At 40.6% G+C, this 72,089-nt stretch overlaps 2 protein-coding genes across 2 annotated transcripts; one reads left to right on the forward strand and one right to left on the reverse strand.

Annotated features, from left to right (window-relative positions):
• Positions 1 to 20,559: 20,559 nt before the first annotated feature.
• On the reverse strand, positions 20,560 to 22,999 carry SERP1 (stress associated endoplasmic reticulum protein 1). The gene is made up of 3 exons (XM_064275594.1): positions 22,838 to 22,999; positions 22,544 to 22,619; positions 20,560 to 21,319 (listed from the first exon to the last, which is right to left on the reverse strand). The coding sequence occupies exons 1-3, from the start codon at positions 22,919 to 22,921 to the stop codon at positions 21,279 to 21,281; spliced, it is 201 nt and encodes a 66-aa protein (XP_064131664.1). The 5' UTR covers positions 22,922 to 22,999; the 3' UTR covers positions 20,560 to 21,278.
• Positions 23,000 to 23,490: 491 nt separating this feature from the next.
• EIF2A (eukaryotic translation initiation factor 2A) lies at positions 23,491 to 58,632 on the forward strand. The gene is made up of 14 exons (XM_010595957.3): positions 23,491 to 23,606; positions 35,054 to 35,123; positions 38,113 to 38,187; positions 41,202 to 41,320; positions 42,391 to 42,490; positions 42,867 to 42,949; positions 44,364 to 44,437; positions 44,578 to 44,722; positions 44,924 to 45,040; positions 48,033 to 48,604; positions 53,140 to 53,253; positions 54,961 to 55,089; positions 55,372 to 55,437; positions 58,437 to 58,632. Exons 1-14 carry the CDS (start codon positions 23,579 to 23,581, stop codon positions 58,500 to 58,502), a joined length of 1,758 nt encoding a protein of 585 aa, XP_010594259.1. The 5' UTR covers positions 23,491 to 23,578; the 3' UTR covers positions 58,503 to 58,632.
• Positions 58,633 to 72,089: the final 13,457 nt, after the last annotated feature.

Raw genomic sequence — 72,089 nt, forward strand, 5'->3', positions numbered from 1 at the left:
GTTTAAAAACACACACAAAATACTAGGAAAATTGAGGATATTCCTCATTCAAATGATGTCAAGAGAAGAAGTTTGATCCATTAGTCAGCAAGTGTTAAAAAGATTTTATTGGGGGAAAAAAAAACTGTTTGAGAACGGGGAGCACCCCTCAGAAGAGATGAGGTTGTCACATTACAATCTGGTTAGTTTATACACAGTACAAACATAGTGGGTTTCCCAAAAGGGAAATTTAAAATGATTGGTTGTCTTTCACTTAATCAGCAGGAGGTGGCCTGGAGTGGTTTATTAAGTATGTGCGAACGCATTCTGTAGAGAAGCTATAGCTCAGCTAATTATTTAAACCTTTCCCAGTCTTTTGAGTTTTTAGTTTCTGTGAAGGGTTTAAGAGTGAAGTTTAAATCGAAGTGGGCGGGCAGCATTTTCTTTAGCTGTGAGAAAGACTTTAACCTGACACCAATGGGCCAAACCAGAGAGGAAACAACTCCATAAAAATTAAAAACTACCATGAGCAAAGCTCAACAGCGATAAAGGGAAAATATTATTTAAAATATTTACATGTTCCAGATAATGACACGTGTTTATTAATAAAGAGCGATTAAATCAATAAGAGAAAAACATCAGATATCTTCTATGTTTTAAAGGTAAAGGACGTGAACAAAAAAGTCACAGAAGGCAAATGACCAATAAACCTATGAAAATGGTTTTGATATCATTAATAGTAAAATAAATGGCAAATCAAAATACTCTGGAGAAATAAGGGCCATCACACAAATGGACATATGCACACCCATGTTCACTGCAGCACTGTTCACAATAGTAAAAAAAATGGAAACAATTTAAGTGCCCATCAACAGATGAATGGATAAACAAATTATGGTACATACACACAATGGAACACTACATAATGATAAAGAACAATGATAAATCCAGAAAACATCTCACAACATGGATGAATCTGGAAGGCATTATGCTGAGTGAAATAAGTCAGTCACTAAATGACAAATATTGCAGGAGACCACTATTATAAGAACTCAAGAAAAGGTTTAAAAAAAAAAAACCAAACCCAGTGCCATCAAGTCGATGCCGACTCATAGCGGCCCTATAGGACAGAGTAGAACTGCCCCATAGAGTTTCCAAGGAGCACCTGGCGGACTTGAACTGCCGACCCTTTGGTTAGCAGCCATAGCACTTAACCACTATGCCACCAGGGTTTCCAAGAAAAGGTTTACACACAGAAAAAAAATATTCTTTGATGGTTAGGAGGGGGGAGGAGAAATCACTAACTAGACAGTAGACAAGAGTCAACTTTTGTGAAGGGAAAGAATACACAGTATAGTGGAGGTTAGAATAACTGGACCAAAGCAAATGCATGGAAGATTACTAGACACATCCAGACACTTGGAAGGGACCGAGTTGCTACGGCTAGGGAGTGGGGACCACAGTTTCGGGGTACATCTAGTTCAATTGGTATAACATAGTTCATAAAGAAAATGTTCTACATCCTACTTTGGTGAGTAGCATCTGGGATCCATCTAAGATACATCTATTGGTCCCATCCAATAGGAGAGTGAAGAACACCAAAGACACAAGAAAGCCCAAAGGACTAAAGGACCACATGAACCACAGCCTCCCCCAGCCTCAGCCAAGAAGAACTAGATGGTACACGGCTACCACCAACAACAGGTCTGACAGGGATCACAACAGAGAATCCTGGACAGAATGGAAGAAAAACACAGAACAGATTCAATTTTATAAAAAAGGTCAGACTTACTGGTCTGACAGAGACTGGAGGAGCCACCAAAACTATGGCTTCTGTATACTCTACTAGCTCAGGACTGAAACCACTCCCAAAGCCCTCTTTTCAAACAAAGATTAGACAAATACATAAAACAAAAAATAACATGTGTGAGGAACATGCTTCTTAGTTCAAATATATGAGACCAAATGAACCACTTCTGCCCAAGAGCAAGACAAGAAGGCAGGAAGGAACAGGAACTGGATAAATGGACACAGGAAAACCAGAGTAGAAAGGGGCAGTGTCCTGTCACATTGTGGGGATTGCAACCATTGTCACAAAACAAAAAAGAAAAGAAATGGCAAATCAAAATAAGTTTTATTTTTTGTATCTTATGTTGGCAAAGATTAAAACCTTCCACTTTTTCAACTGAATTCCCACCAAAACTGACCCTGGGAGTGGTTAATCAGGGTAGCTTCTGCTACCCTGGTGCTGGGCATGAAGCAAGATTAAGAGGCAGCTGTTACTGACGGCAAAGATGAGGAGATGGCCCCCTTCAGCTGGTGGTTTAATAAACAACACCCCAAAGAGCAACTGAAATCCTCTTATACTATTGGTGGGAGTGTTAACTGGTACAAGCACTTCAGGAAACTGTTGACGGTATCACTAAAGCTAAACTTCTGCATTCCCTATGACTCAGGATTCCCACTCCTTGGTTATAGCCAACAGAAATGAATGCCACCGAAAGTAATGTGCAAGAATATTTATAGCTTCAACACCCATAATAAAAACACTCAACAAATTGGGAATAAACAACCCACAATAAACATCACACTTAATGGTGAAAGACTGAATGCTTTCTTTCTAAGATCAGCAACAAAAAAAAAGGATGTCCGTTCTTATCACTTCTATTTAACATTGTGCTGAAGGTTCTAGCCAGGGCAATTAAGCAAAATATATATATAATATATATATTATATATATATATTATATATATATATAATCCCATGCAGATTATAAAGGAAAATTATCTCTGTTTATAGATGATGTGATCTTATATAGAAAATTCAAAGAAATACACTAAAAAACTATTAGAACTAATAAATGAGTTCAGTAAGGTTACAGGATAGAAGATCAATATACAAAAATCAATTGTGTTTCTATATAGTCAAAAAAAAACAAACCAAGCCTGTTGCTGTCGAGTCGATGCCAACTCAAAGCAACCCTATAGGACAGGGTAGAACTACCCCATAGAGTTTCCAAGGTATGTCTGGCAGATTTGAACTTCTGACCTTTAGGGTAGCAGCTGTAGCACTTAACCACTACTCCACCAGGGTTTCCTTCTGTATAGTAGTAGTGAGCAAATCAAAAATGCAATTTCATTCATAACACCATCAAAAAAATACTTAGGAATAAATTTAGCAAAGGAAGGGCAAAACTTACATCTGAAAACTAGAAAACATTGTTTAAAAAAAATTAAAGAAGACCTAAATAAATCAAAAGACACTCCATGTTCATGGGTCAGAAGACTGAATATTGTTAAAGTGACAAATCTCCCCAAATTGATCTACAGATTCATTGTAATCCCTATCAAAATCCCAGCTGACATCTTTACAGAAATTGAAAAATTCATATGGAATTTCAAGGGACCTAGAGTAGCAAAAAATATATAGAAAAATAACAAAGTTGGAAGATACACACTCATGGATTTTAAATCTTACTACAAAGTTACTGTAATCAGTTACCGGCATAAGGATAGATATATAGATCAATGGGATAAACTGAGAGTCCAGAAATACACCCTTACAATTACAGTCAATTCATTTTTGACAAGTGTGCAAAGTCAATTAAATGGGAAAGTATCTTTTGAACAACGGTGCTGGGACAGCAGGCTGGCCACATGGAAAAGAATGAAGTTGGATCCCCACCTCACAGCATATACAAAATGGATCAAAAACCTAAATGTAAGAGCCAAAACTCTTAGAAGAAAGCATAGGCATAAATCTTAGTGATGTTGGGTTTCTTAGACATGACACTAAAAGCACAGGCAACAAAAGAAAAAAACAGATAAACTGGACGTCATCAAAATGAAAAACCTTTTTTTGCATCAAAAGACATGATCAAGAAAGTGAAAAGACAACTCAGAGAACAGGAAAATTTTTTTACAAATCATATCTGATAAGGGACTTGTATTGAGGATACAAAAAGAATTATTACAACTCAATAATAAAAAGACAAATAACCCATTTTTTAAAAATGGGCAAAGAATCTGAATAGACATTTCTCCAAAGAAGATATAAAAATGACAATAAACCCCTGAGAAGATGCTTAACATTGTTAGCCATCAGGAGAATGCAAATCAAGACAACGTGATACCACTTCACACCTACTGCTGCAGTTATTTGTCCTTGAGTTGACGCTGACTCATGGTGGCCCATATGTGACCTTTTGGAAGCATAAAAACCTCTAATTCGATAGAGACAGTAGATCGCTTTGTATTTTTACTTAGTGCTGTCCAGCTCGAGCTGTATTATTATTCTTCAATAAAATTCCTTTTCTTTCCCTCCTAACAGAATATTAGATTTTCTTGGTTTTTTTTTTTATTATTATTGTGCTTTAAGTGAAAGTTTACAAACCAAGTCAGTCTCTCATACAAAAACTTACATACACCTTGCTATGCACTCCTAGTTGCTGTCCCTGTCATGAGACAGCACACTCCTTCCCTCCACTCTCTCCTTTTCATGTCCATTTGGCCAGCTTCTGACCCCCTCTGCCCTCTCATTTCTTCTCCAGACAGGAGCTGCCCACACAGTCTCATCTGTCTACTTGTTCTAAGAAGCTCACTCTTCACCAGTATCATTTTCTATCCCATAGTCCAGTCCAATCCCAGTCTGAAGAGCTGGCTCTGGGAATGGTTCCTGTCTTGGGCTAACAGAAGGTCTGGGGACCATGACCTCCAGGGTCCTTCTAGTCTCAGTCAGACCATTAAGATTTTCTTCTTTGACATCAGTGAAAAACAGACTTTGCTACTTGCCCATTACCGGAAGAAGAGGTCATCTTTCCTGCCTTTCATCCCACCCAACTTTATTTCATCCCTCTAACTCCTTTAATCCCATTCTCTGGGCTGGCCATGTGAGGCTGTCCCCAGAGTGCCTTCAGCCTTGTAGTAAAATGAGAGCAACATCTGCTTAATCTTCCTTCCTAGGAACAAGAGTGATAAGGCCCCACCCTGATTTTTTTTTTTGGGGGGGGCATGGTGAAGCACCATGGCCCCCCACCCCCTTGGCAGTTGTCTGGTGGTGGTGGGCACCTGCAGACCACACCAAGCTGCTCTTGGCTCCACTGCTGTTTTTTCTTTTTGTTTTGCTTGTTTAATAATATTTTATTGAGTTTTTGGTGAAAGTTTACACAGCAAGTTAGGTTCCCATTTGATGATTTCCACACAAATTGTTCAGTGACATTAGTTATATTTATCACAATGTGTCAACATTCTCTTTAATTGTGTTCAGTTTGTTCCCTTTCCAGTACTCTAGCTCCTCTGCCCCCTTATCCTCTCACCTTTGCTTTGAATGAAAGGTCTCATATTGATGGTTTTTAAGTAGGGCACTGATGTCAGGCCCGCTGTGAATTTAAAGGAAAATCCTGAATGCAATTTCCATCTTTCAAACTCCTGTAGTGGTTTCCAAAATATGCTTTACAAGGAGCTCTTTGAAGTAGCTCTGTAGAGAATGGGTTTTCTGTCCCGCAAACCTTGATCTTCACAGTCTGTAAGCAAAAGCCCTGTTTTTCAACCTGCCAGTCTTGAGTTTGCCAGCTCCTGCGGCTACGTGAATCAGGAAAAGCCTCTATCCTGATCCACGGGCTTGGGATGTTCCAGCCTCTACAGTCTTGTAAGCCTTTTCCTTGATATAAATCTCTCTATATATTCACACGCCTTACTGGTTTGGCTCCTCTAGAGAACCCAGCCTGAGACACCTGCTTCCAAATTAGGTTCCTCAACTGAGCAAAAGATAAAGGGGAAAATTGTCCTTTCTTCCATTTTGAAAATAAAAAAATTTCCAAGGCTTCTCTGAAAAATTACTTAAAAATTGAAAGTTATCAGGGCATTTAGAAATAGCGAAAAAGATTACTGGTGTCTCCAGTGGAAAATTATGCAGTGTTTAGAGCTGGCCCATTTGGGTTATCTAATTGTAGCCTTTCATTGTCTTTCAGCTACTTCACATCTCTGTAAATTACAGATAAGTAATTATGTTGCAAAATAATTCTTGTTTATACACATGCAAATAAATTGTCTGATGGAGAGTCAATTGCCTCTTTTCCTCCCGATGGAAAAAGCCAGTTTCTCTATCCATTCCTAACTTCACTTCAACATTCCTTTACTCCACATAAATTTGTGTTTCTTTGACTTCTCCACGGAACTGGTTGTAACATCTTACCAGTTCCTTCATTAATAATGAGTTAAATAAAATCTTTAACACATATTAATTTTAGTTATGACTTTACCCTTTAAAAAAAAATTATCTTTTAACAGGCTCAAGCCTCCAAATTCCAATAAGACAGAGGACTAGGAAAGTCTACACTTTAATTCGAAGAAGAATTTTCAAGTAAACTGTAACAATCATCTTCTTATTTAGTCTTAGTTATCTAGTGCTGCTATAACAGAAATACCACAAGTGGATGGCTTTAACAAACAAATTTATTCTCTCACTGTCTAGGAGGCTAGATGTCCAAATTCAGGGCTCCAGCTCCAGGGGGAGTTTTTCTCTCTCAGTCAGCTCTGTGGGAAGGTCCTTGCCATCAATCTTTCCCTGGTTTAGGAGCTTCTCAGCACAGGGACTCCAGGTCCAAAGGACGCATTCCACTCCCAGTGCTTCTTTCTTGGTGGTATGAGGTCTCTCTCCTCTCTGCTTGATTCTTTTCTTTTTCAAAAGAGATTGACTCAAGATACAACCTAATCCTATAGATTGAGTCCTGGCTCATTAACATAACTGCCTCAAATCCTGCCTCATTAACATCATAGAGGTTAGGATTTATAACGCATAGGAAAACCACACCAGATGACAAAATGGTGGACAACCACACAATACTGGGAATTGTGGCCTAGCCAAGTTGATACACATTTTGGGGGAACACAATTCAATCCATAACAAATGGGGTAGCTAACCTCACAAGTTAGAAAGAAGGATCCCCCAAGTGCCAAAATGAAGAAGGACTGGACGACTGAAGCAGTAAGCACAGGAGCTAATCCTGTAGCTGTCCTAGAAGCAGCAAAGGTACTGAAAATAAAACCTTGATTCCACAAGATGTAAGGAGGTGGACGTAAATAAATGGAGGCCTTTGAAGGTCTAACCCTCAGCGAAAGAATGTACCAGAATGAGATGTGTCCACCAAGTCAGGGGGACGTCAAGGAATCCTTCTGTCCCTGTTCCAGACTCTGGATTTAAAACAGATCTCTTTTGAGAACTTTAGAGCCCTGGGCCTAACACCTCACCCAGGTTTGTTGTAAGAATTTCTTGGCTCGGGAACTCCAACCTATCCCCAAACTGAGAAATTAACATAAAATGGTGTGAGTTTAGTGAAACGCTGGGGCTCCTTGTAGACGCCAGTGCTCTTCTATGCAAGAGTGTTTCCACAGCTCAGGCCACAATTTTCACAGAAAATGCAAGCCCCCACTAAAGGTGAGTTTACTGTAAAAATTGTTAAAGCATGGTGTCTTAGTCATCTAGTCCTGCCATAACGGAAATACCACAAGTGGATGGCTTTAACAAAGAGAAATTTATTTCCCCAGAGTAAAGTAGGCTAAAAGTCCTAATTCAAGGTGTTAGCTTCAGGGGAAGGCTTTCTCCCTCTGTCAGCTCTGGGGGAAGGTCCTCGTCATCAATCTTCCCATGGTCAAGGAGCTTGTCAGGTGCAGGGCCCCTGGGTCCAAAGGACACGCTCTGCTCCTGGTGCTGCTTTCTTGGTGGTACGAGGTCCCCAACTCTCTGCTTGCTTCCCTTTTATCTCTTGAGAGATAAAAGGTGGTGCAGGCCGCACCCCAGGGAAACTCCCTTTACCTTGGATCAGGGAGGTGACCCGAGTAAAGTGGCATTACAATCCCACCCTAATCCTGTCAACATAAAATTACAATCACAAAATGGAGGCCAGCCACACAATACTGGGAATCATGGCTCAGCCCAATTGACACACACATTTTTGGGGGGACATAATTCAAACCATGACATGTGGGAAATATCCCACCATATAAGTAAGTGTCAGTGAACACAACTACCTGATCTTGAGTTAAGAAGACAATCAGAGAGAATAAAATAAGTATTTTTAAAAGTTTAAAAACATTAGAAAAAATCAAAACCAAAGAAAACAACAAGGTCCTATGGGGGGGCGGAACTCAAAACAAGCATATTTGGCAAGAAAAAAAAAATTTTTTTTAATCAAAATTTTAAAAGTGAAAAATAGTTATTGAAATAAAAAAAATACAATAAAGAAACAAACAACCCATTAAACAAAATTAAAGAGAGAAGTATCAAGCTAGAAGAGAGATTTCTTTTTTTTAATGCCCCAAAATACCACAGGGAATTAAAGAAAAGAGGTCATGACAGAGACTAGGAGAGAGGAAACAGGGTGAGAAGGTTAAACATATTTGGATTAGGAATTCAGAAAGGAAAGAATGAAGATAATTAGGAGAATGAAATTCGAAGAGGTAAGTGGCTAAATTTTTTCCAGACCTGGTGAAAAACGTAAATCCTCAGATTCAAGGATCTCTGGGGTTCAAATCAGACACAGACAAACAAATCCACTACTCCGTACACCTCAGTGAAACTGAAAAACACCAAAAACAGGGTAAGTCTTAAAAGAATCCTGAGAGAAAAGATATTACTCAGAAACAAAGGATAATTAAGCTAACAGCTGATTTTATATCAGCAGTAACAGAGAAAAGTCCAAGGTACCTGGGTGGTGCAACTGGTTTGCGCTTGACCTAAAGGTTCACGTCCGTTCACCAGAACCACTGAAGGAGGGCCTGGTGATCTGCTTTTGTAAAGTTACAGCCAGGAAAACTCGATGGAACAGCTCTACTCTGTAATACACGGGGCCACCACGAATCAGAACCCACTCAGTGACAGCAGGTTTAATTCTGTAAAACCTGTGAAAGCCAGAAGCTGTGTAGGGCAGAAATCTGTCAGAGAAGGAAAACTGAAATATTTTCCACTAAAAGGAGCGATAGACAAGTGATATAATTGCCCCCTGTCAAAGGCGGAAAACTTGCGAGACCCAGAAAAACAAGGCAGTCCTGTCGAGTTCCAGCTCTCACAGGTTTCACTATAATAGAGAGGCCAGGAGACAATGAAATAACACCTCCCAACTGCTGAGGGGAAATAATTGCCAATTCACAAATCAATACCCAGCTCCTTCAAGAAGAAAATAAAAACATTTTCATATAAACGAACAAAAAGACAGAAAGAATTTATCACTCACTGATGTTGAGGAAACCCTGGTGGTATAGTGGTTAAGAGCTATGGCTGCTAACCAAAAGGTCGGCAGTTTGAATCCACCATGCACTCCTTGGAAACCCTTTGGGGCAGTTCTACTCTGTCCTATAGAGTCGCTATGAGACAGAATTGACTCGACGGCACTGGGTTTGGTTTTTGGTGTTGGATGTTGCTGAGAGAAGTACTGATGGATGTTCTTTAAAAGAAACCAAGCTGATTCCAACTCATAGTGATCCTGTAGGGTAGAGTAGAACTGCCCTATAGGGTTTCCAAAGAGCAGCTGGTGGATTCGAACTGCCGGCCTTTGGGTTAGCAGCCAAGCTCTTAACCACTGCGCCACCAGGGCTCCAATGGATGTTCTTTAGGAACAAGGAAATTGAACCCAGAAGGAATGAGATGTAAGAAGGAATGGCAAGCAAAGAAATGAGTAAATATGAAGAAATGTGAAAAAGCACATGCTCATAAAACAGCAACAATAATCATAGGTAATTGGGAGGCAAAAAAACTAGACAAATTAACAATACGTGGAAAAGAGATGATTGAAATGAGCATTGGAAGGTTTTTGTTCAGGAAGAAGGTAGACATAAAGATTAATTTTAAACTTCCTCAAACATACCTGGTTAAGTTTAAAGGGTGTTCACTGAGAGAATAGAAAAAAGTAGAGGGGAGAAAGGGTAACAAGGAAACTTTAACCAAACGCTCTCTCAAACAGGCCTCCATCTCCTTCCTGGAAGGGTGTGTGGAGCATAGCAGGGAGTGGGGGACCCAGGGCTCCACCTAAGCCATGGCCAAGGATGATGGTAAAAATAGAGGCACTGGTAAGGATGAGAACAAATCTGAGATAAGAGAATGTTCACAGAGAATAGGCCATGTTCATGGAGAATGAGCCAGCAGGCCCAGGTAATCTGAACATTGAAAAATGGACAAGTAGAAGCAACGTGTTTTGATGGTCAGAAGAAAACTGAGAAAATGAGTTTGGATAAAGATCTCTGATATTATATCGATGGGTCCACAAAGCTACTGGACTTTGAAACCGATGCAATTTTACACTACATTGCTGATGAAGCTGGACATCTGAAGCCATCTAGTGAACTTCCAGGACAATCTATGCAGGTTACATTTGTCCCAGGAGATCATGCCAAAATCTGGTTTGATGACATTAGAGATGATGCTGAATGCATTGAGGATATCTTTTTTTTTTTTTTAATTGAACTTTAGATGAAAGTTTACAGAACAAACTAGTTTCTCATCGAACAATTAGTATACACATTGTTTTATGACATTGGTTAACAACCCCACGACATGTCAACACTCTCCCTTCTCAATCCTGGGTTCCCTATTACCAGATTTCCTGTTCTCTCCTGCCTTCCAGTGCCTGCCCAGGGCTGATGCATCCCTTTATTCTTGTTTTGTTCCATGGGCCTGCTCAATCTTTGGCTGAAGGGTGAACCTTGGGAGCGGCCTCATTACTGAGCTGAAAGGCTGTCTGGTGGCCGTACTCTCAGGGTCTTTCCAGTGTCCATCGGGCCAGCAAGTCTGGTCTTTCTTTTTGAGTTAGAATTTTGTTCTACATTTTTCTCCAGCTGTGTCTGGGACCCTCTATTGTCAGTGGTGGTAGCCGGGCACTATCTCATTGTACTGGACTCAGTCTGGTGGAGGCCATGGTAGGTGTGCTCCATTAGTCCTTTGGACTAATCTTTCCCTTGTATCTTTAGTTTTCTTCATTCTTCCTTGCTCCTGAAGGGGTGAGACCAGTGGGGTATCCTAAGTGGCTGCTCACAGGCTTTTAAGAACCCAGACGCTACTCACCAGAGTAGGATGTAGAACATTTTCTTTATAAACTAAGTTATGCCAATTGAGCTAGATGTTCCCCAAGACCGTCGTCCCAACAGCCCTCAGCCCAGCAATTCGGTCCCTCAGGGAGTTTGGATGTGTCTATGGAGCTGCCATGGCCTTGCCTTGTGTAGGTTGTGCTGCCTTCCCTAGTATGGTGCACTGTCTTACCCTTCACCAAAGTTACTACTTACCTTTCGTCTATTAAGTGTTTTTCCATCCCCACCCCTCTCCTCCTCATAACCATGAAATATTACTTCTTTTTGTATGTAAACCTTTTCATGAATTTTTACAGTAGTCGTCTCATACAATATTTGTGCTTTTGTGATTGACTTATTTCCCTCAGCATGATGTCCTGTGCTGAGTTCCTTTTGTTTGTGGGTTTCTTTTTCATTTCTTTTGTTTTTGTAGATTTTGTTTTTATTGAGCCTTTATGTTTTTCTTCTTTATTTTGATGCATAGGTTTGTTAACTTTCTTTGTGGTTACCTTGAAATTTACCCTTATCTTCCTAGGTTTGAACCAGTCCGTTATTACTTGGTATCACCTTGCCTTCCTCTCCCTTAGAGAGTTCTGTGCCTATACCATTTATTCCGTTTTACTGTTCTGATGTTGATGTCATTTACAGATTAACCTCTCTGGTTCCCTGTTGCAAGCATTGAGGATATCTTAATTGAACTCAACATCTTACATTCCAATTTTTCTGATGATTGTTGCACAATTTGGGTTATGGTCAAGATCCCCGAAGCTGATTAAGACCTCATTAACATGGGTGAAGTTTGTTAAGGCAGATTTTCTTTGATGTGTATTTTAAAGTTTTTTTTTAAACTGATGATGAATTATCTTGAGTCAAATGTTAAACCCACTTTGTTCTATTGTTGTAACAGAATTTGCTTGGGTAAAGGACCACAGCATCTGCTGTTTAGAGAAAAAGGGGAAAATGTGTTAGTAATTTTCCTTCTGTCGCCACATCACCCCCATTAAATGAGTGTTTACAACAAATTCTTTGCTCTGTAATCATCATGGATTATGTACAAATCCCTAGTTTTCACTAGCCTGTACAATAATCAGAATCTTAGTATATGCTCCAGCTACTTAGATGTCATGTTTAGATTTCGATAAAATTTAAGGGAGGCAGAATTCTGCATTTGAAATTACAATGTATGGGTCTGTTTTTCATATTTTAGTAGCATGTGACTAGTTTATGTTAATTTTGAAATCACACACATTCTTGTCATAATCTTATGTTGCCATCACAAAGAAATCAACAAGAAGACATTTCCAAGCACATTTTTAAGAATTTGTAAGATCAGTAGTTGCAGAAATTGAACACTGGGTGGCACCCAATTATCATCTGAAATACTAATACATTGGTTCACTTTTTTTTTTTTTTGCTTTAAGTACATTTCACAAACAAAAGGGACTATCTTTTTAATCTTTTCTCAATACGGAATTTTAAAGCTTTTTATTTGGAATTCATTTCAATGTATAAAAAAGTTGCCAAAAAAAAAAAATTTCAAGACCGTCTGGCCACTGCGTGCCTCTTGGGTTTCCACATGAATTTTAAGATCTGCTTGTCAATTTCTACAAAGAAGACAGCTGGGATTCTGACAGGAAATGTGTTGAATCTGCAGATAAATTTAGGGAGCATTGCCATTTTAACAATATTAAGCCTTCCGATCCATGAACATGGGATGTCTTTCCATTTAGTTACAGCTTTAATTTCTTTTTACAATGTTTTGCAATTTTCAGAAATTTTGGCATTTAATACTTTTGAAGAGACACATGCCTCGTGTCCAGCAGTTCTACTTCTAAGCTGGTGAAATTCTATATACAATGCATCTATATAAGGAGACAATGTATAAACAACTGCATCCCAGACGGCAACAGTGAACAACCTCATCATCCCTCAGAAGGGAAACAGATACACAAATGTAGTTTATTCTTTCACACAAGGGGTCTACTCTGTATGGCTGTTAAAATTAACGAATTAGATCCCCTGGAGAAACCTCAGAATCATGTTGAGAGAAAAAATCATGTTGCAGAAGAAAACATATATAGTTTAATATTACCTGTGCAAACTTTTATGGAAACCCTGGTGGTGTAGTGGTTAAGAGCTATGGCTGCTAACCAAAAGGTTGGCAGTTTGAATTCACCACGCACTCCTTGGAAACTCTATGGGGCAGTTCTACTCTGTCCTCTAACCCAAAACCCAGGGTTGCTATAAGTCAGAATCGACTCAACGGCCACGGGTTTGGTTTTGGTATGCAAAACTTTTAAAGTATACGAGTATATGCATTATTTATGAATTTATACATTTGTAGTAAACCCCAAATCAAAGCCATTGCTCTCAAGTCAATTCCAACTCACAGTGATCCTACAGAACAGAGTAGAACTGTCCCATAGGGTTCCCAAGGCTTTAATCTTTACAGGAGCAGATTGCCACATCTTTCTCCCAGTGGCTGAATGGACCTTTCAATTAGCAGCCAAGTGCTTTAACCACTGTATGATCAGGGCTCCTCACATGTGTAGTAAAAGTACAGAAATGTAAATAACTTATACACCTATAAAGAGTTGAATTGGCAAAAGTTGTGTAAGATATATTTAGAATGACCAAAAACAAAAAAAGAGTAGCTGCTGAGGCTGTTCATGTACAACCAAACACCTCATGAGATTTGGTTCCTTTGTTTGGAGGTTTAGGGTCATGATTTCATGGGACATCCCAGCTAATTGGCCTAATAATGTGTTTAGTGCTTCTGTTCTACCTCCTAGTTCATTAATCCTGATCAAAAGAGGAGAAATGCAGAACGGAATTTCATATTCTCATGGAATCCAGCAATTCTGGAGCCATGGAGGCTGAATGAACCCCCGAAACTATTGCCCTGAGATAATCTTTAAACTTTAAACCAAAAATATCCCTGGAAGTGGTCTTAAAACCAAACTATTTTAGCTTAACTAGTAAAGACTGTCTTGAGTATTCTGCTCTTTTAAGATCCATCTCTATGGGATCAAACTGAAGAACTAGAAAATTTAGGGGGCAGCGAGTTTATGTTAAAGGAGAAGGAACAACTCAAAACAGGAGGGTCAGGATGGCTGTACACCTGGAAGAATGAAGAAACTGTTGAACTGGTATATGTTCTGCTGTGTATATTTTCAACAACAACAAAATAAATTATATTTTAAAAAGTACAAAAATGTATATGAATGCCTATACTGACTTCAGAGGGCAAAGAAACGGTGCTTTGGTCATATCAGTTACATTTTATTTATATCTTTAAGAAAGAGTTTTGAAGTAACTATGGCAAAATTTTAACAACTAACATTGATGGTGCCACATAGACATCTCATGTTATTTTATGTATAGTTGAGGTCTTACATAATTTAAAATTTTAAAACCTAAATTCTATATTAGGCATAATTTGCTCATTATAAGTTGAACTGGTTCCTGAAACAGAAAAAAGATATTAGTTGAAAAACTTGGTGAAATTCAAATAGGATCCTAGTTAGTAGTATTGCTCCAATGTTAATTTCTTGGTTTTGACAAATATACCGTGGTTATATGTTTTATATAAGATGTTGGAGCCCTGTTTGTGCAGTGGTTAAGAGCTCCGCTGCTAACCAAAAAAGGGTTGGCAGTTTAAATCCAGCAGCTACTCCTTGGAAACCCTAAGGGGGCAGTTCAACTCAGTCCTATAGGGTCGCTGTGGGTCAGAATATAGTGGATAGCAATGGGTTTGGGTTTTTTGTTTTGGTGACATAAGATGTTAACATTAGGGGAAGCTGAGTGAAGGTACACAGGAACGCTGCTATTTTTGCAATGTTTCTGTAAAACTAAGTTTTTTTTTTAAACGAACAAAGGTATGAAATCAAACTCCATATATTTTCTGTAAATATTTTTGTTTTAACAGGAATTCAAGCCTCTTCAAGGACAAGTTTTATGAACACAAAACTTTTATGTATTTGCTAGGTGTCTTTTTCATGCCCTAGGTGGCATTACCTGTAGGTGATTTCCCCAGTCAGAAGGGCCCCTGAAGCAGGGGCAACCAGTGAGGACGAGCAATTTTTGACCCCATTTTGCCCTCTGGTTTCCCTTCAGTTTCCCAGAGGCAACGGACTTTAATTAAGGACCTGGTATATGCAAAACATTTGGGGGGGGGAGTGGCTAAAAAGCTAAATATGATTCATAGTCCTCTAAGTTCTGAGAAGCTATTTGAAAGGCAAAACTTCAGACAGTAAAATTATAAATCAAGATTATAAAAAAGACAGTGGGTGACTTCCTGCCAAGTCAAATATATAGGCTTACAGTTCCTTTTGGTTTGCAATGCGGAAGGTTCCTCACCCTATCAGAAGTCTCTATTTTTGCCGCTTACAAGTTGTGGGTTTTTTTTTTTTTTTTTTTGCATAGGGTATTTTTAATTTTTTAAAGTCTTTACCATCATCGTGTTTCCTAATAGCCCCATAAAACAGCAGGGTAATTTTTCGTTTCTCTATAGGTGAGAAGAATGAAGCCCGATGAGTTTGCGGGATTTGTTTAAAGCCAAGGACTAGTATTTAGTGGAACTACAACTCAGAGTCCTCTTCAGCTCTTCTCAAAGTTTAATTTGCATACAAATCACCTGGGAATCTGTGAAAATGCAGATTTTGATTCAGTGGGTGTAGGGTGGAGCCTGAGCCCTGGTGGCGCAGGGGTTAGAGCGATGACTGCTAACCAAAACGTGGGCGTGGGGAAACCACCAGCGGCTCCCCTCCGCGGGAGAAAGATGTGGCAGTCTGGTTCTGTAGAGATTTACAGCCTTGGAAACCCTATGGAGTCTCTATTAGTCCAAATTGACTCCTCGGCAGTGGGTTTGGCGTTTGGTTTTGGGGTGGAGCCGTCCCGGGGCCACGTTTTGAGTAGCAGATTAAGCTGGGTATTACACTCAGCTGGCCAGCTTTCCCTGCATGTGCTTGGGAACTCGGATGGATTTCAACGTAAGGCTTAGCAAAACGGAAGGGTCTTGCCTTGAAAGACATCCTGATGCTGTACTCTATCAAGCAGAAACCACTTTCAGATTTCCGGATGGTTTTCATTCTCTGTGGCACCTTCCTTCTCCATGTAATCCACCCATAATTAATGGTAGGTTGTGCTCATGAAGCCAAGCCTGGCGCTAGGCTGAAACATGCTAGGATTCTGTTTACTTTTGACTTGGACTTTAAGGGAAATTATAATTTGTCTCAATCCTAAATGCATGTGCTCCTTGGAATCTGCGGTTGTGCTTTTATTGATGACCCTGGGAGCCTCCTTTGCTCAATGTCTGAGATCTGGTTTGGAAATCACCACATTCTAAATGCTTTGCAGCAGCCGGTTAGCCTTGTTGTGGGGAGTCCCGTTGTGAGGGGAACAAGCCTACCTCTTCCCAAGGACTGGATCTGGTGGAGGGTGCGCAGAGCTGTGCTGGGTCCGCGCGGGTGTGGCGTGGAGAAGGGCGCATCTGTGTGGTGTCCTTGGAATGCGACGGATTACCAAATAAGCAAGGTACGCGCGGCTTGTGCTTACTTACTATAGTGGACAATTTCACATGGGTTTTGTGAAACTGTGCACTACAGATTAGTAAATAAGCACAAGTAAGCCCGTGCGTACCGGTGCATAGCTTGCTTACTGGTTAATCGCCCCTGCCGTGGCGCATGGTGCGCCCGGGAAAGGGGTTCGCGGCAGCTCTCTGCGGCCGGCAGCTGCCGCCCACAGCACCTGCTCCAAACAGCAAGCCTGGCTGTTTGGCTCTGACAACAGGACTGACCGGTGTGGGGGAAGTGTCAGCTTTCTGTGATAAAGCACTTTTAGTTTTCTAAAAACGCTTGTTATGAACGGTTCTCAAATGTGACTGAAGGACAAATACCACCGTTGATGTATTTCCAAGTATCAAGCCTACCCCGGTGAGTTTATTTCACGGGGAGAGAATGGGCACTCTGGCCGAGCTCGGCCATTAGCCGAGGTCAGCAGAAGTGCTCGGGATGCCTGCAATACCAGGGTTAGAGGACTTCACAAGAGGCGTCTCTTAAAAGACTTTTCTGATATCCTAGGCCATTTGTTTGCCCTCGTTTCCACACATTTGTGCTGAGCACCCACTTTGCTTATAAAAGCACCATACTGGCCTTGGTGTAGGGTAGGTGAAAACAATAAACAAGAAGGGTTTTTAAAGATTCCATACTCTAGGTGAAAAATTAAGAAACAAAATTAATAAACATGCCCACATATCATAAATGTGAACTAACTGGTCCAGAGTCAAGCCCTTTACAGGTGTCAGAGAAAAGGTGTTTCTGCTGAGGTGAAACTCAAGCCAGGCCTGGAGCACAGGTGGTACCTTAATGTCGGGAAATGCACAGGAACTGTCCTAGACAGCCCAAAGTATCGGAAACATGTAAATAGACTCTGAGGGCTCAACAGCTCTGAAGAGAAGCTGTGGGGGACAAGGCTGAAAAGGTAGGTTGAGGGTATGTTGTGAACCTGCTACCGATTCTGACTCAGGGCCACCCAGTTGTTTCATCCCAATGACAGCAGAAAGCTGTAAGTTTAGTGGACATTCCTAAAGAATTATGGAACTGGGATGTCCCATGGAACCAAGACCCTAAACCTCCAAACCAAGGAACCAACCCCATGTGTTTGGTTGTGTGCAAGCAGCCTCAGCAGTTTTTTTAGTCAAGTTGTTAATATATCTACCTCATGACTTCAACTACTCTTGAATATGTCACAGTGGATAACATTAGTGATTTGATCCTCACATTTTTGTGCCCCTCAGGAAATGCCAATAGTGTATTTGTCACATAATTCACTTAAAAAAAACCAACAAAAAAATTCATAAAAGGATTTTATGATTTCATTAGAAGTTCCCTTTACTTTCTTCTTTAAATTGGCAACTTCAAAACAAATTTTAAAGAACTTTTCTAAAAACGGAAGCCAAGATCCCGTGAAAACAGAAGTGTTCTTTGTGGGTCTCGCAATCATGCCCACGGTTTCTACAGGTGCCATCCCCACCAGCCACAGTCCACGCCGACTCCTGGCGGCTCCATGTGGGCCAGAGTATACCCTGATTTTTCAGATGTAGACTGGCAGGCATTTTTTCCTAGGCATCTCTGGGAGGGCTTGAACTTCACTTCGTTAGCAGTGGAGCAAGTTAACCCACTAAAGCACTTATCACAATTATGGTCATGCTTTCACTGTTCTCCCCAGTACTGGAAAAAGCCTTGACTCTTGGGACTACTATCTGTATCCTCCTTATTGCTGTAAACTGAGGCAGCCGGACTCAGTTGTTCTTCTGGCTTCATGGTTCTGTGATATATATAAATATACTGTGAATAAGTTCAGAGAGTTGCTGTTCCCCCCTTTAGCCCAATTTTTGGTCCCTAGGACTCTTTTCCTTTGCCCTGATCCAGCTTGAAGATAAAACCGTACAAGCAGTTAGAATGCTAGGGTAGAAGGGAACAGGACCAAGTTTAGAAAGTCTGAGAGGGGGTGATATTTGCTGTCGAAGCCAACTTTTGCCTCTTGAAAGTTGTTTGGTTCTAAAATGATAAAATACCAAGTAAAAAGGTAGGTAAAGGCAAGTCAGGCATCAGGGCAATTTCCAAACGGAGCATTAGGTGATGTTCTAAACATCACAGATGCTAAAGCACAGGATTTCGTTGATGAACCTGCGCCTGAGCCCAAGGACATGACCCAGTTCTACACGGCAGTCCTCTGTGCCAACTCCAGAAACCTCAGGGAGAAGAGCCAGGGCCCTGCACAGCTGAGTACACACATTTCTTTAATGCACTTCACAGCCGTCACAATACATTGTTATAAGGAAGATCTTTAATTCTGAAAGGCCTATCAGTTACTTTGAGCAACACTATATACAACCCAACAGATACAATGAAATAACTGACAGCCCCCTAAAAGTTAGAGCGAAATCACAGAGTAACTGGACAGCGCAGACAGCCCCAATAAGGCGTTTATTTTTATTCTGTGCTTAACATTAGATGATAGATAAAACTCAACCCGGGGAGACCAAAGGAGTGTGATTTTTCCTGGAACCAGGCTTGGCTAATTACGATATGCGGATAACCCCTTGGTGGACAAGTATTTCAACTAACTATATATATATATAAAAAAAATACACTCAGATAAGAACTGTGTAAAATCATTTTCTTTTAGGAGAAATGAATCAAATATTGAGGGGACTTTATTTTTAAAGGGCTGATCAGATAAGACGCAGCTTTCATTTACCCAAACATGCATAATCTATCCTTAACATACTCTGTACTCAACTGCTCAATTACACATGAAATACAAAGGAAATACAGTTTTACGTATGTAAAGATTGCCACCTATTGCAATTTAACAGTAAAATTAACCAAGACATCGTACATTAAAAAAAAAAAAAAAAAAACCAACATCATAAAGCCAATTTTCTATAATCAAGAGAAATTGATATGGACTGGTCTGACTCAAAGCAAAGCTTACGGCACCTGCTATGGACTTAAGAGCAGTAACTCTCATCTATAGTTGTGACAGTAAAATAGAATGTTAGCCAAGACACCGTTTCAAGGAAGGAAACAAGTAGAGGCATCGATTTACTGGTGAGAAAGGCAGATTAACGATGCAGTTAAAAACCTGCCAGCCCAACGTCAGCTGATTCCTTTCCTATTCCTTCATTATGGGCAGCTGAGCCAACCTGAACGAACAGTCAAGTTCCTAAACGAACAGTCAAGTTCCTAAACGAACAGTCAAGTTCCTAAACGTTCTCAACCACTTCTCCCCCCTTCCTCTCCCCCATACTCAGGGCTATCAGCTCTCTCTGAGGTCCATGCTGTGTATACACTAGGTAGCAGATTTCCCTTCTGTTCCTCTTAAAACAGCTTATTTTTAAGAGATCTCCCGAGGCAACCAACAAAGCATACGGAAGCAGCTTTCTTTCCCATTAGTTCATGCTCAGGCACCTCTAAGGCTTTGCTCACCAAGTTACGCCGAAGTATATGAAAGCCAATACCTGCAGTTTGCCACCAGTACCAGAAAACCCCAAACCCGCCTTACGGCACTCTTACCCCTACCATTAGTAAGAAGAAAATCTAGTCAATCATCCCCTCTGAAATCATACAACAAAGGGAAGACTACGGACTGATCCCTGTCAGTAAATCCATGTGCTTCCAGATGCTCCTCTGCCCTGATTATCTAGAAACCTCACGGCATTTTACTCATAAACACAGAAAAAGCGTTTCCGAAGTATGTAACTTCTCACTTTGCAGACGTGCCTTTTTTGGTACTGAAAGTGCTATTAACATGCTAGCATGTCTTATGGCACACGGGACTCAACAGCATGTCCTGACGAGGCATTCGTTTTTAGGAGTATTTTCTTCCTAAAATTTTGTCTCGCATAGTAAACCCCTTCGATATGTTAATTCTGGTGAAATCAAGGATGACGTAAACCTCCCCTGAACTGGCTCCATCACAGTAGCTTTTAGGGACTCCGTAATGACCAAATCACAAAACGCTCAACACCAAGTTCTTTTATTTTTTATGGCATCTTAGGTGAGTATATTCACTCATGTAAAATCCAAGGTAGTGTAATACAAACATTGTTGAAACAAAGCTTGTGGCTATAAGCATCTCCCTGTACAGTAGGCATTTAGAGGCCTTTTAAAATTTTTAGGTGCTAAAGGTTGTGGTAAACCTAGGCTAACTCTGTAGCTGTCCCATTTAAAAGCACCTTATTGCAGGACGGTTAGGTGACCCTATATGGGAGTGTGCTTTCAATTCAAGAGACAGTAGTAATAAAGTGCCTAGCTATATAAAAACCATAGATTCTGAATTTTAAATTAAGCTAACTGCATTTACACATTAGGCTTAACAACACCTAGACCTGGTCTGCACTGATTTGATCTGATTAGCCATACTGCACACAGTTTCAACAACCACGGAGAAAAACTTACTCCTTGCTGACTGAATAAGAAGGGTCCACTACTGTAGCTTAACAATCATATTTTATTGCTTTAGTCATGTGGTGCTTTTGCAAGGCACTGTGGTACGGACTAGAGAACTTGGAATGACTCGTGAAGAAACCTTGGAATGATACATGAAGGACGATATATAGGAAAAGTCACTCTGAGGCAGGATGCTTTACTTCATTGTTTTTAACCAGGGATCAAACGTCAGGAATGAGTTCAAGTTAAAATTCACAGGAGAATGGAAACATCTTAAGGTTCAGTCACTTCACATGCCCATCCTGATACTTTGAATAATCTGGAAAATTGCTGCAAAGAGAAAGACCAAACGTTAAAACAAGCTTAAAATAAAACGGGTCTGACGACTGGAGGACTGTAAGGTAGTTCAAGCATGCTACTACATACCTTCATTGTAATAAGAAGTGAAGACAGGGAAGGAAAAAAAAAGGCAAAACAACGAACAAAACAAGTGAAGACAGGCCTACCTTAACAAAACAATAAAATGCCCATAAATTCTTTCAAGATCTCTGCTCTGAATTTTCTATCTTAAGTGTCCAAGAGAGCTTACAGATTCCTAATCATTTCAGAAAGAAGTTATTCAGCCACCACGGTAAACAGGTTTTTCTAATACATAATTATTCTGGTTTATCCTTAACTGTCCTTTTAAGACCTGGCTTAAGATATATGCAGGTTTCCTTATTCTCACAAGGCTGAAATTCAATAATCTTCATGTTATATAAATTGCTTGGCTCTTAGCCATTTAACAGAAAAACTTCTAATCGGTAAGTTCAAGAGGAAGGTAAAGTGAAACACTAAACAGAAATCTCAGTAACTTTCGAGCATCGAAATATGGCAAACCGAAACAACTACTTCAAGACCAACAGCCTGCATATTAAGGTAATAAATGAAGGAAGGAAACTCAATCTTTTATCCGTTTGGGAAGGCAAGGATCCATTCTCTAAGAGCAGGCTGCCCAAATTTTTCCTACCATATGTCAAACTTAAAAAAAAAAATCTAAAAACATTTACCTCATTCATTAAATTGCAAATCAGGTACATTTCCTCTACAGTGAGTCAACTCTCTCCACCAGATTTATGCGATAAATATCTTCCACCCAACACTGACTTAAGCCCTCACATTCTGGTACATGTTAAATCCCGTTCAGACATCCGTACCTACACAATGTCCACGGACGTGCACTTTAAGGTGTCTAATTTCATAAACAACTTTGCAAAAGCACTGATAATGAGATTCCGAAACATTCCAGATTCTCATTCTGTTCTTTTTTTTTTTAATTTTTGGTCTTAAGTGTCTTCCAGTGGGGTCATTCCCCAGAGCCTGACCTCCTTTCTGGGGAAGTTTCTGGAGCACCACCCTCTGTGTGTATGTGGGACAAATACTTCGGTTCAGATGAAAAAGAATTATGTGGCGCTCCGGGCAGGTGGGTAGGACTCACCACTGATAGGTCACCACGTCATCCCAAAGCCGTCACCCAACACCCCACCCGGTGGGAACCCCCCAAAACACACTTACCAGAGCCACAAACAACAAAAATGAAGAGAGCCAATAACCAGGGTCCTACAGAGGCCTTTTCTTCGGGGGCATTTCTCTGCAGAAGGGAAAACGCAGCGTTGGAGGCGCAGACCCCTCTCGGCCCGGGCCCCGGAGCCCGCACCCGGGGCGGTCGCCAGCCCCTAACCTCACAAGCCCGCCCCCCGCCCCCCAGCTCCCCAGCTCCGGCCCACGGCCGCGCCCCCACCCTCCGGGGCACCGGGAGCCCGGGGTCGGCGGGCTGCGGAGCCGAGGGGGCGCCCGCTCCGTCCTCACCGAGGTCTTGGCGACGTTGCCGCGCTGGGTGATGTTCTTGCTGTGCTTCTCGTTGGCCATACGGATCCGCTGCTTGGCGACCATCTTCGCGGCGCCGCCACCTGCCCCAGCCGCCCCTCGGGCCGCTGCGAGGCTCCGCTCGTGGGCTCGGCGCCGCCGGAGCGAGGGGGCTCGGGGGCGCGAGCTCCGGCCGCTGGGCCTGGGCGCGGCGCGCGCGGCGGCGGAGCACCAGGGGGCGCGGGCCGCCGACCCACGGACGGACGGACGGACGGAGCGGGGCGGGCGCGGGGGCGGAAGGGAGCAGGCCGCCGGGACCTTCTCACGCCGCCGCCGCCGTCGGGAGCGTGGAGCGAAAGAGGAAGGAAGAGCAACACAACAGCCGAACGGTGCAGCCCGCCGCCTCGAACTACTTCGGGTTCAGCTGCCAACGTCAGCACTGGGCGGGCTCCGCCCCGCGGAAGTGCGGGCTCCGCCCTCTGGGGAGACGAGGCCGGGAGGGAGCAGGCGGCGCACCGGCACCAGTGCAGCCCGCCCACCGCCTATAGAGTGGAGCGCCAGCGCTGCGCGTGCGCGGCAGAGCCCCTTTCCCCGTAGCTCTCCAAACCGGAAGTAAACCGTCCCCGAGGCTAGTGGCCCCGGAAATACCAACTCGCCTTTCCACGCCTGAGAAGACGTGTAGGGGCTGGGTTCGGCTCTCGTGAACTCTGACCCGAACGCGTCGGTTTCTCTTTCCGGGACAAGATGGCGCCGTCCACGCCACTCCTGGCAGGTAAGTTTTGGAGGAGCGAGGCGCTGTGTTTCTTCAGAGCGATTTCTTTTCGTGGCTTTGTCTTTCGCCAAGAAGCCTTGATGTCTGCTCCGCCTTTTCTTGGGCTGGAGGGTCTTTTGGGTTTCGTGGTGCAGCGTGGCAATCGGAAGTGAAGCCTCCGCCGCTGGCCCCCAGGCTTCCTTATTTGCCGGTTCATCGTGCTTTCGTGTCTCTTCATCTGCTACAGAAATAGCAGAAGGGGTCTAGGACAGAAAAAGTGCTAATTGAGCTTTTGACACGGGTCCTTACTTCGTGACAGGCCATGTTGACAATGTGAAGTTATTTATCATTTAGCTAGGTAGTTGGAACAAGAAATAGTTATATCGCTCAGTATTCTAGAATGTCCACATACATTAAATATATTCTCTAATCTGTGTGCTAACTAGCTACTTTTTTTTTCCTTATTGTATTTTAGATAAAGATGTACAAAACAAAGTACTTTCCCATTAAACAGTATACATGTTGTTTTCTGACATTGGTTAACAACTCCACGACATGTCAATACTCTCTTCTCGATCTTGGGTTCCCTAGTGCCAGCTTTCCTGTCCCTTCCTGCCTTCTAGCCCTGGCCCCTGGGCTGGTGTGCCCCTTTAGTCTCGTTTTGTTTTATGGGCCTGTCCAATCTTTGGCTGAAGGGTTAACCTCAGGAGTGACTTCATTACTGAGCTGAAAGGGTGTCCAGGGGCCACACTCTCAGGTTTCTCCAGACTCTGTCAGGACAGTAAGTTTGGTCTTTTTTAATGAGTTAGAATTTTGTTCTACATTTTTTTCTAGCTCTTCCAGGATCCTCTATTATGATCCCTGTCAGAGCTGCCAGTGGTGGTAGAAGAGTATTGAGTAAGGAGGTGGTAGTTGGGAGGGAAAAGCAAACTGATTAAGTCAGGTAAGTATATACATGCAGAAAGAAAGTCATTAAGAGAAAATTGGTCCAGTTTTGTGGAGGGGACTTGAAAGGAACCTTCAGAAGTTTTTTGCCGTATGTTTTGTTATATATATTTTATCACAATAGGGTCGCTGTGAGATGGAATCCACTCGACGGCACTGGGTTCTGGGTTTGGGTTTATTTTATCACAGAGAAGAAAAACAGATCGCCACATCTTTCTCCCACAGAGCAGCTGGTGAGTTCCAACTGCCAAGCACTTTAACCACTGTGCCACAAGGGCTCCTGTACCATTTACTCAAACCCAAAACCCACTGCCATCAAGTCGATTCCAATTCATAGCGACCTCACAGGATTTTCATGGTTGTAAATCTCTATGGAAGCAGACCGCCAGATCTTTCTCCCGCAAATCCGTGGTGGTTTCAAACCGTCTACCTTTCCGTTAGCAGTCGATTGCTTTAACCACTGTGCCATTAGGGCTCCTTTGTACTATTTACAGTGCCTGCTAAATAGTAGAGGAGCCCTGGTGGCACAGTGGTTAAAGTGATCAGCTGTTAAAGTGATCGATTGACAGTGAGTGTGAATTTCTGGCAACTCCCTGTCAATCAGTGTACTTCTACAACTGCTTTTGAATTATTGTCAGCCAAAATTTTGCTTGAGTGAGATATTAATGATATTGTTCAATAATTTTGGCATTCTGTTGGATCACCTCTTTTTGGAATAGGCAAATACGCTTTTTTCCAGTTGGTTGGCCAGGTAGCTGTTTCCCAAATTTCTTCACATAGGCGAGTGAGTACTTCCAGTGTTGCATCCGTTTGCTGAAATGTCTTAACTGGTGTCCCATCAGTTCCTGGAGCCTTGTTTTCCGCCAGTGCCTTCAGTGCAGCTTGGATTTCTTCTTTCACTGTCATAGTGTGATCATGTGCCACCTTTGAAATGACTGAACATTGACCAGTTCTTTTTGACACAGTGACTCTGTATTTCTTTCATCGTCTTTGGATGCTTCCTGGATCATTCAGTATTTTGCCCATAGAATTCGTCAGTATTGCAACTCAAGGCTTGAATTTTTTCTTCAGTTCTTTCAGCTTGAGAAATTCCAAGCATATTCTTCCCTTTTGGTTTTCTAACTTCAGGTCTTTGCACATGTCAATCTAATACTTTACTTTGTCTTCTTGAGCTGCCCTTTGAAATCTGTTCAGCTCTTTTACTTAATCATATCTTCTGTTTGCTTTAGCTACTCTATGTTCAAGAGCAAGTTTTAGAGTCTCTTCTGATATCCATTTTGGTCTTTTTTTTCTGTCCTGTCTTTTTAATGACCTTTTGCTTTCTTCTTGTATGATGTCATTGATGTCATCCCACAACTTGCCTGATCTTTGGTCATTAGTGTTCCGTGCATCAAATCTGTTTTTGAGTTTGTCTCTGAATTCAGGTGGGATATATTCAAAGTCATACATTGCGTCTCGTGGACCTGTCTTCATTTTCTTCAGCTTCAGCTTCAACTTGCATATGAGCAATTGATAGTATATTCCGTAGCTGGCCCCTGGCCTTGTTCTGACTGATGACATTGAGCTTCTGCCATCATCTCTTTCCACAGATGTAGTCAGTTTGATTCCTGTGTATTCCATCTGGCAACGTCCTATAGGTGCCGTGTATGTTGCTGAAAAAAGATATTTCCAATGAATAGGGCATTGGTCTTGCAAAATTCTGTCATGCCATCCCCAGTGGCATTTCTGTCACCAAGGCCATATTTTCCAGCTACTGATCCTTCTTTTTTTCCACCTTCAGAGTTCACACACAAGTAATTATCACTGCATCTTGAATGCATGTTTGATCAATTTCAGACTGCAGAAGTTGGTAAAAATCTTGAATTTCTTCATCTTTTGAGTTAGTGTTTGGTGTATAAATTTCAATAATAGTCCTATTAACTGATCTTCCTTGTAGGTGTATGAATATTTTCCTATTACTGACAGTGATGTACTTCAGGATTGATCTTGAAATGTTCTCTTTGACAGTGAATGCAATGCACTTCCTCTTCACTTTGTCATTCCCGGCATAGTAGACCATATGATTGTCTGATTCAAAATAGCTACTCCAGTCCATTTCAGCTCACTCATGCCTAGGATATCTATCTTCAAGCATTCTGTTTCAGCTTTGAAAACTTATAATTTTCCTAGATTCATACTTGGTAAGTTCCATGTTCCAGTTATTAATGGATGTTTGCAGCTGTTTACTCTCATTTTGAGTCATGCCACATCAGCAAATGAAGGTCCTGAAAGCTTTACCCCATCTATGTTATTAGGCTCTACTCTACTTTGAGGAATAGAACTTCTCAGTCCTATTTTGAGTGCCTTCTAATCTGAGGGGTTGATCTTCTAGCAGTATTGTCAGACGATCTTCCTCTGCAATTCATAAAGTTTTCACTGGCCAGTTTTTTTTTTGAGGTACACAGCTAGGTCCTTCTTCCTAGTCTGTCTTAGTCTGGAAGCTCTGCTGAAACATGTCCACCATGGATGTCTTAGGCTGCGTTCTCTGGAGGTGCAAAACTAATGAAATGTATGTATAAAAATATATAAAGATTTAATTTAAGGAAATGGCTCACACAGTGGCAGAGGCTGGCAAGTCCCAAATCCATGAGTCAGGTGTCAGACTTCTCCTGACTCATGTGGTTGCATGGGCTGATAAACGCAAAATCTGCAGGTCAGACAATGGAGTGCTAGCTCATGTCCCAAGAAGTGGAGGTCACAGAAGGATGAGCCAGATGCAGGATCCAGAGTAAGAGTGAGCCTTGCGGGAACATCCATTTATATAGTGGAAGCAGGCTACACCCCCAGGGAAACTCTCAACTCTTTGGCTGCTCATCACAGAGCTCATCATGGAGGTGATTTCATTGTACCAGATCTCATCATGGAGGTTATTACATTCTGGAAGAGCAGTCAGCCCAATGTCTGCCAAACCACTGAGAATCATAGCCTAGCCAGGTTGACACATATATAAACCATCACAGTGGATGAGCCTGCTGGTATTTGAAATACCGGTGGCATAGCTTCCAGCAATACGCAAGCTACCACAGTTCAAAAGACTGTCAGACGAGCGGTGGCAGGTTGCCCTGAAGACCCTGAAAGTTCCAACTGCTGTAGCCAAAAGGGCTGCTTTTGTGGCTTCTTTTGGGGTACAGCTGGCACTTTGTCGTCGTGTGCTGTCAAGTCGATTTTAACTCATAGCTGCCACTTTAGTAGTGTACAGAAATTTTGAATTTTTCCCAAGTAAACATTGTGGTCGGTGATAACAGCAAAATCAACAAATACAGAAGACCAGGGTCACTAATTACAAGATGCTGGCGAACACAGGAAGTTGAGATGAGCTGGGGGAAAGCTGCGTTTTTTTAATTAGCCAGTTAGTTCAGGCATATGTTCTCAAGGCCAGCAGTTGAAGACCACAGACCATGGTTTAACCACATCATCGTATGGCATGTTTTCTAGTCACATCACAGCTTCACTGGGGCTGTCCTGACGGTGACCATGTCACTTAGGGCTGTACGTCATCTGGTCACTATAAGCTTCCTAGCTTGAGATATTAATTTTTAAATTAATCCTTCAAATTTGTTAAAATCTGAAGTATAAAGAAAAGAACGAGCTATTCTCTTCTAAACCATAGTGGTACTGCAGCAGATGATTGATGGGACATGCTTCGCTGGTGTGGTAAGGGAATTTTTTCCCTGTTTTATCACAAAAATTTTATTGTCTTAAAATGTATACATCAAAAAGCTTGTCCTTTTAACCATTTTTAATGTACACATAATTTTTTTTTTTATCTTAGAAAAGGTAGACTTTTAGTAAATGCTTTATCACCGGGTTAAGTCATGCAGTTACAACATTGGTAGAACTTTTTGAAAGGGTATTATTGTTTAAAAAAAAAAAAAAAAAGATGCTGTTTCATTACATAAATAATATCGAGCATTTCGTTGGGACGCTACTTGTCAAAAGGCTCTGGCCAAACAGCTCCCGACACGGCACTTAGTCCAAGGTTGTTCGCAGACAGACGTTGCGAATTAAGCTTGTGGGCAGCATGTGAGGCCCCCAAGAGAAGAGGGCTGCAGAGCTGGGCCCAGGGCACTGCTCAGAACAGCCAGCAGGGCTCCACACAGGGGGCGTTTGTTTTTCTGGGCTGTTCTACTTGAATCATTGTTCAATTTGCCAACGTGATGCATCCTTTAAAGAAAAGAAAAATTAATTAGTGTGATAAGAAGGTTACTTACTGCCTTCTTTGACTATGTGCCATAATCATAGTTAGCAAATTCAGACGGTCTTAACTAAAATAGCCTCCATCATCTGCAGTTATGAAGATAGCTTGATTCTCCATCTGGCTTTGTTTTTGCTGGACAGCAACGCACAACTGATAAGCTGTAAATGATCCTGTTTGTGTTATAAAAATACTAGCTTTTTTGTTTATGTTTATAGGCGTTCTCTGCATGAGCCAAGCTTAACTCATGACATTCACCGTGTTGTGCTACCATCACCAATATCCAGTTCCAAAAATTTTCATCAGTCCAGACAGAAACTAGGTACCCCTTCTGTAAGAACTCCTGTTCGCCCTCCCCTCCCCGACCCCTGGTAACCACTACTAAACTTTTGTCTCTGTGCATTTGCCTATTGCCAGATTATTTCATCACCATTGACAGAAATGCAGTTAAGCTGTGAATCTCCATTCCAGGCCCCCCCCCACCCGCCATCTGCCCCTGTAATCGCTTATAAACTTTGGTCTCTATACATTTGCCTATTCGAGGTACTTCATGTAAGTGGGATCATGCAATATTTGTCTTTTTGTATCTGACTTATTTCGCTTAGCATAATATTTTCAAGGTTCATCAATGTCGTAGCATGTTATCAGAACTTTATTTCTCTTTATGGCTGAATGAATCTCACTGTATGTATATACCACATGTTTATCCATTCATCTGTTGATGTACACTTGGCTTGTTTCTGCGTTGTGCCTATTGTGAATAATGCTGCTAAGAACCTCGGCATATCTGTTTGAATCCCTGCTTCCAAGTCTTGGATATGTACCTAGGGATGGGATTACTAGGTCGTGTGATGGTTGTACGTTCAACTTTTTGAGGAATCGCCATCCTGGCTCCTAAGGTAGCTGTACCGTTTTACAATCCCACATGCAGTGGTTGAGGGTTCCAGTTACTCCATATCCTCACCAACACTCGCTATTTTTCATTTTTTCTGACAGTAGCCATCCTGGTGGATGTGAAGCAGCGTCTCATTTTGGTTTTGATTTGCATTACCCAGTGGTTAAGCACTGGACTGCTAACTGAGAGGCTGGCAGTTCAAACCCACTTAGAGGTGCCTGGCAACTTGCTGCCAAAAAGATCTCAGCCTTGAAAACCCTATGGAGCAGTTCTACTGTTCACACGTGGGGTTGCCAGGAGTCAGAATCAACTCAACAGCAACTAACAACTACTAACAAAATGATGACTTGGAGCATTTTTTGAGGTGCTCGTTGGCCATGGGGATCTGCTTCTCAAAATCAGCCAGTGAAAACCCTGTGGATCGCAAGGGTTTACTTCACAACCGTTCATGGGGATGGCGCAGCACCAGGCAGCCTTTCCTTCCGGTGTACACGGGGTTGCTGTGAGTCGGGGGCTGACTTGAGAGCAGCTAATGACAACAACAGAACTGGCAGATCCACAGAGACAGGAAGTAGAATCGAGGTTACCAGGGACTTAGGGGGAGGGGGAAATGAAGCGTTATTGTTTAATAGGCATAGAATTTCTGTTTGGAATGATGAAAAAGTTCTGGAAGTAGTGATGATGAATATACAACACTGTGAATGTACATAACACCACGAATTGTTAAAATGTAAGTTTTATGTATATTTTTCCACAATAAAAAAAAAGGTTTAAATCCGTGTAAACATTCCTGCCATTCTTAGGATACACACCAGCATTACTTAACTTAGGCTACAAGATCCTGCTTGTTCCGAGCCCTGTTTACTTCTCCTTCCAGCCACATAGGCCTCCTTTCCCTTCCTCTGATGCTGGGTCAGTCCCTCTTGACATGGAGGGTTCACATGGTTACTGTTTGTTAACTGTGGTTCATCTTTCAGATCTCAGCCCACAGATCATTTACTCAAGGAAGCTTTCTGCAACTTTCAGTTTTTTAGGTCAGAACTCTGTATTATATGCTCGTGTAGCACCATGCAGCCTTCCTTTGCAGTACTAAACACATGCAGTTCTGTGTATTTGACTCATTATTTGAATAATGTCTGGTAAGTTGAATGTGGTCAGGGACAAGGCCGATTTTCATCCCTGTATATCTCTAGTCAATACCAGATCTGGAAGAGAATTTTTTCCTCTGAGGATTTGTTGAGTGAATGAATCAAGTGATTTATTTGGTTCAACTTTAGAAGCATCAAGTTCAGCCATTTAAAAATGCTTATTTAGTCTTTAATTTTGTTCCCATTTAATATTTTAAGATACTACTGTAATTTGGTGTGTGGTAAATGAGTGTGTGTTATCCTACTTGTGCTCTGCTTTTGAGAAATTGTGAATATTTTAATAATGCCTTACATTTCTGAGGACTTTCAACATACACTGTTTTCATGTATGATATTACAAAGAGAAGTTTATTTTCTTACAGTCTGGTAGGTTACAGGTCCAAATTCAGGACATCAGCTCTCTGTCGGTTCTGGAGGAGCTTCTCAGGTGCAAGGACCACATGTCCAAAGAATGCGCTCTGCTCTGGGTGCTGCATTCTTGGTGGTATGAGGTCCCCAACTCTCTGCTTGCTTCCCTTTTCTTTTATCTCCTGAGAAATAAAAGGTGGTACAGGCCCTACCCCAGGGAAACTCCCTTACACCGGATCAGGGAGATGACCTGAGTAAAGGTGGTGTTACAATCCCACCCTAATCCTCTTAACATAAAATTACAGTCACAAAATGGAGAACCACCACACAATACTAGGAATCATGGCCTAACAAAGATGACGCATACTTTTGGGGGGACACATTTCAGTCCATGATATTCCACCCTTTGGCCCCCAAAATTACATCCTTGCAACATGCAAAACATATTCACCCCATCATATCATAGCAAAAATCTTAACTCCAAGTTCAAAATCCGATTATTCCTCTTCGTCTATGAAATCTAGAAGTTATCTGCTTCCAGGGGTACAATGGCAGAAGAGGCACAAGCTAGACGTTTCCATTAAAAATGGAAGAAACTGGGAGGAAAAGAAGGCATAACTGGCACCAAGCAAGTCAGCAGAACACATTACATTAGCCCTCAAAGCTTTGAAAATAATCCCCTGTTTTCTGAGATAATTTACACAATGGCCCTCCCCTTTAGACTCTAGGTATTGGCCCCAATCTCCAGATTCTGGGCAGAGGCTCCTCGGCCCTGGGCTTCAACTCCACCTTCCAGGCCCACTGGGACTGAAAGTCTGCTCCCTCACCTTTAGGCGCAAGATTCTCCTCAACCTTCTGAGTGGCAGCTCTACCCTTAGAAACACCAGCGGCCATGGCTCCAGCCTTTGAAACCCCTGAGGTCATGGCCATACCTTGTGAGACTGGGGAAGCTCAGCTTCTTGTGTTCCTAGCCACTTCAGCTTCTGTTTCATGTTTTCTTTGCGTCTCAGCTCCTAGGGCCTCACGCCTGCATCTCCCCATGCTGGTGCAAGTGTTCCAAAGCTCTGTAGCTCCACTGATAAGTGCCCGGAGGCACCCCACTCCCTCTGCCAGTACGTAGGCACTGAGCTCTCCCGCTCTTTGGGTCAGCTTCAGCACCGTCTCGCTCTGGTCTCCTGGTTCTGCTGCTCCTGGTCCTCTGCTGTCGCCACTTCTCTGCCACTGTAGGTTCTCTGCTGCGCAGGTCCTTTACAGCTGTTGCAGCTCTATCCCTTCAGTTTTAAAACTTCCACATTTTAGGCATCTGTTAGAGCAGCACCCCACTCCAGGTGCCAAATTCTGTCTTAGTTACCTAGTGCTGCCATAACAGAAATACCACAAGTGGATGGCTTTAACAAAGAGAAATGTATTCTCACGGTCTAGTAGGTTACAAGTCGAAATTCAGGGCATCGGCCCCAGGGGAAGGCTCTCTCTCTCGGTCGGCTCTGGAGGAAGGTCCTCGTCCTCAATCTTCCCCTGGTTGAGGAGCTTCTCAGGCGCAGGGACCCTGGGTTCAAAGGATGCGCTCTGCTCCTGGTGCTGCTTTCTTGGTGGTATGAGGTCCCCAACTCTCTGCTTGCTTTCCTTTCCTTTTATCTCTTGAGAGATAAAAGGTGGTACAGGCCCCACCCCAGGGAAACTCCCCTTACACTGGATCAGGGAGGTGACCTGAGTAAGGGTGGTGTTACAATCCCACTCTAATCCACTTAATATGAAGTTACAATCACAAAACGGAGGACAGCCACACAATACTGTGAATCGTGGCCTAACCAAATTGACATGTTTTTGGGGGGAGACAATTCAATCCATGACAAACGCACACAACCACCCTGTGTCCCAGCATCATTTCAGTTTTGCAGACTAGGACACACATTCAGAGACGTTGATATATCCAAGGTCCCATGGCCAGCATATGAACCCAGCTCAGCTTCTGAGTCCATGTCCTTTCCGTGACACCACAGCTGCTTTTCACTAGCGACAATGAAATTTTTCTGTCTTTATTCGTGAAGATTACTTGAGAGGGTAAACCGATACAAAGATGATTAAACTGAGTTCCAGCCAGCCTCTAATTCTGTTTCCAAGCTTACGACATCCATAGATTTTGAAAATGAGCTTAGAAAATAATTAGGAAACATAAAACTAAGATAACAAATAAGGGGAATATTACCCATTTATTTCTTAGCAGTTATAGGATTTTATGCAATAGGGTGTGATGAGCTGCAGATGAAGAATGAAAGTAATGTTGTAGGGGGAAAAACACCACAAAGTTTAGTAAAGCAAAAAAAAGGTTTTATTCGGCATATATTCAAAAAGACAAAAAAGTGGGAAGCAGACAAGCACGCTGCCACAGACATGCCTGCCGGAGTCCCAGGAAAATAACGGAGTCGTCAGTGTGTATTAACATTACAAATGGGCAAAACCGTTGAAAGCTTTACCTTTTCACAGATTGGCTAGTAACTGTGATCTTACATTTTGAATTGTCTTTCTTAAGTGATCGTTGGTACAGGTTTCAGTAATGACAGTCAGGAAGGTCTTCATTGGTCCAACAGATTTCTATTCACTACACGTTAACAGAAAAAGATAAGAGTGGAAAGTCTTTTGTGTTCTGGTTTATATGAAAGTTTCCCTAAAAGGTGTTTTCTGAAATTATCCTATCTATTGTCTTTATACCTCAGGGCCCAGTTGATGTGTCCTTTGAGGCCTTGTGAGCCCTGCTTCAGCTGGGTCATATTCTCTATGCTCAAGAACAGGAAATAATGATTCCAATATTATTTCCTAAATCAGTAAGTTTGTTCAGGGCTGCAGCCTTCAGTGAATAATTGACATTCACCCAGTGGTGTTTTCATAGGCTGTGTTACTTACACAGGAGCCCTGGTGGTGTAGTGGTTAAACCGCTTGGCTGCTAACACAGAGGTCAGCGGTTCAAACCTACCAGCTGCTCTGCTGGAGATAGATGTGGCAGTCTGCTTCCGTAAAGATTTACAGCCTTGGAAACCCCATGGGGCAGTTCTGCTCTGCCCTATAGGGTCACTACGAGTTGGAATTGACTCAGTGGCAGTGGGTTTGGTTTGGTTTTATTACTTACACAATAACTGAGACAGAGGAAAGGGCAAAATTTCATCACAGATCGGTTTCCTCCCCCTAACCCCAGAAAGGTCCTTTGTCCCTCAGTGAGTTGACACCGAGATCTCTTTTGTGCCCTGATAGCCCCTCAATATGTCATGGGAGAAGGGAACAGAGGGGCCAGGGGCCCTTGGGTGTCTATATACCTTAAACCATAGGGATCTGTGTGCATAGGAAAAGGGGCAGGGGAGGAGGAGGAAGGCTCCTTGATGCAGTCTAGGTTCAAGATGCATCATGGTCTTGTGGTCAGCTTTAATGGTGTCAAAGGGAAGAACATAACTTCCCCTTCTTGGAGCTAAGGTTAGATCTTGTCAGCATGCAGCTACATAGTTACTCATACACTTCTAGAGCTTTCAGCCAAAGCACCAGGGGAGAGGGTCTACATCCCCAGGAGTACATTCCTTTGGTACAGTTTTAGTGTAAGCGACATCAAGTGGTGGGGGAAGAAACTGCTTCCTGCTGCTCCTCCGTTAAAAAAAACCAAACCCACTGCTGTCGAGTCAATTCCGACTCATAACCCACCACCCACTGCCGTTGAGTCAATTTCGACTCATAGCGACCCTATAATAGGGTAAGAAAATGGGCCCTTTTAATGCTTATGGTCTATAATCCCATGAAATGTTTTAAGGATTTCGTTAGTATTTTGACTGAAAGTTTTTTGTACTTTTGAAAACATCTGTGATAACTAAATCTTTATTACAAGGTAATGGCGGTTCTTTCCATTTCATTTCTTTAGTCCGAGGGTCAGAAGGACTCTACCTGGTGAACGGACCACCACATTTTACAGAAAGCACCGTGTTTCAAAGGTATGGGTGTTTTGTGGAGTGATGTCATAGGCAACTGTATAGTACTTTCTAGATTGTTATTTTGTTGTTGTTATGTTCTGGGGAAAAAAGAAAAGCAAGATAAACTATTACTAGTTTCTTGGAACATACTGTATAATATTAAGTCACAAAGAGTACATATTCTCTATCAAGGAAAATGATCTTCAGATTTGAAAATAATAAGCCCAGTTAAGGGGGGGGGGGCAGGGAGGACAGCATCAAGAGAAAGCTTAGACACTAGTGTAATTGAGCTCAGTCTTCTGTCTTAGAAGAATTTTATCTTAAAAAAAAAATGAGAAAAACTTGAAAATATAATAGTCAAACCATTGCCAGTAATCTTTGTGAAGTCAAAGAATAAAAAAGAAAAAGGAAGAAAATATGAATATATGTATATAATATGTAAGAAAAACCAAACCCATTATCATCGTGTCGATTCCGACTCATAGCAACCCTGTAGGACAGAGTAGAACTGCCCCATCGGGTTTCCAAGGAGCAGCTGATGGATTTGAACTGCTGACTTATTGGTTAGCAGCTATAGCACTTAATGACCACGCCACCAGGGTTTCTATATAGCATATAGCTAGATAAAAAACCTGTTGCCATTGAGTTGATTCCAACTCATAGTGACCCTATAGCACAGAGTAGGACTGCTCCATAGGGTTTTCAGGGAGCGGCTGGTGGATTTAAACTGCTGATCTTTTGGTTGCGGCCGAGCTCTTAACCACTGTGCCACCAGAGCTAGAGAGATAAAGATATATATTTTTCCCATAAAGATACAATGCAAGTGTAAACCAAAAGTAATAAAAGTGATTACCTATGGAGAGAGAGAGAGTTACAGCATGCAGGGGACATGTCTGTGAATGAGCTTTGTTATATAGTTTTGACTTTGGATCATGCAATTGTTTTAAGTAAAGAACTAAAATAGAAAACTGAAATGAATGAACCTAACTTTATATCAGGGAAACCCTGGTGGTGTAGGGATTAAGTGCTATAGCTGCTAACCGAAGGGTCGGCAGTTCAAATCCTCCAGGCGCTCCTTGGAAACAATATGGGGCAGTTCTACTCCACCCTATAGGGTCGCTATGAGTCGGAATTGACTCGACGGCACTGGGTTTGGTTTGGTTTTGTAACTTTATATCAAGCTGGTGGCATAACCATATGAAGAACTGCAAAAATCTTCAGTGCATTTAATAGTTTTATTGTTAAGAGAAAATTGATTTTATTTTGAATATATTGTAGGATAAAACAAATAAGTAATATCATTAGGAACCAACATTTTTCAGCATAAGAGTAAAAAGATAGGCTTGTGAATATCAATATGAACTCAAGATTTCTTTTCATGAAAACATTTGTATTTCCTAGTTCAGTCCACCGAAAAAGCGGTAATGACCCAGTAGGAGTGAATACCTTTGCCCTATAGATTGTTATCTCTGAATACCAGTTCCTTGGAAAAGCCTCTGACTCCAGGTCAAAAGGTACAAGTTGAGCTCCGGACAGCTTGTCCCAGAAAGCAAGGAAGCTGTCAAAGACTACGGGGATTTTGTCAAAGGGAGTCCCCTTGAAGGGATCAACACCAACCTAAGATGGAACAATTTGAGCATAAACAAGAATAATGCCTAAGAAGATTAAAACATGCTGAGTATATAAATACTCCCCCCAGAACTTCCCTTCCCCCAAACCTTATTGGTCAGCATGGAAGGTTGTTGGAGTCCTTGTTCATTACTTAGAAAACAGATAAAGGGAAAGAATCAAGCGTTTATCTTGCCTTTCTCATGCAAACGGTTTTTTATAGTAACCAAATAGCTGAGGTAAAGTTCTTCATAGAAGAATTCCGGCTAATGCAGAAGAAATGATGGGATTAGACATTAGACATTGTAATCCTGAAGGAATCACGGCTCTACGTCAGTGGTTCTCAGACGTTAGCATGCATCAGAGACACTTGGAGGGCTTATTAAAACACAGATTGTGACCCCCCACTTAAAGATTTTTGACTCATTAGATCTGTGGTAGAGCTTGAGAATGTCCATGTTTTACCAAGTTTCCCGGTGATACTGATGTTGCTAATCTGGGGATCCCACCTTGTGAACCACTGATCCAAGTAGCTGCTCAACAAAAGGGTTGAAACTATTAGATGCACTTCTAGTGGGAGCTTTTATAATCAGGCTGCAATCACCTGAATCTACGGACCAGTTTGTTTTTAGGCCCAGTTCTCTAGAACCTTGATACTGGCACTGTGGGCCTAAGACCGGCCACGTTGGCATCGCCTGTGAGCCAGTGGAGAAAGGCCACATCTCAGGCCCTACCAGACTGACTGAGTTAGAAACGGTAGTTTAACAGGCTCCTCGGGTGGTTTGTATGTGTGCCAATGTCTGGGAAGCACTTCTGTAGAAAACAAAGTCTGTGGCAAAGCTTGGGTGCTACACTTCAGTGGGCTGTGGCAATTCCAAGGCAGCAGGAATGAGTGAAAGCATGTAAGGTGGGGTGCACTAAACTGAGCTGAACACAGCCTCAGAGAATACAACCGGGTTGACTGGTCTTGCAGAAAGTCTGCACAGAGGCTGTGTGGAACCACTGTGCCCTACAGCAATCTAACGGGTAGAGGAAAGGTGAGAAATCTATCTCTGGTGGGAGACTCTGGGTCTATTCAGGTTGGACCTGAGTGCTGGAGCTCTTGCTGCAGTGTGCATGATGGAGCCCATCCTGCAGTGTGGCCTTCACCCGCGGAGATTCTGAGACGACCCTATAGGGTCATTATGAGTCAGAATCCACTCGATGGCAACAGGTTTTCCTTTACACTTGTCTTAGTTAAAAGTGCTATGACAGACGAAAGCATTTTGGACTTACTTTTTTTCAATTTATGTAAGTTCTTAGCGGTGAAGATTACATTAGTAGTAAGATTGTGGATTTTGTAATCAGGTTTTTGACAACTATTAATGCTTACTAATTTAAACTTTTTTTTTGTCATTTCCAGGGAATCTGGGAAAAACTGCAAAGTCTATGCCTTTAGTAAGGACGGGACCTTGTTTGCCTGGGGCAACGGAGAAAAGTTAGTGTTCGTTTACAAGTTGTTATAGTTTATGTGCGTGTGTCATGAATATAAAATATTAACTGGCGTTATTTGAATAATGTGTTTGGGTATTAGCCCATCTTTTCGTGTCATGATGTCATTAGATATTATCTCTTGTGCAACGTCCACAGAACACTCCGAGGTTCTTAGTTCCCGTTTATGTGCCATGATTTGAGTTCTCTAGTTATTTAGAATTAAAAATTAGTACGTGACAGAAAGGGCGATTAATTTAATGCTTTTTTCTTTTTCCTGTGAAGAAGCTGAGAGTGTTTTAAGTAGTGCTCCAGGTTGCTCTAAATTTAGGGTTTCTTTTTTTTAAATTCAGCACTAACGTTTCGAGAGTAATTCTCTTTGCCCGTTTACCTTTGATTTGGATACTTTTTATTTTTGCTGTTAAATAACTGAACTATCTGAGGTTATTACTGTTAGTTTTATTGTATATAAAAGTATATCATCTAAGAATAAGTTTATTCAAAAGAACATTTAGTATAATCTCTATTATCTAAAGTATCATAAAGTTGGTCTTGCAAAACAAATACTTTAATACTTAAAATTTCACAAAGAAAACTAGTCCTTTTTAGCTTTTCCAAGCATCCTTACAACATTTCAGTTCACAAAACCAGCAAAATATTCAAATATGTCTTGCTAGGTTTAGAGTTATTTTTGTTGTTTGTAACCAGCTATAACATGATTAGGTTTTTAAAAGGGGAAAAAAGTATAAACATTAGTTTGGAAAGTACTTTTTAAAATGTTATTCTCTATGCAGTGGTAATATATCCTGAGGTCTTCCAACTATGAGTTCAGTTTGGATTAAACACATGATTTTTTAAAAATTAAAAAGAATGTGCCCAATTAGTTGATTCATCTTTTATGACTACAAATAGCTTTTTTAATGAAAAAATTAATAATTTTTAATTCTTTTTTAAGTTACTGAATCCAACCAATGAACTACTTCTCTCTAATTATTAAAAATACAGACATATTGGGTCTGACCCACAGTTCTAACAGCCCAGTCTTAATCTGAGCCTCAGGCTGAGGGGTCACTTCACATTTGTTTATTTCTCTTGGTGGGTAGTTGAAGTGTTTTTGTTTGTTTTTATTCATGTTTTAGTTTAGGCTGTTTCTCTGAGTAGTGAGTTAATAGAAATTTACCATCTCATGAGATATACCGTATTTCTTTTCATTGTTTATTGTCTTTTGAGGTACCCGTTATTTAAATAGCTTAGCGTTTGTTGAAAAAGTCTGTTTTCACCTTGTCAGTTAGTATTAAGAGTTATATACTTCACTCATATCCACATTTAGCCTTCTGTTTGGACTTGGCTCTGAATCTTTTCAATATATTCCCATATGTCTTGTGCATCATTTTAATAGCTATTTTCTATACCTGGTATTAGCATTTATTTCTTAAAGTGTGGTGACCAGAGTGGTTTATATTGTTTAGGGGGGGCAAGTGAATCAGATGTAGTGTGCTGATTGTTGTCGCTGGGAAGTTAGTGGTTAACTAAGGCAGAAGCGAAAACTGGTTTTTCCCCTCAAGCATGTATGTATATGTATGTGCATGTATATATATTTATCTATTTTAAGCTAAAGTGAATATCTTTCATTAAACTAAGAGTAACTATTAAAGGTTATGAACAAGAACAAAAGAAAAAACAAGAAAGCTTAATTTAATCCTAAAATGTTTAACTTAAATTGTATAGAATCTCAAGTGTGTATGTGTGTGTTTAAATGATATGTAGTAGTCTTTCAGTCTTACCAGTTACTGCTTGTCAGAACGTTGGTGTCCTCAGACTTGAACCGAACAAAGTTATTTAAACAGTTGCAAAGAATTTAGTGTAGTGCCTAAAAGTAAGTCTGATCAAATTGGTTTCAAAGCTTGACCCTGGCAGTTTGCCAATAGTATCATCTTGGGCAAACCACGGTATTTCTGAGCCTCAGTTTTACCATTTCTGTAATAAAAAAACCAAACGCTTTGCCATTGAGTCAGTTCTTACTCATAGCAACCCTATCGGACAGAGTAGAACTGCTCCATAGTATTTCCAAGGCTATACTGTTTACGGAAAGGAGCCCTGGTAGCACAGCGGTTAAGCGCTTAGCTGCTAACCTAACCGAAGGATCGGTGGTTTGAACCCACCAGCTGCTCCACAAGAGAAAAATGTTGGCAGTCTGCTTCTGTAAAGATTACAGCCTTGGAAACCCTATAGGCCAGTTCTACCCTGTCTTATAGGGTCGCTATGAGTTGGAATCGACTGGATGGCAATAGATTAATCTTTATAGAAGCAGACTGCCACATCTCTTTCCCAAGGACTGGCTGGTGGGGTCGAACAGATCTTTTGGTTAGCAACTGAATGCTTAACCAGGTCACCACCAGGACTCATTTCTATAATGAGGATGATAGTACATATCTTATAAGACTATTGTGAGAATTAAATGAAAAATGTATGTAAAGTGCTTAGGCTGGTACATGATACAAAGAAAGCATCCAACAGTGGAAGACTGTACATACTATTACTGTCATGATCTTTTGAAGGCTGCTTCTAAGATTTTAGTAGACGTCATAAGTCTCCTTGCTGATTCCCAGCTGGTACAGCTTCCATTTACTAAAATTAAAAGTACATACTTTTGCTATTTCCTTTAGCCCTTCTGCCTCCTCTTTAGCTTGATATACCTCAGCTCTTATGTAGCTAACTTCAAGGCCTTGTTGATTTGTTACTTATTTTTATTTTCATTTTTTGGCCAAAGGTGGAATCATCTATTGTGTCCTTCTGTTAATTCTATATTACTCCCCAACACCAGCCTTATTTAGGGGCCTTTTGGTACAATGTACATTCTTCTTAACTATTTATTGGATATTTTCTAGAACTAACTGAAAATTGATTTTCATGAAAAATGAATAAAGTAGCCTGTATTTGAAAAGAAGCATGCATGTTTTGGTTAGTGTTGTCAGTTATAAAACAGTATTTCATTGCTGAAGTAATTTCTTTTGAAACCAGAGTAAATATTATCAATGTCACTAACAAGAGACTGCTGCACTCCTTCGACCTCCCAAAGGCAGTCTGCCTTGAGTTCTCGCCAAAAAATACCATCTTGGCAACGTGGCAGCCTTATACTAGTAAGTATTTTCCAGATGTAAAAATATTCTAACAAGACCAATTAAATTCAGTGAAAAAAATGTGAAGGAATTTTAAAACCTAATATCAAGTAACCAGTCTTTATGATGGTAAATGTGTTTGTGAACATTTTTGACCTACAACAAATCTCGCACTCTCCAAATGCAATGTACTTTATGTAATTTCAAGGTTTAATAAGTTAGTGAAAAGATCCATTATGAGACAGAGAAAAAGAAAAACCTCAAGGGAAATTTGAGAAAGGCTAGCTACTAGGTAAGAAAGGTCTCTGATGACTAATAATGAATTTTAAACATCAGAAATGTTTTAAATAATCATTATAAGTGAAAGACGAAGTACAGTAGACACAACATCTAAGTGACATGAATGGCGTAATAGAGTAGTAAATATACCACTTTCTAACACACACGAAGCTTTCTAGTAGTAATACCTTATATGAACATTTTATATAGCTGTGTTTCATAGATGAGTAATGAAATATTGGGAACTAATATAGGAGCTTACTTTTAAGAAACATTTTTTGATAATATGGGTGTTGTTAGGTAAGAATATGATACTACTTCAGTCGTTAGGCTATAAACTTCCTGGGTTGTCATTCCAAGAGACATGGCTTCTAATGAGCCTTACTGGTTCATGCGAATGAAAGGGAATTGAGAATCAATGGAGAAGCGTGAGTGGTTTTCTGTAACTTTTTTTTTTTTTTGGTGACTTACAAGACAGGCTTTCGAGATAAGACACTTAATCCATATGACAGCAAACCATGTCGAACTTAATAAGCAAGAAATCTCTTAAGTATTCTTAAGCCTGTAGTAATTAACTCACTTCAGAAGTGCTAGATTTTCACTCCTCAGCAGCTGGCCTGGCTTTAGCGATGGATGATTACATGCGTAGTTAAGACTAGAGGGAAGCATTGATTTAAAGCAGCCCTTTTACCTGATCTTTATAATCTTGTTCAGTGTTTTCTAAGAATGAAATCTGACTCAACAGCAGCAGGTTTTTTGTTGTTTTTTTTTTAAGAGTCAATTACTGCAAAAAAAAATTGTTTTTATTGCAGCTTCGAAAGATGGCACAGCTGGGACACCCAACCTACAACTTTATGATGTGAAAACTGGAACATGTTTGAAGTCTTTTATCCAGAAAAAAATGCAAAATTGGTAGATAAGTGCTTTAAAGTACTAATTTTTTACAGAATTATAACAGATAAATATCTTAATTGTATAATAGGTTTCTCTAGTATGGATCTAAAAAATAATGCGTCAGACCAAAAGGTAGATCTTTAAGGATATTATATGTAGGAATCTTCATTTAAGCTGGTAGAATAAAAAACTTGATGTTGGTTTTGCCTAATGTTTGAATGGACAGGAACTTTTTCTATTACACACAGTAACTGAAACTAGTAACTGACTTAATGTCATATTTATAAGTACTTTGTTAATAGCACTTTATATCACAATTTCACAAACTAGCATGTTGACATGTGATGTTACAGTCTGTCTAAAACTTGTTTTATGCTTTTTCTTTTCGATGCAGGTGTCCTTCCTGGTCAGAAGAGGAAGCTATTTGTGCCAGAAATGTTAACAATGAAGTTCACTTCTTTGAAAACAACAACTTTAGTATGGAAAGATTTATGGAATAATTTGATTGTTTAGTATAAATGTATAGTGTTATTACTTTTTATGGCATCATAGGGTTTTTCTAAATAATGTTAATTTGTCAATCATTAATTGCTGTTGTATTCATTCATTCGAATACCTATTTATAAGGCAACGGCTAATGAAATTGTATAACAAAGATTTTTTTATTATTTAATGATTGCCATTAAAACATTCGAGTACTTTCTGATTATAGCTGCTGTTGAAATTTTGTGACACAAATTTTTAAGTTTTTTAAATTAAAAATATTGTGGAGAATTTCAAACATAAAAGTAGACCTAGTCCCAATAACCATTTGCCCATGGCCAGTCCTGCCTTATCCATATGTTCACACTGTCTTTCCTACTGGGCTGAAGCAAACCGAAGACATCCTATAATTTTACCTGGAAATATTTCAGTATGTATCTAAAGATTAGGGCTCTTAAATTTTTTCTAACTTAGTTACAATACCATTGCCACAGATCATTAAATATCTGGTGGGTGTTAATTAAATAGATGATCAGTGCTCATATTAAATTTCTGGTCTAGTGTTCAAATTTCTAATAATTGCAAGTGTTATATTTCTTAAATTCAGAATCTAAATAAGGTCCTACAAGTTGCCACTTACCGCTTTATCTTTTAAGTTTCCTTTAATCTATTGATTACCTCTTCATCCCCCCTCCCTTGCAATTTATTGTTTAAGAAACAAGATCGGTTGTCTTTTATATTTTCCCTTTAAACTTTAGTTTTGTATCCTGTACTATAATTCAACATGTTCATCTGTCCCCTGTACATTGCTAGTTGGATCTAGAGTTGATCAGGTTCACCTTTTTTAGGGGGCGAGGGCAAGGCCGCACTGTCAGTGGTGTTCTATAAAGAGAAATTTCCCGTCTACTATTTGGTTACCTGGAGACCCTGCTGGCATAGTGGTTAAGTGCTACGGCTGCTAACCGAAGGGTCGGCAGTTCAAATCCGCCAGGCACTTCTTGGAAACTCTGTGGGGCAGTTCTGTTCTGTCCTGTAGGGTCGCTATGAGTCGGAATCGACTCGATGGCAACGGGTTATTTGGTTACCTAGTAGTACCATTTGCATAGGAAAGGCAGGGCAAATATTCTTTCCCTTTATCAATTTTAATATCATGAGTTCTTTCTCTAGCAACCTCCATTGCTCCCAATTAGTCCCCTGTCTGCCCCTAGTCCTTATGTGCTCGTGGATTTAAACATATATAGCAGTTACTGTTTTATAAGTCAAGAGCTGTCTTCATAGCATTCATTCCTTTCCCCACTGCGTGGCTCTGCCTTGAGCTCTATTAGTGTGTAGCTGTGTTAACCCTTTTGTAACACACCGGGTTAGCTGTCTTCTCTCATCAACCTAACCCCATCTAATTTTTTTTTAGATACAATTGCAAATAAACTGCATTTGCAAAAAATTAATGACTTTGTGTTATCACCTGGACCCCAACCATACAAGGTAATGGCTGTATTTTTGTCTGTTCATATGAAATGTTATGTGGTTAAACTTTTTCCTAGTTTTTAGTGTGTGTAAAAACATGCCTGTGAAGTTTATAGGCTTCAAACAATTAAGTGATGATTCCCATCTGTGTGTCTCAGGTGGCTGTCTGTGTCCCAGGAAGTAAGGGCGCGCCCTCATTCGTTAGGTTGTATCAGTACCCCAACTTTGGTGGACCTCATACAGCCCTAGCCAACCGAAGTTTCTTTAAGGCTGACAAGGTTACAATGCTGTGGAATAAAAAAGGTAATGATAAACGTATCTTCTTCCTCATTTTGTTTATCAAAAGTTAATCCAGCCTTCTATTCCTCTCTGTGTAGAAGAATAAAAGAGCGTTAATGCTCACCTAATAGAAATTGATACCTGCTCTGTTACGTTTTTAATATTTTTTAGTCGCCATCAGGTTAAGTTGTGTTTTAAATCTAAGTGAAATTGTTCCCGTTCCAGCTACTGCCGTGTTGGTGATAGCTAGTACAGATGTTGACAAGACGGGAGCTTCCTACTACGGGGAGCAAACGCTGCACTACATCGCAACCAACGGGGAGAGTGCCGTTGTGCAGTTACGTAAGTATCGCAGCTGTCTTCCGTGGGTGAAAACAGTGATCATAGACAACACTACGCCGTAAATACGTTACACGCTGAAGTTCTTGATCAAGTGATTCAACTCACGTATTTTAATGACCTTTGAGATAAAATTCCTCTTAATTAAGGAACTTAAAATCATCCCTAATTATACCTTATTTTGACAGAATCCAGTTAGTTAATTGAGGTATGTCAGCATTTTAGTGGGAACTTGCTGAGTCAAGTCATTCTATTGTGGTAGCTAGCTTGGGACTTAATTAATTGTGACAGCAGTTTGCTCTACTGAGTTAGCACTATCTTCAGAGCTATGAATAAGATCTGAGACTATTACAACTTCAGCTATTTTTATGAGCTAAAATAACTGTAAAATGATACAGTTTTAAAATCCCGGCATCTCCCTAGTTTTTTCATTTTAAATTGATCAAGTAAAAGTAAGTTAAAGCTTCGTTACAAAAAATTGTATTCCCCCCATTGAAATCAGAAAGAAAACAAGGATGGCGCCCCTTTCCACCATTATTTAACATTCTAAAAGACCCAGGCAATGTACCTGATCAAAAGAAGTAAAGAAGTACTGTATTTTTATGCAAATAACACTCACCTTCTATGTTTGTTCAGCCAACCACACCCCCTACCCACCCCCACGCACCCCATTGAGGTATTTTTGTAACCACACGAACCTTTTTTTTTTTTTAAGCATAGTGTGCTTATGAAAATATCTTGCTGGGAGAAGGGACCAGTCGGCAAACTTAGAAGATACATATTATTTGTGTAAAAATACCATATACAAATTGAAAGGAGAAAACAGATTCATCTCTGCTCACATAGATAAAGTTATGATATAAAACAACCACGTAAGCAGTGGAAGAAAAGTTTCCGTGTACTACAGCATCTTAGTTATCTGGTGCTGCTGTAACAGAAATACCACAAGTGGATAGCTTTAACAAACGGAAATTAATTTTCCCACAGTTTAGGAGGCCAGAATTCAAGGTACCAGCTCTACAGATGGGCTTCCTCTCTTTGTTGGCTCTGGAGGAAGGTCCTCGTCTCTTGTGTTCCTCAGTGATATTTCTGTGGCTCGGCACCTCTCTTCCCCCATCTCTGCTTGCTTCTCTATGCCTAGTCTGCTCTTTTTATATCTCCAAGGTGATTGGCTTAAAACACATTCTACACTGATATGGCCTCTGAACATAACAAAGAAAACCCATTTCCAAATGGGATTATAACCACAGGTCTAGAGGTGAGGATTTACAATACATATTTTTGGGGAACACAGTTCAGTTGATAAACATACATCAACAGAAATAAAAAATACATAGGGTCTATGAGAAGAAAACTTTGGCACTCTTCTGAGGAATACTTTATAATGGATTTATAAATATGTCATTTCTCTCCAAATTGATCTAAAAAATTAAGTAACATGCCTATAAATTCATTTTTTTTTTTTAAGCTAGGTAAGCTGGTTCTAAAATCGATTTTGAAACTAACAAGAATATTTTGGAAACTTGCAAAAGAAGAGCAGTCTGGGGGAGCCCTGACGCTACCAGATATTAAAATTAGGATTAAGGCCATTTGATTCCAGCTTATGGGTAAATAGGTAAATCAGTGAGACAGAACAGAACTCAAAAATAGACCTACACTTCTATGGGCATCAATATATAATAAAGCAGCAGTTGAAATCGGTGGGCCAAATGGCAATCATTCAGCATATTGTTGGGGACAGCTGGCTAAACATTTGGAACAAAAAGTTAATATCTCTACGTCTTCAGAAAATAAATATCAGATAAACCAAACAATTATACATAAAACTACAAGAGAACTGGAAGAAAATACAGAAGGATTTTTTTCTAATCTTAGAGTGGAAAAAAACTTTCCAAACAAGACAAGACCTAGACGCCATACGAGAAGAGGAGGATAAATTTGAATCTGTAAAAATTAGAAATTTCTACACTGGGGGAAGAGTCCTTTCCTTAAGTACGCAAAAAAAGTGGGAGTAGTAAGAGAAAAGGTAAATTTTCTTGATATATTAAGTGAAAGACCAATCACAAGAGAAAATAGTCGTGAGACAGTAAAAACAATTACACAGAAAAAGAAATGAACTTAACTTTAATAAAAGGCACTTAGCTTGAATGGTACTTACAAATGTAGAAGTAAAAATGAGATACTCTTTTTCACGTCGTAGGTTGGCAAATGGAGAAAGGATTCTGAACAGTACAGATGAGGGTGAGGGGAAACGTGCATCAGAAGTGGTTGATAAGAGTGTAAATCGGCACATGTTTTCTGGAGGGCATTTTGATGGTGTGTTATTAAGTAAATAATATGCCCTTGAACCTAGAGGTTTCATTTGTACAGATGTATCTGTGTACACTCGCTGTGGAGAACATGCAACAAGGTTAGTAACAGGATACAGTGCAGTCGACAAAGAACAAAGTAGGTCTTCATGTGCTCAGATGAGAAAATCTCCAAAGATACAGTGTTAAAGGAAATAACAGAGATCTAGAAATGTGTCATGCGTGTGTGTTTGAGAGAGAGATGCTTTGTTTCAACCACAAAATGGTAAGGAAATGCAAGAAACACAACCCAGGGTTGCCTGTGTGGAGAGGAGCTTACTTTGTGGCATGTTGTTTTTATGGTTTGTATTTTTATTAGCATGTACATGTGTTATCTCTTCCAATAAAAACTAGTCTGTTTATTAATAAGAACAACCCATGCTTTCATGAGCCTGCATTGCCAAAATGTTTAAAAGCACCTAGATCAGTAAAAAAAAAAAAAGATCAGTAGGAGTTCTTAAATAACTTTACAATTATATAAAATCCCTGTAGTATATCATGTAAGAATATTTTAATTTTAGCCTATTTTGAAATTTTTGGCTTTCTTCTTGACTTGTTTATGAGTGGTGTTCTTATAACTAGTGCTAATAAATGTTATATCCGTGTACTTCTTTATTGCTAACTTGGGTTTCATATTCTTTTTCTAGCAAAGAATGGCCCCATTTATGATGTAGTTTGGAATTCTAGTTCTACCGAGTTTTGTGCTGTTTATGGTTTTATGCCTGCCAAAGCAACCATTTTCAACCTGAAATGCGACCCTGTGTTTGACTTTGGAACCGGCCCCCGTAACGCAGCCTACTTTAGCCCTCATGGACATATATTGGTATTAGCCGGATTTGGAAACCTGAGAGGGCAGATGGAAGTGTGGGATGTGAAAAACTACAAACTTATTTCTAAACCAGTGGCCTCTGATTCTACGTATTTTGCTTGGTGCCCAGATGGCGAGCATATCTTAACAGCCACATGTGCTCCCAGGCTACGTGTTAACAACGGGTACAAGATTTGGCATTATACCGGCTCTGTCTTACACAAGTATGATGTGCCATCCAATGCAGAAATATGGCAGGTTTCTTGGCAGCCGTTTTTAGATGGAATATTTCCAGCAAAAACAATAACTTACCAAGCAGTTCCAAGCGAAGTACCCAGTGAGGAACCTAAAGTTGCAACAGCTTATAGACCCCCGGCGTTAAGAAATAAACCAATCACCAATTCTAAACTGGTAAGTACAGTTTTAGGACTTCAGTGGGAAAAGAAGACTTTTCAATGTGTGATGTTCCCTTGATCTTGTTCTCGTGTTCTTGGGTTACTTGGTACCTTATAGGAATATAAACTTTAGGGCAGAAATGGCCTGGGACCAACTGCTGAAGGTCACGAACAGCTCGTATTGTTAGGTTGACAAATGCTAATTTAAAACAGTTCTCATTTTAAAAGCTCTGGGAAAGCTAAGTGAATGTGACATACGGGCTTTGTATATCAGGGCTCAAACTCTCATACCTGTCAGGCAGGCCATGTGAGGCAGTATAGGTGGGAGAGATGGCTGACCAGGAGAACTCATGCCCTATTTAAAGGGTGTAGCAGCTACACAGGCATAGCCGATTGCTTCCATGGGGGATTTTAGACCCTGTTTGCCAAAATGTTTGGCTTTTCAAGACAAGACAAATGTGAACACTTAAGTGAAATTTCTCAATCTTCAAAGCCCTGTGTTGGTCAAATAAAACACATCTATATTCCTTTTTTTTTATATTCCTTAGGCTATCAGTTCCCTGCTTGTATTGTAGGGTTAGGACCAGATGTTTGGTCAGATCCTGGTCATTTAGGAGGTAGTCCTGCTTTTAAAATGGTAGCCTTTCAGAGCTCAGAGGGGAGCATCTATTAAATGTCCTCAGTTTCTGTGATGGTGGTGAAGGATAAGATTGCTCTGCAAGAGAAACCAACAGTATCATCGGTATTATTAGAAACGTGACCGTATGTCCCACGTGAGCTGGGGCTGTTCTAAGTGAATGGAAATATATAATCACTTAATTATTAGGCACTCAAGGAAGCAGATACTTTATCAAAGGATAGATACTCTTATGCCTCCTTTGTGCCACTGCTCACCTCCTGCAAATGAATGAATGAATAACCCTTCCTTCTCTGTTAAACAAAATGAAGCGGCGGTCTGTAACTTTGACTTTTATTCATTCTGTGGAAACATTTTTGTTATGTGAATTATTTAGTAAAAATATGTAACAAAGTCAACCCTATTTATGGTATTTCGACAGCTCAGAAAAGAAAGTTTTTAGCAGTCTTGGGATCTGTCCTACTGCTGTGTTGAAGTTTTTCTTTTGAAGCCCTGGTGGGGTAGCGGTTGAGAACTTGGCTGTTAACCGAAAGGTTGGCAGTTTGAATCCATTAGCCACTCCTTGGAAGCCCTGTGGGGCAGTTCTCCTCTGTCCTATAGGGTTGCTATGAGTTGGAATCCACTCGACGGCAACAAGTTTGGTCTGATTTTTTTTTTAAGGTAAAACCTCAAGTAGCCCAAACACACCCTGCTTCCTGAGTCTGTGTGAGATGGCATGAGAGAAATCCTGAATTACTATATGTTGTTATTCTCTGGTTCATAAAACTAGTTTGTTTTGGTAGGAGGGAGAAATTAATCTAGGAAGATGATACTTTGAAAATGATGATACTAAAATAGGTAAGAACTTATTAAAACCAATTTTTTAAACATTTAAGATTTCCATTAAATTTTGCTTTTACATATGACATGGTGGTCATGTGATCTCATGAAATCATTGTAGGTGAAAAACTACATGCCCACTAATACGCAATTTTTGTTAGTATCTAATTCCAGAAAGGAGCTAAGTGGCAAAGAAAGCACTGTTCGGAAATTACTAAAAACAAGTGCTGTGTGGTAGATAATTTCGCAAAGGTGAAGGGTTACATTATTATTAGTGCCATCGAGTCAGTTCCAACTCACAGCGACCCTGTGTACAACAGAACAAAACACTGCCCAGTCCTGCACCATCCGCACAGTTGTCGCTATGTTTGAGCCCATTGTGGCAGCCACTGTGTTATTAGTCTGTCTTGTTGAGGGTCTTTCTCTTTTTTGCTGACCCTCTACTTTACCAAGCATGTTATCCTTCTCCAGGGACTGGTCCCTCCTGAGAACATGTCCAGAATATGCGAGACGAAGTCTCATCGTTCTTTCTTTTAAGGAGCATTTAAGCCATACTTCCTCCAAGACAGATTTGTTTGTTCTCCCAGTGGTCCATGGTATATTCAGTATTCTTCACCAATACCACAGTTCAAATGGATCAGTTCTTCTTTGGTCTTCCTTATTCATTGTCCAGCTTTTGCCTGCATATGAGGCGTTTGAAGATACCGTGGCTTGAGGCCGGCACACCTTGGTCCTCAAAGTGACATCTTTACTTTTTAATAATTTAAAGAGGTCTTTTGTAGCAGATTTGATTTCTTGACTGCTGCTTCCATGGGTGTTGATTGTAGTTCCAAGTAAAATCCTTGACAACTGCAATATTTTCAATATCATGATGTTGCTTATTGGTCCAGTCATGAGGGTTTTTGTTTTCTCTATGTTGAGGTTTAACCCATACTGAAGACTGATTTTGATCTTCATCTATAAGTGCTTCAAGTCCTGAGGTTACATAGAGGCAGGAAAAAAAGGTGTTGGGATTCCTCCCTGAAGAAAAATTAATTTTTTATAAGTAAAAATTCATCATAAATTATGCTTTTTAAAAAAGTATTTTTTGTATTATTTGGCTTTCTGAAATACATCCACTTCTGCAGTATGTTCATCAAAACTGTGTGATAACAACTGATACAGATTGTGTTAATGAGGGTGAGACTTGTGAACTACGTACAGTGGGTGTGTGATGCCAAAGCCAGAAAAGCTCATGATCTGCGGTAGTCGTGTGGATTTGGGTTTTTTGGGCCTAAAATGAAAGTCTCTTCTGTGACCACATGATGCTCATAAGCATGGAAGAGATTTGTAACTTATCCTTCCTCCTAGCATAATTTTTAATGGATTTTCCATTGTTTAAAAGTTCTCATGAGCAGAAACTTTTTCAGCTAAACAAGGTGACTACAGAAGAGTCTGCTACTGAAAGAATTTTCATGTTAATGTGTAAAACAAATGGTCAGCAAATCCTGTTTATCCTACCTACCATCTTATGCCATGGGGATATAAAAGAGGCCAAAGAGGCTTACCTTCCAAATATGTCTGTTGTACAAATGTGGGTTCTCACATACTCAGTTTGCTTAAAGTAGGGTGTGTACCCACAGAACTTTGAGGACCTGAAATAGTTAATGCAGCAGCTAAGATAAGGCGGCTTCATTGGTTTCTTATTTATTCCTCTGTATTTTAAATGTTTGAGTCCTGCCCATTTCCTTACAGGGCTTATAAACTCATGGCCGTCAAGTGGATTCCGACTCATAACAGCCCTATAGGGCAGAGGAGAACTGCTGGGTATCCAAGGAGTGCCTGGTGGATTTGAACTGCAGACCTTGTGGTTAGCAGCCGAGCTCCTAACTACTCTGCTACCAGGGTTCCATAGGACTTATACAAAAACAAACAAACAAACAAACCTGGTGCCGTCAAGTCAATTCTGACTCATAGCGACCCTGTAGGACAGAGTAGAACTGCCTCATAGGGTTTCCAAGAAGCACCTGGTGAATTCGAACTGCTGGCCTTTTGGTTAGCAGCCATAGCTCTTAACCACTACGCCGCTAGGGTTTCCATAGGGCTTATGAGTAAGTATAAACCTGAGACCTAGTACATAAGAAGCTTCTTGGAGAGCTGTTACCTTCCATGTGCTGAGTAGGGTCTAAGACACAGTTAACAGTAAGATAATAGCATTGTAGAGAGAAGTTACTTAGATGAATCTGATAAGCCATTATAGTGCTATCCCATATGGGTTGTGTGATGCTACCCTGGAAGCACTTTGAACCTACACTGAGTTTCCCCTCTTTCTGCTGTGGAATATATTTGATATATGGCTGTGTAAAATATCTGGTCATAGCAATGGCTGTCTTTATTGTAAAAGTCTGACGAGCCATTTAGTTTTTGTAGGCTCTTCATTATGCTGAGCCTGGATTTATAATTAGTTACTCACCTCTTTCTTTCTGTTTGACTTACTTTCTGATAGTCTATTTTAGTTTTTTCATTTGCTTTCATTTTTAATTTTCTAGTCTCTGATTTTGCAAGTAAAAATCTGACCAGTGATAATTCATGCAAACAAAGTAAGTGAGGCAACTAGGTTTCTGGCAGCAGTCAGATCCAAAAAGACCTCAAGAGAACCTATTGTTGGTGCCTCATTTCATAAGAATCATGTGTCACTAATTGTACTAGAATTTCCATTGTTAAAACAAACTAAAGAAAGTGAACATCACCACTCTTGTATAACTGAAACATATCAAATGTCAGTTCAAGATTCTAATTAATGCCATGCTAACACTTGGAGTATGTCACTACTGATCAAAGTTTGGAGCCCTGGTGGTGCAGTGAGTTAAGAGCTCAGCTGCTAACTAAAAGGTTGGCAGTTCTAATCCAACAGCCACTCCTTGGAAACCCTGTGGGGCAGTTCAGCTGTGTCCTGTAGGGTTGCTATGAGTCAGGATTGACTTGAAGGCAACAGGTTAATAAAAGTTTTGAAATATTCTTTGCCCGATCCCATACTAGCAAGAGTTGTATGGTTTCCTGTTGTACATGTTTTTGAAAACATGGGATCCATTTTAAATCATTTGTATTTCTCATAGCACGAGGAGGAACCACCTCAGAACATGAAACCACAATCTGGGAGTGATAAGCCGTTATCAAAAACAGCCCTTAAAAATCAGCGGAAGCATGAGGCTAAGAAAGCTGCAAAACAGGTATTTGGGGTACAGTCTCTTCAAGGCAAAACAGATCTGCAAAGAAGACAGTTAAGTTAGCTTTAAGCTTTAGATTTTAAGGAACTGTGGTCCTAGAGACTCGATTGTTATAAAATGTAGCTGGAGCTGTAGACTGGAATAGCCAGGATGTCCTTCGTTTATGTCTGCCTGTGACTTTCCAAGTAGTGCTGCAGACCTAATATGTGACCGAGGAACTTGGACCTGACCTTGACAACTGGGACCAGAATGGCCTTGTGGTAGGCTACCTGCTGAGGAGCCTTTTGATGGAGCCCGTGTGGAATGTGTTGTTTGCATCTTTAAAGCGAGTGTTTGTCTGGAGAGGCTGGAACTTACGTGACTGTAAAGCCATTTTGTCACTCGGTGTTTGTGGAGACCCTGGTGGCATAGCAGTTAAGAGTACGGCTGCTAACCAAAATGCTGGCGGTTCAAATCCACCAGGCGCTCCTTGGAAACCCTGTGGGGCAGTTCTACTCTGTCCTATAGGGTCACTATGAGTCGGAATCAACTCAACTGCAGTGGGTTTGGTTTTTGGTTTTTCGTAGTATTTATATACAGACACAACGTTCTTCTGGGAATCTAAACATCAGAAGTATCCAAACAGGGGAACTGTTCTAAAATAATTTTTTATTTGATCATACAGCTGAAAAACTATATAGTATGTAGCTCCTGGTGATGGTGTGACTAGCTAGCCTGGAAAATGTCTTGCTGGTGATGTCATGGTGACCACATTCTCGAGATTCAGGCAGGGTAGGGTAGATGAGACAGCTGATTGCTGATCAGTGCAATCTTGCTGATAATGATTGATTTTTGACATTTCTAGGTTGCTTAGGTTTTATGTAGGCAGTTACCATTTAAAGGTGGAGAATTGTATTATGCAACCGTGTTTTGCTAAAATCTGAGTTTAAAAAAAAAATCATTGTAGTTAATATATTTCATCTCCAGAAGTATCTTTAAATAGGCTGGATGTTGGTTATACCAGATCAAATAATCTACTCTTATGTATTAGATTTGTATAACAGCAGAACGTGGTCTTCTGTCAGTGTGGGTAGGCACCTCTCCTGGCCCTGGATTACAATTTAGCAGAGGAGTCCTCTTGGCAGTGGTACCACTCTAACATTTCACAGAAATAACCAGAATTCTTCAGTACAAATACTACAAAGAGTATAAACAACTTAATAGATTTAGTACAATCTGCCTTTTAATACTTTTTTAAAAAATCTGACAATATAATAATGTTTTAGCATCTTAAAAGCCATGTTATATGTCCAGAATACTTGTTAGTTGATACAGAAACCTTCTGCTTTACTCTGCTAAGGTCGTTTCACGTCTTTTCATTTGTCATCTTATTATATTACTAATATATTATTATTTTATTACTTACTCTGTTACTTTAAATTCTATATCTAACGAAGTGTTCCTCATGACAGTTACAGAGTAAAAACCTTTCGCATGTCTCATCATACTCTGGGTTTTTTTTTTTAAGCTGAGTATTTTCTATCTATTATAGGAATGTGTGCCATTACCTCATGAGACCTTCAGTTCAATCCTCTCTTTTTGTAAAATGCTTTATAGAAGATAAAATCATATATTTGGTTTCTGTACTTTATACACCAAGGCTTTGTTGGTTGAAATACTTTAATGTTTTCATTTTAGAAAGTTGCATTTTTTTAAAAAAACTTCCCACAGGAAGCAAGAAGTGACAAGAGTCCAGAATCGGCACCTACCCCTGTCCCACCCAGCGCACCACGGAACACTGGCCCCCAGTCAGCTTCTGGAGACCCTGAGATAGACAAAAAAGTGAAGAACCTAAGGAAGGTGAGATGTATTTTTTAAAAGGAATATGCTCCTTGGAAGCCCTATGGGGCAGCTCTGCTCTGTTCTGTAGGGTTGCTATGAGTCAGAATCAACTGGAAAGCAATGGGTATATATACGTATGTAATATATTTTTAATATAAACATATGTATTACATATATATTTTTATTATTTTTTTATTATATAGATATAACATTAATTAAAAGCTTGAAAAAATTTTTTTTCCAAATTCCCGGTTCTTAACATTTCCAGTTTTATGTTTAACTCCTATTTGATGCTTACAGAAACTGAAAGCAATTGAACAACTGAAAGAACAAGCAGCAACTGGAAAACAGCTAGAAAAAAATCAGGTATTTTCTGTATTTTTCATTTGGGCTCCTAGTCACCACTATCACTTCCCTTTTTAGTGTAAGAGAATCTTAAAAAGAATATGGCATGTTTTGAAAACCACATGCCATATTCTTTTTAAGGTTTTTACTCTTACACAAGGAGAGAGGGGGAAGAAATTCCGTAGACCCTGGGGCATAAGCCACGCGCTATTCCTAAACCACAGACTAATGCTGTCGCTTCTGACAATGTGGCACTTTCTTACGGTAGACGAGCACAAGGTTCACTTCTCATGGTAGACCAGCACAAGGTTCACTTCTCATGGTAGACCAGCACAAGGTTCACTTCTCATGGTAGACCAGCACAAGGTTCACTTCTCATGGTAGACCAGCACAAGGTTCACTTCTCATGGTAGACCAGCACAAGGTTCACTTCTCATGGTAGACCAGCACAAGGTTCACTTCTCATGGTAGACAAGCACAAGGTTCACTTCTCATGGTAGACAAGCACACGGTTCACTTCTCATGGTAGACCAGCACAAGGTTCACTTCTCATGGTAGACCAGCATAAGGTTCACTTCTCATGGTAGACCAGCACAAGGTTCACTTCTCATGGTAGACAAGCACAAGGTTCACTTCTCATGGTAGACAAGCAGAACATTCACTTCTCATGGTAGACAAGCACAAGGTTCACTTCTCATGGTAGACCAGCACAAGGTTCACTTCTCACGGTAGACAAGCAGAAGGTTCACTTCTCACGGTAGACCAGCACAAGGTTCACTTCTCACGGTAGACCAGCAGAAGGTTCACTTCTCACGGTAGACCAGCAGAAGGTTCACTTCTCATGGTAGACCAGTAGAAGGCTCACTTCTCATGGTAGACCAGCACAAGGTTCACTTCTCATGGTAGACAAGCACAAGGTTCACTTCTCATGGTAGACAAGCAGAACGTTCACTTCTCATGGTAGACAAGCACAAGGTTCACTTCTCATGGTAGACCAGCACAAGGTTCACTTCTCATGGTAGACCAGCACAAGGTTCACTTCTCATGGTAGACAAGCACAAGGTTCACTTCTCATGGTAGACAAGCACAAGGTTCACTTCTCATGGTAGACCAGCACAAGGTTCACTTCTCATGGTAGACAAGCACAAGGTTCACTTCTCATGGTAGACAAGCAGAACGTTCACTTCTCATGGTAGACAAGCACAAGGTTCACTTCTCATGGTAGACCAGCACAAGGTTCACTTCTCATGGTAGACCAGCACAAGGTTCACTTCTCATGGTAGACCAGCACAAGGTTCACTTCTCATGGTAGACCAGCACAAGGTTCACTTCTCATGGTAGACCAGCACAAGGTTCACTTCTCATGGTAGACAAGCACAAGGTTCACTTCTCATGGTAGACAAGCAGAACATTCACTTCTCATGGTAGACAAGCACAAGGTTCACTTCTCATGGTAGACCAGCACAAGGTTCACTTCTCACGGTAGACAAGCAGAAGGTTCACTTCTCACGGTAGACCAGCACAAGGTTCACTTCTCACGGTAGACCAGCAGAAGGTTCACTTCTCACGGTAGACCAGCAGAAGGTTCACTTCTCATGGTAGACCAGTAGAAGGCTCACTTCTCATGGTAGACCAGCACAAGGTTCACTTCTCATGGTAGACAAGCACAAGGTTCACTTCTCATGGTAGACAAGCAGAACGTTCACTTCTCATGGTAGACAAGCACAAGGTTCACTTCTCATGGTAGACCAGCACAAGGTTCACTTCTCATGGTAGACCAGCACAAGGTTCACTTCTCATGGTAGACCAGCACAAGGTTCACTTCTCATGGTAGACCAGCACAAGGTTCACTTCTCATGGTAGACCAGCACAAGGTTCACTTCTCATGGTAGACCAGCACAAGGTTCACTTCTCATGGTAGACAAGCACAAGGTTCACTTCTCATGGTAGACAAGCACACGGTTCACTTCTCATGGTAGACCAGCACAAGGTTCACTTCTCATGGTAGACCAGCATAAGGTTCACTTCTCATGGTAGACCAGCACAAGGTTCACTTCTCATGGTAGACAAGCACAAGGTTCACTTCTCATGGTAGACAAGCAGAACGTTCACTTCTCATGGTAGACAAGCACAAGGTTCACTTCTCATGGTAGACCAGCACAAGGTTCACTTCTCATGGTAGACCAGCACAAGGTTCACTTCTCATGGTAGACCAGCACAAGGTTCACTTCTCATGGTAGACCAGCACAAGGTTCACTTCTCATGGTAGACCAGCACAAGGTTCACTTCTCATGGTAGACCAGCACAAGGTTCACTTCTCGTGGTAGACAAGCACAAGGTTCACTTCTCGTGGTAGACTAGCACAAGGTTCACGTCTCATGGTAGACAAGCACAAGGTTCACTTCTCATGGTAGACAAGCAGAACGTTCACTTCGCATGGTAGACAAGCACAAGGTTCACTTCTCATGGTAGACAAGCACAAGGTTCACTTCTCATGGTAGACCAGCACAAGGTTCACTTCTCGTGGTAGACAAGCACAAGGTTCACTTCTCGTGGTAGACCAGCACAAGGTTCACTTCTCATGGTAGACAAGCACGAGGTTCACTTCTTATGGTAGACAAATACAAGGTTCACTTCTTATGGTAGACAAGCGTGAGGCTCGCTTCTTATGGTAGACGAGTACGAGGTACACTTCTTTCCTGTCTCAGGTGGCCTTGCCCAGCTTATCCCGTCCCTCCTCCTCCCCTAAGCACTTTTTCACGCACGTGGAAAATGGAAAGTTTATTGGACCCAAAGCAGTGCAGTAAGACTGCTTCTCTCCTTAGCCCCCTTGATTCATGCTGTGTAACAAATTACAATTTTTTTCAACTGCATTTCTTAATCTGTGTTTACCAATGATCTGATAAAGTGTCAGAAAAAAAGTTTCTTTTTCCTTTGCTATTTTGGCTATAGATCCCAAAACATGGAATTATTTTATTTCATTTACTACTTAATAACTGAATTATTTTACGTTTTTCTAGTTGGAGAAAATTCAGAAAGAGAAAGCCCTGCTCCAGGAGCTGGAAGATTTGGAATTGGGCCTTTGAAGATTCACGGAAAGGAAGTTGGTTCCCAGAAATCAGTGCAGACACATCTTCTGTTAAACCCACTGTCTTACTGGAGTATCTGTGCAGCCACACTGCACTTCCTTCTGTAATTGTAGCCACTTCTCCAAGATCCTGCCTATGTATGTAATTATTTAATAATGTCTATGAAATTGACTTCCTACACCCCATATCATGTCAGTATATGATAGAGAGAAAGAGACATGAATTTTTTGGCTAAGCTTGACCGATTGAAAGACTAATGTCACTGTTTTTCAGTAGAAAACAACATACCATATAAGTGAATAAAGGCATTTTTAATGTAATCATTTTTGACTGCAAGTCCCTAAATTAAGAAATCCTTTATTAATTCACAAGGTAAGTTTGGGCAGTTTTTCATTTGAATCTATAATACGGCTTTCACAATCGTAAAACCTTATTATGTTGTCAAATTTTAAAGAAAAGCTTTAAAAATCAGCTTGTACTAAATTAAGTTGTTTATATTCTTCATACTATTTGAGGTACAGTTTTTCTGGTTAGTTCTGAAGTAAATAATAGACTTTAAAAATAGGAAATATTAAAAAATTTTATTTTGATATCAAATAATAAACGTGATTTAAGGATGAAGTAAATATTTTCTAAGCATGAACTATGATCACTTTGCTGTAGTCAAGCCTTGATTATTTTGATTGTCTATTCTGATGATGAAAAATACGATGTAATGATAATCCAAGACACAGGACTATCAAAACTAATTTAGATTTGGTTTTGGAGTCCATTACGATTATTTTTTTACCTCAGTTTTATATTAGAAATTGTTTTTATTTCATTTACGTTGATATAAAAATCAAACCTGTTGACATCAAGCAGATTCCAAGTCATGATGACCCCATGTATTACGGAGTAGAACTGAGCTCCATAGGTTTTTCTTTTTAAATTAATTACCATTTATTGTGTTCTCTTATAAATGCCTACTAGGTCGGGGTTCTTTTTTCCTAGTTCACAGTAAACATGTTAATCATTTTTTAAAAATTTATCTCACACTTAGTGAGACTTTTTGTTCTTTTAATTGCTCCAAGTCGACTGTTTCTATCGAAATTCTCACTCATTATTTAGAATTGTCTTTTATTTCTGTAATCATTTAGTTCTGGCCACACATCAATATAAAAATCATTGAGGTGTGTTTTGACTACATATTTGTTTGATTTTTATTTTAAATACATTTTCTGGGAATTAGTAAGGTGATGAAAGTCTGCTTGAAAATGGTATTTAAAATACATAGCCGTATTCATTATTCAGGAAAATCTGTAGATCCTGGATTCTTGTAAAGATTTCCTTAATCATCTCAGAAATGTATCAGGTATCTACCATTAGATGTCCCTGTCGTTAGGTGCCATCGAGCTCATTTTCAACTCTTAGCGACCCCATGTAACAGAGTAGAACTGCTCCACGGGGTTTTCTGGGCTGTAGTATTTATGGGAGCAGATCACCATGTCTTTCTCCTGTGGAGCCGCTGGGCGGGTTCCAACTGCCAACCTTTTGGTTATCAGCCAAGGGCTTAACTGTTGCACCACCAGGGTTCCTGAGACATTTCTAGAGAGCCTTATGAGCTTGGGGAGAGGAGCTTCAATAGACAGAGACTGTTCTTGCATTTCATTAGTTAAGCAAGCTTTCCAGTGAGGAAGAAACCCTAAGAAGAATTCTCCTCTTAGAAAAGAAATAGAGATATCATTTATGTTAAAACATGCACATATATGTTGCCATGTACTATAATTCTGGATAATTTCAAAACAGTACTATTTCCTATGGGTAAACTAAGCATGTAGATCTCACAAGGGTACACACTAAATGGACGGTACAGAGTGTCAAAAGGAACTTTAACGTTATTCGTAATCACAATACATAGTTATTTTGCTTCTTGTAGTCGCCAGTATAGAAATTCCTAGAAATGTAATTGCTAGAATTCTTTAAAGTCAAAAACTTAAATACTCCTTTTGTTTTTAAAAATCTTACTTTTTCCTTCACCAACCTCACCATATTTATTTACTCGGTCTATTTTCACTTAGTATCCACAGGTACTCCTGTTACCCTGAGACTGTTGTCTTTGTTTAATGGTACTATGACTGAGGTACTTAAGTGAATCTGGCAAATGACTCAGCAAATTGACATTTTAACGACTGAACTTTTTCTGAAAGAAAGTAACTGGTCAGATTGATTTTGATGTAGAATGAACCATTTAAACATTCATTATTCAAAAGGTTGATGAAGGGAATTCACACTTGCATCAGACAAACTGTTACAACATTCCTTTTTAACTAAATTGAATACTGCCAAGAATAAAAATAACGTGTGTAAGTTCCAAAAGAATTTGTCAGGAAGTCTGCCACGTTTGTGACGCAATCCAAAGATGTGAAAAAAAGTAAGATGTTGAGTTTTCTAAAAGTAAATCGTAAGCTGAGCATTTTATTCTTTGCTCTTCAGCTCTGTACCTAAAGACACAATCCATCGTCCTGCTCAGACTGTCTGTGAGCCCTCCATCATATGAGGGGTCCGTCAGACCCCAGAGATAAGGTTACAGCTCTACAGGGACAGCTCAGCCCTGCAGAGCTGAGGAGGTTGGTGTTGGGCGTGGATACCTCTACTGAATTTGGGGCCCACTGCCTACTCGTGGTCAGTGTTTGGGCCCTGTGACAGGCAGGTGCCTTGTTAGTGTGGTGGCAAGATGACTGGGGACCGCCACAGTTTCCTCTAGGGATGGAGCTTTCTTTTGCTCCTCAGGATGTTGTGGAAGGAAGGCTGAGTCACTTCGCTCGGTGTTGTCTTGCAGGACACCAGCTAGAGGCAAATGCTGCCGCCGTTTGCTCTTTACACATGGGAAAAGGTCCATGGCCAGCAGTTCTACAGGTAGTGCTCTGATTAGTCACTTAGGTTGCATCTTTATCGCTCACCCTTTCCCTCTGTATCACTCATTTGGTACTTGGAGTCTCTCCACGTTTTCACCAGTTCCTGTCTTCCCTACACTCTTTCCCCGGTATGTTACGGAAATCACAGGTAAGCCAGTTAGAATAGTTCCATCTTCTGTCTTCTAGAGTTTTGACACGACTTCTGGACCACGGCCTTTTCAATGTTGCCGTGGATTTATTGCTTATAAGGCATTCCTGTCGAGTCTCTGAGACCCTGAGAAAGAGGGAGGCAAATGCCCGTGTTTCTTCTGCCGTCTTAAACTGAAAGTCAGAAAAGCACACTGATAAAACTTATATAATATTCATACTTTGAATTTTCAAATTAACGTTTTAACCATTTAACGCCAAACACAAGTCTTCACATGGCCACTAGGGGGTGCCAGAGATCGGAGTATAGGGAAATTGACACGGAATTAGAAATCTTAGAACGTATTTACAAAAAATTTTCACTGACATAAAACTTGCCATTTAGTCACCTGGGTGACTGCTCTTTCTTCATCATCAAACTCTTTGAGCGAACCCTGTACATCCCCTTACAATCATGCTCATTCCTACCCTTCCCCTGAACTTGTTATTTCTCTGTGTCTCCTGTTGGCTGCAAACAAATCAGCTGTTTGGAAAATGGAATATGTTCTTCCATCCAAAAAAAACCAAACGTGTTGTCGTCAAGTCAATTCCAACTCATAATCAGCAGTTCAGATCCACCAGGCACTCCTTAGAAACTCTCCGGGGCAGTTCTACTCTGCCCTATAGGGTCGCTTTGAGTCGCTATGAGATGTTTTTCCACAGAGTTATTATAAACGGATATTGGTGCTGAGGTGAGCACATGAAAACTTTAAATTGAAAAATTGGGTATAGACTCATAAAAATAAAAAAAAGTTTATTGTTGTTGTTAGGTGCCCCCAGTCAATGAGAAAAAAATTAAAGCCAGTGTAAGAAGTAAAGAAAATAGAATGAGAATTCTTTTGGAAAGTTTGCATTAATTTTTTTTTTTAGAAAAAGCAGATTTAGGTGAAGGAAGAGAGAGAATTTTTAGGAGATTCCTAAAGATAGTTTTGGTTATTTTTATGTGTCTTAGATATTGTTTCTTTACCACCTACCCATAAACTTACCTTCCTTTTTCCTCGAAACAAATTTTTGTTCGTCTTCAACTTAACCATGACTGAAGTCATTTAGAGTTTACAAATGAAGAAAAAAAAAAAGAGAGAGAGCTTTTCCTAAGATTATTAAGCAAAAAATGGCAGCGACGAGGAAAAGAGAGAAAGGGATTACAAAGAAAAGGATATGCATGAGGTGGACATAGAAAGGGAGAAAGAAAAGGTGTGGGGGGAAGAGATGGTGGAATTGTGTCGGAGACGCCGTGTAGGACACCGTCTCAGTTTCTTGTCGGGGAGGGCGTAGGGGAAAGGGGGTGAAGGGATTCGAAATGGTGAGCGGTCTTGGAAGAGGTCTGTTGGTTTTTGGTTTTAGTACAATAGTGTCCATTCCCCCACAATATTACCAGCACTTCTCTTAAGATGTATTATTTCCCAGGAACAGTGATAGCATGCCCCATCCTCCCTCTCCAGGTACACACCTGCCAGTCTGCCCCCACCCAGCACCCTGCCACCCCAGCGATGAGAACCTCTAGGTACACATCTGCCAGTCTGCCCCCACCCAGCACCCTGCCGCCCCAGTAATGGGAACCTCTAGGTACACACCTGCCAGTCTGCCCCCACCCAGCACCCTGCCACCCCAGCGATGGGAACCTCTAGGTATACATCTGTCAGTCCGCCCCCACCACCACCAAGGAAGAACAGCCAGGAGTGGAGAGCACATCCTTTGGGCTCAGGATCTGTGTGCTGAGAAGCTCCTGGACCCAAGAGACAGTTGTAACACTGAAGACAATGAGAAGCAGTGGCAGAGAAACGGTGGCAGAACAGACTGGCAGGAGAGATTGGTCCATGGAGCAAGGAAGCTGAGTGCCTTTAGGCTGAGGCTTTCTGGTGGAGTGGGTGCCTCTGGGAACTTATTGGCAGAGCTAAAAGAGCTTTTTAACACTTGCCTGAGCAGGACAGGCCCAGGGCCAGGGAGAGGCCTGCCTGTGAACACTACTGGGAAGAAGCTGTCTTAATGGAAGAACTATATCCTGAATGTTCCTGAACCTGAATTGTTACTTCGCTAATAAACCCCATAATCGTGGGTATTGGCTGTGAGTTCTGTGTAGCTATTGCAATGAATTATCAAACCTAGCAGAGAAGTAGAGTGTGCCATGGGAGGGACAGTTGGTGTCAGAATTGGTAAAGATAGTGGAGGGGATGGTTGGTGTCAGAATTGGCAAAGATGGTGGAGAGAGGCAGCGTGTCTGGCCTCCGTGTCTTAGGAATCAGCCTTAGGCTGTTGATCTTGATTTTCCTTTCCCCTCGTGAAGTTAGAAGAGGTCAAACATCACCCCCATGCCATTTTTACAAATAAAAAAGGAGAAATGGTTTGGGGCTTCAACCAGGGTGGTGGCAGTGGAAATGAAGACAGGGCACAACTTTGGCGACACTTTAGAGGAAAACTCGCTGGGATTTGGTGATACGATGTGTGGAGTGAGGTCTTTGCACTTGTGTTCTCCCTGCCTGTGACACTTTCCGCAGTTCACGTGGCTCACAACCTCATCTCCTCCAGGTACTTGCTTGTGTCACCCCTGCAGGGAGGCCTTTCTCTGCTCATCCCATTCAGAATGTAAATTTCATGAAGGCAAGGTTCCTTGTTGCTTTTCACCTCAGTAACCCCGGTGCTTAGAATGGTGCCTGACACACTGGTGCTGTTGCGTACCATTGAGTTGGCTCTGCCTCTTAGTGAATTTAAGTAGAACAGAACAGACCTTCCCTGGTCCGGTGCCATCCTCGTGATCGTTGGCGTGTTCGAGGCCATCGTTGTGGCCGTTGTGTCAATCCATGTCATTGAAGGGTCCCCTTGTTTTCACTGACCTTCTGCTTTACCAAACATGTCTTTTTCTAGCAATTGATCTTTCCTGATGGCATCTCCAAAGTAAGCGAGCTGAAGTCTCACCACCCTCACTTCTAAGGAGCATTCTGATTGTATTTCTTCTGAGACGGATTTGTTTGGTCTTCTGGCAGTGCATGGTAAATTCAGTATTCTTTGCCAACACTACAGTTCCAGTGCATCAATTCTTCTTTGGCCTTCCATCTTCATTGCCCAGCTTTCACACGCAGTGAGGCAATTGGAAATTGGGTCATCGTGCTTGGGTCAGGTGCACTTCGGTCATCAAAGTGACATCTCTGCTTTTTCACACCTTGAGAAGTCTTTTGCAGATTTGCCCAATACGATATGTCTTCTGGTTTATTTGACCGATGTTCCAAGGACATTGATTGCTGATCCAAGTAGAATGAAATTATTGACAATTTCAATGTCTTCTTTATTTATCAGGATTTTTTTATTGATCCGTTGTGAGGTTTTTTTGTTTGTTTTTCCACGTTCAGTTGTAATCCATACTGAAGGCTGTAATCTTTAACCTTCATCAATATGTGCTTCGAGTCATCGTCAGTTTTGGCAAGCAAGATTGTGTCATCTGCATATCACAGGTTGTTAATGAGTCATCTTCTGATTCCTGATGTCTTTTTCTTCTTCGTATCGTCCAGCTTCTCAGATTATTTGTTCAGCATACAAGTTGATTAAGATGAAAGGATCCAACCCTACCACATACCTTTTCTAATACTGAACCATGCAGTATCCCCTTGTTCTGTTTGAATCACTGCCTCTTGGTCCATGTACACTTTCCACATAAGCACAATTAGTTGTTTTAGAATTCCCCTTCTTTGTGATGCTGTTCAAAATTTGTTATGATTCACGAAGTTGAATGCCTTCACGCAGTCAGTGAAACACAGGTAAATATCTTTCTCTGCTTTCTGATAAGGTAAGACCAATCTGACATCATCAATGATATCCCTTGTTCCACGTCCGTTTCTGAATCCAGCTTGAATTTCTGGCAGTTCCCTGTTGATGTACTGCTGCAACCATTTTTGAATTATCTTCAGTATAATTTTGCTAGCATGTGATACTAATGATATTTTTCAAAATTTCTACATCCTGCTTGATCACCTTTCTTTGGAGTGGGCATGAATATGGATCCTTCTCAGTTGGTTGGCCAGATATTTCCAATGAGTAGGCAACTTCTAGCATTGCATCCGTTTATTGAGATAACTGGTGTTCCGTCAATTCCTGGGGCTTAGTTTTTCTCCAATGCCTTTAGTGCGGTTTGGACTTCTTCCTTCAGTATCATCGGTTCTTGATTATATGCTACCTCCTGGAATGGATAAATGTGGACCAATTCTTTTTGGTAGTCAAAGCAAACCAAACCCATTGCCGTCGAGCCGATTCCAGCTCATAGCCATCCTATAGGACAGAGTAGAACTGCCCCATAGGGTTTCCAAGGAGCGGCTGGTGGATTTAAACTGCTGATCTTTTGGTTAGCAGCGAAGCTCTTAACCACTGTGCCACCAGCACTCCAGTGACTCTATATAATCCTTCCATCTTGTTTTGATGCTTCCTGCATCATTCACATAGTAGGCACTCCATAAATATTTCTTAAGTGAGTGAATACATCAGGGAAAAAGACAAAGATGACTGAGGTTCTAGTGCAGGAATCTGGGTAGTTAATGAATACAGAAGAAAGACTGGGTCTTGAGTTTGGTGGTAAAGATAATATTTCTTTTGGGGGCATGTTAAATTTCAGGTGATGTCCTATAGGTAGTTGGAAGGAAATGTATGTTTAAAACGTAGGAGAGATGTGGGGGCTTGAGATATAGTTTGGGGAGTTCTAGTGTATAGAAATTATCATTGAAGTCATGGAGATTGCTATCATCTTCTAGGCAGAGTGTGTTAAATGAGAAAAATGAAGAGTAAGAGCCCTGTGGAAGACTAACATTTAAGAAGAGAGTCAGTGAGGAGTGATAAGAAATGGAAAAGGTAGAGCAGAAAAATGTGTTTAACAGAGGCAGAGAAAGAATTTCAAGGGTGGGGGAAGGTATCAACAGTGCCAAATTTATAGAGAGGTTAGAAAATAAGGGGAAAAAAACAATTTATTTGAAAATTATGGGTCAGGGTTTCCTAGCTTAGTCTTAAATTATTCTTTAAAACATGTTATTGCTATTTAACAGTCCATATGTCTGTGTACTGACTCCTTATCAGATAGTAAACCCCTTGATGGAATGATGTTCGGTACTCCTTTAGCAATGACTCCACATTCATTGTCCTTTTTGTGGTTACAGCTCTTGCAAAATTTCAATAGGTTAGATGAATTGGAAAGTCAATGAATTAACTTTCTTTTAAATAACACTTTGAAAATGGTGTCATTTCCGTAGGTCCCATGCTACTTGGCAAGATGTCAATATTTCAAAACAAGTAACACACCCTGTTGATTCAGGGTGTTTAAGATAAAGGTAATTATCTCAAGGCACAGGTTCAGTGGTCCCCAACCTACTTTTAAGGCAAGGTTTCTCCACCTCAGCACGACTGACATTTTAGACTGGATAATTGTTTGTAGGGAGAAGTTTTAAATTTTAATGTGCTAAAATTTGTGAATGCTTTCCTTAGTAGTTTGTGCTTTTTTTCTCTCTTGGCTAAGAAATCCTTCCTGATCCTGATATCATGTCTTCAACGCTTTTGACTAGAAGTTTTGTTGTTTTGCTTATCACATTAAGTTTTTGATCCACCTTGAATTTGTTTGTACGTATGATTTGATAGATATCTAACTGTATATTTTTCCATATAAATTATCAATAGTTCCTTCTTTTCCCCCAGTGATTTTTAGTAATGTAATCTCTATCATATAACAATCTCCTAAATATGTGTATATCTATTTCTGGAGTCTTTGTTTATTCCATTGGTCTATTTGGCTAATCTTGAGTCGATATCATACTAATTTAATCATTATAGCTTTATAGTAAGAATTGATATTTCGAAGACATGACCTTCCTTCTTTGTCAAAGCTGTGTTGATTATTTGGGGGCCATTATTATTCCAAATTACCTTTTCTAATTGTTATCGATGAAAACTAAGTTCTTTAAAAAAAGAAAAAAAAAACTTCTTAAAATTCTAGTTTATATAATGAGAAAAATGAATAGTGTTATATTTTTCAGTTGTTTTCTTTTTTGATCTAATAAATGCTTGACTTTGGCATTTGGTTTTTCCCTATATGTGTTTAAACGTGTTCTAACTGTATTCTCAAAGTCCCTGGGTGGTGCAAATGGTTAACGTGCTTGACTGCTAACCAAAAGGTTGGCAGTTCGAGTCCACCCAGAGGTGCTTCAGTAGGAAGATCCAGTGATCTACTTTTGAAAAATCAGCCGTTGATTGAAAACCGTATGGAGCACAGTTCTCCTGTGACACACGTGGGGTTACCATGAGTTGGAGCTGACTTGAGGGCAACTGGAATAATATGGTATTATTCCAAATGAATGTTATCATCAACTTGTCAAGTGCCTAGAAAAATCATTTTGAGAATTTGATTGGAATTGCACAGGTTGACAGATTTGGGGGAAACTTTCTATGACATTGACTCACCCTTTTTATAAACATGGTTTATCTCTCCAGTTATTTAGGTCTTAAGTCTCTTAAAAGATTCACACTTTGCTTTGTAAACATTTTGAATCTTTCATTTTAGACTTATTCTAAGAGAATAAATTATATTTCTAGAGAGTAAATTATATTTCTAGTTATTGTTGATGAAAAATAACTCTCTTAATTTTTGTAAATTGAGCTTATATTCAGCAACCTGGCTGTATTCTAAGTTGGTCTGTAGATTCTTTGTGGTTTTACTATGTGTATTCATATTATTTGCCAACAATGGCTGTTGTGTTTCTTTCTTTGGGGCCCTTACACATTTTAATTCATTTTTTTTTTCTGTTTTTTTGTCCAGCTTTAGTAGCTAAGGTCTCCAGCGTGAATATGAGCACTGACAGTGGGCATGCTTGACCCGTTTCTGGCTGAAATGGGAATTTACTAAGATTTTAATGTTTCAAGTGAGGTATGATGCTTCCACTAATGCCCTTCATTAGGTTAAGGAAATTTCCTTCTAAGTTTGCTGAAACATTTATAATAAATGAGAGTTGAATTTTATCACATTCTGTCCTATGAAGATGGTTGTATGCTATTTCTCCTGTAATTCATTATTGCAAAGAATTCCAGTAACAGATTTTTTTAACTTTAAAAAATTCTCGTAACCTGTAATTATCTCGACTTTCTCATGATGTATTTTTTTTAGCACATTAACTTCTTCCTGTTGCAGAAGTACCATTCCCATTGACACTAACATAATGACTGTTTGCTTCACGTCACAGTACATGCAGCAGTCCAAGAATAATAATGTAAACACTAACACCAACAATGTGATTACCGAAAATAGTTTAAGATCTTGGTTTTGCAGTTCCTTTTATCCTTAGATATCTACCATTTCTTTAAAGTCATTTGGATTTTTTTTTTGCATTATCCCACAATGCCTGCAACAGTCTTTGAAAAATAATTAAAACAGTAGTATTATTCTAACACTGACAATATGATTACATAAAACAGTTTAAAATTTTGGTTTTACAGTTGCTTTTATGCTTAGGTATATATGGTTTGTTTTAAAGTCGCTTGATTTTTTAAAAAGTGAATTAAATTAACAATTGTAGAAGTTTTTTCAGACTTTCTCTGAACCCTTAAATTAGGAAAAAAATTGTAACGATGTACTAAATTTCAGCCATTGGGTATGAGGCATACATTTATTGAGAACTTCTATGTTCTACTGTTTTTCAAATTTGTATCTGATGTATTTCATGATGGGAATATCTAAGTAAAACCACCTGGAATAATGAGTATTTATAAATAAAACCCATTGCCATCGAGTCAGTTCCAACTCGTGACCACCCCATGTGTTACAGAGAACTGCTCTGTAGGAGTTTCTTGGCTGTAATCTGTCTTACAGAAATAGGTCACTGGGCCTTTCTTCTGAGGCACTACTGTGTGGATTTGAACCACCAACCTTTAGTAGTCCAGAACAAACCATTTGTACCACCCTGGTGCCTATTTATTAATACTGTTTTTCTTTTGTTTTTTAAAAGTATGACCAAATTTGCCAATGCTGTTTCACTTGAGAGGACCAAATGAGTCCAGTACTAAGGGCCACCTGCTGTAACTTGAGTCTCTCCGAGGAGGACAGTTGAGGAACTAGAGTGTTATAAAAATGGCATGAAGGTGGCATCTGACTTCCTCTAACTTCACAAGGGGGAAGGAGAATCAAGGTCAACAGCCCAAGGCAGATTCATAGGAGGCAGAGGTCAGACATGCCTCCTCTCTCTGCCCTCTTTACGAGTTCTGACAGCAACTGTCCCTCCCACGGCACTCATTACTTCTCTGCTGGGTTCGATAATTCACTGAAGTGGCTGTACAGAACTCACAGAGATACTCACAATTATGGGGTGTCTTAGTCATCTACTGTTGCTATAACAGAAATACCACAAGTGGGTGGCTTTAACAAAAAGAAATTTATTTTCTCACAGTCGAGTAGGCTAGATGTCCAAATTCAGGGCATCAGCTCCAAGGGAAGGCTTTCTTTGTCTGCTCTGGAGAAAGGTCTTCATCAATCTTCCCCTGGACTAGGAGCTTCTCTGCACAGGAACCCCGGGTCCAAGGGACTCACGCTGTTCCCAGTGCTTCTTTCTTGATGGTATGATGTCGTAGTTCCCCCCGCCCCCCAGCTTCCCTTTCTTTTTTATCTCTTGTAAGATAAAAGGTGGTGAAGGCCACACCCCAGGGAAACACCCTTTACATTGGATCAGGGGTGTGACCTTAGTAAGGGTGTCACAATCCCACCCTAATCCTCTTTAACATAAATTTACAATCACAAAATGGAGTACAACCACAGGATACTGGGAATCATGGCCTAACCAAGTTGATGCATATTTTGGGGGACACAATCAATGCATGACATGGGGGTTATCAGCATACAGTTCTTCTATCAGGACAGCCTCTTCCCAGCAGTGCCTGAAGGCGTACCTCTCTCTGGCCTCTTGACCTCTGCACTGCTCAGGCAAGTGTTACAAAGCTCTTTTAGCTCTGCTGGTAAGTACCCCTAGGCACCCCACTCTGCCAGCAAGCCTCGGCCTGAAGGCACTCAGCTCTGGCTCTGTGGGTCCACAAACCTAGCTCTATCAAGTGTCTGGATGTACCCTACTCCCCAAGCAAGCCTCCTGCCCGAAGGCACTCAGCTTTCTTCCTCTGTGGACCAGGAAGCCCACTGTGCCATCTCCAGCCAGTCTCCTGCTGCCATTTCCCTGCCACCCCTTCTGCCATCTTCAGTGTTATAGCTGTCTCTCTCTCTTTCTCTTAGTCTCCTGGTTCCAGTAGCTTCTCAGCGCAGAGATCACAGGTCCAAAGGGCATGCTCTGCTCTTGGCTCTCCTTTCTTGGTGGTGGTGGGATCCTTTCCGCTCTAGAATGGCTCATTTCGAGCCCAGCAGGATGGCAAAACTGACCAATCCCCTTGGTGGGCCACAATTACCCTATTTGCACATCTTGCCCAATCCCTTGAGTGGGAGTTACAAGACCATGGCCAGAAAGGCCACACAAAAGCCATCCATTGCAGACAGACTACCCGGTTCTGGCTTTTCTAGTCATGGCTCCTTCATACTTGAAGCATAACTCCCCCTCCCAATCATTTCATCGTCCAAAACAGTCACTAACAGGCACTATTAAAATATTATCTTAAATTCATGTCCTGAGAAAAGTGAATCAGTCACTTGGGAGAAAAGGGAGTGAGAGTTAGAAGGAATTTAGTTCTGGGGGAAAGAGAGGTATTCAGGCTCTTGGTGAAAGGCTGGGTATTGGATTTAGAAACTTCTCTTCCCCACCCTTTCCTCTTCTCCCTTGGGTCCTCTCCCTTCCCCCTTTAAAATTTTATTGTGGTAAAACACATATCACAAATTCTGTCATTTTACATCCAGTGATATTAATTACATTCATTGTGTTATGCAACCATCACAACTATCCATTTCCAAAAATAAAAAAAATCTTTAAGTCACCCTTAACAGGACCCACCCCTTTTAAGAACAACTCATAGACTTCTGGAGTAGATTGGATTCCAAATTAGCTTTGAGGAAAGTACCAATAATTAATAAACGTAAGAAAAGATTCTCAACCTCATACTCTGAGGGAATAGGAATTAAAACAACCAGGTATGAAACAGGGAGACAGATTTTTTTAATCTCCCAAGGCGAAGGCTTTTTAAAATTTTTATGAACATTTCATGCTTTAGTTGAAGGTTTGCTGAGCAAATTAGTTTCCCATTCAGTAATTTATATATAAATTGTTCTGAGACATTGGTTGCAGTCCCCACAATGTGTCAGCACTCTCTGTATTACTACCCTGAGTTCCCCATTTCCATTGGTCTGGTTTTCCTGCCCCTTCCTGCCTTGTCGTCTTTGCTTTTGGGCAGATGTTGCCTTTTTGGCCTCATACAGATGATTGTTCTAAGGAGCACTTTGCTCACAGGTGTTATTGTTTATCTTATAGGCCTATTATTTGGGTGAAAGGTGATCTCCAGGAGTGGCTTTAGTTCCAAGTTAGAAAAGTGACTAAAGGCCATAGTCTCAGGGGTTCCT

Source organism: Loxodonta africana, chromosome 23 (assembly GCF_030014295.1).
Source record: "Loxodonta africana isolate mLoxAfr1 chromosome 23, mLoxAfr1.hap2, whole genome shotgun sequence".
NCBI lineage: Eukaryota > Metazoa > Chordata > Mammalia > Proboscidea > Elephantidae > Loxodonta > Loxodonta africana.

Excerpts from the sequence above, each read along its gene's own strand:
- SERP1 (XM_064275594.1), bottom strand. The coding sequence starts at position 22,921 with ATGGTCGCCAAGCAGCGGATCCGTATGGCCAACGAGAAGCACAGCAAG. Across the intron at positions 22,620-22,837 it reads GCAACGTCGCCAAGACCTCG|AGAAATGCCCCCGAAGAAAA; the intron begins GTGAGGACGGAG and ends TCCCTTCTGCAG. Across the intron at positions 21,320-22,543 it reads TTTTGTTGTTTGTGGCTCTG|CAATTTTCCAGATTATTCAA; the intron begins GTAAGTGTGTTT and ends TTCTCTTTGCAG.
- EIF2A (XM_010595957.3), top strand. The coding sequence starts at position 23,579 with ATGGCGCCGTCCACGCCACTCCTGGCAG. Across the intron at positions 45,041-48,032 it reads GAGTGCCGTTGTGCAGTTAC|CAAAGAATGGCCCCATTTAT; the intron begins GTAAGTATCGCA and ends TTCTTTTTCTAG. Across the intron at positions 55,090-55,371 it reads AAGTGAAGAACCTAAGGAAG|AAACTGAAAGCAATTGAACA; the intron begins GTGAGATGTATT and ends TGATGCTTACAG.